The 72,089-nt window shown below is 35.4% G+C and overlaps 1 long non-coding RNA gene across 1 annotated transcript; it reads right to left on the bottom strand.

Annotated features, from left to right (window-relative positions):
• Window positions 1-14,427: 14,427 nt before the first annotated feature.
• Window positions 14,428-59,531, bottom strand: LOC147579008 (uncharacterized). The gene is made up of 3 exons (XR_015253115.1): window positions 59,294-59,531; window positions 31,762-31,796; window positions 14,428-15,031 (listed from the first exon to the last, which is right to left on the bottom strand). It is a non-coding gene; the product is annotated as an uncharacterized LOC147579008 (long non-coding RNA).
• Window positions 59,532-72,089: the final 12,558 nt, after the last annotated feature.

Raw genomic sequence — 72,089 nt, 5'->3', positions numbered from 1 at the left:
TCTACATCTCTACTTGCCAACCTATTTGTAAGACAGAAAAATATCTGATAATCTTGATGTGTATGCACTTAATGCGTGTCAGATGGACTATTTAATATAGTGTTATATAATATTGTCAAGCTCATGATAGTTATCAACAGAAAATAATAAAATGGAGTTTCTAATAATGCTGAAGGTACAGTGATACTCAAGACTATGGGATAGCCTGCAGTAAGATTCATTTTCTCCACAATAAGACCTCTTTAAACCTTTCCCCAATAGTATATCTAATCAAAACAAAGTTCTTAAAAATAAGTTTTTCCTTAATAAGGCTTATCCCCAATTTAGAATAATAAAGCCTATAATGATGAATAACAAGAACATTAAAATTATCACCATATCTGTTCATTTTACAAATTAAAAAAAAAAAAAAAAAAAAAAAAAAACCAAAAAACAAAAACAGCGGTTCCTGGGAGACTGAGTGTGTTAAGTGGCCAACTTTGGCTCAGGTCATGATCTCGCAGTTCATGGCCTTGAGCCCCACATAGGGCTCTGCACTGACAACTTAGAGCTTGGAGCCTGCATCCCCCTTCTAAAAGATGAATAAACATTAAAAAAAAAAAAAAAAAAAAAAAAAGGGCCCAGACTGATTTAATGACCTTAATGACCCATCAGACACCACGTAGAAAGCCAGATCTAAGAATCCTATCACTTCTCAAGCCCAGTGCTATTTCCATTGAAATTTGCTGGTTCAAATTTTGTTTTGTGTTTTATTGTTTAAAGATATTTGGTTATATTTATGAAAAAATTACCCTACAGACAAAGATAGTGTTTCCATTTCTTTATCTGAAAAAAAAAAAACCCTTATTTCTTAATTGGTAAATTTATTTTCATAAGCATTTTATTCTTTCATTTTATTATTTCTTTCCTTTTCATCTCAGGATTAACTATTATTAAAAGACCACTAAAATATTTCACTTTTCAGAATGTTTTGACCTTTCAATAGCTAATTTCCCTACCAATGCTATACATTTTCAATATATGTCCATGATTTCAGTAATAAATCACTTTTATTAAGATCAGTGATTTTAACAAGTGAATTAAATATCTTAAGATTATCTTGTTGTCTTCAATATGCAGAAATAGAATACAAACTAAAAGTGACATGTCAGTTTCTAACTCTCTTTAAAGCAGTCATTCTATATTACCAGTTCAAGCCCCTTCTTTTTCTGATATGCATGACAGACGATAATGTGATAGACATATCCCCACAATTACATGCACAGTTATACAAAATTCACAAGAGTGTTTATTTACCCTTCTCTCATCAACTTAAGGAAACATATAAGAATGCAAGCCAGTGACAATGATATTGTTAAACAATCAGCCTTAAATCCTTTTAAATTTACTAAAAGAAAAGCATTCATGCCCATACTTTAAGTATTTTTAGTTACAAAAAAACTTTCAACGCACCAAACAATGATTGTGATACCCTAGGATATTCTGGCATTCATATATAGATAATTATTATCTAGAATGATAGTAATTTGAGGGGAGAAAATAGGCAGCACGACAATAAAATCAGATTATTGTTGAATACGTAAATATAGTGTCAGGACACAAAATTAATCTTAGCCAGTAGAACATTTCTGCAACGTCTTATAACACAGAATGTGGGGGGACGAGTACTGGTTAAGAGCCGCATCCAGGCTCAGAGTGTCTGGATGAGAATCCTGGCCCCATCATTCAACAACTGGGCAACTTTGGGGCAAATTACTTAAGTTTCATATGCCTCTGTTTCTTTTCTATAAAACAGGGATAATAATAACATCTGTTACATACAATTGTCATAAGGATTCAAAGAAATAACACCTGTAAGCATTTACCACAGATTCAGGCGCACAGAAAGCACTTATTACAAATGTTAAGTATAACAAGTTGACTGCCCTCTGACTGGGCAGCTCTTTTTTTTTTTTTTTAATTTTTTTTTTAATGTTTATTTATTTTTGGGACAGAGAGAGACAGAGCATGAACGGGGGAGTAGCAGAGAGAGAGGGAGACACACAATCGGAAGCAGGCTCCAGGCTCTGAGCCATCAGCCCAGAGCCCGATGCGGGGCTCGAACTCACGGACCGCGAGATCGTGACCTGAGCTGAAGTCGGATGTTTAACCGACTGAGCCACCCAGGCGCCCCTGGGCAGCTCTTTATTTGGAGTTGAGATGGGTGATAAGCACTGTGCCAGTAAGTTCTGAGCTTTCAACCTTGACTTCACTTCTCAAAGTAAGAAACGTTAAGCCACTAAACAAAACAAAAAACTTCAGAAAGAATTAGAAGTTCCTTTTTATTTACTTTCATAACTTTGAAGAAAGTTCATCCACTAAATATAATGATTTGGAAGAAGAGATTTTTCTAAAATTCAATTTAGGTTCATTTTAACAAAAAATAATAACAGTAGCCAACAATAGCTATAATTCAGGATGCACTTGACATAAATTATCTCATTTAATCTTCACAACAACTAAAGGAGATAAGTACTCCTGATAATTACACTTTACAGCTGAGGACAATTTTGGCTGAGAGAGATTACAAAACAGTCTCTAGGCCACAAAGTTGGCAAGTAGCTGGCTTGGGTATAAATTAAATCCATTTGACTTTGTGTAACCTTAAGTTAACTACCTAACTGTTCTGTGCCTCAAATCTTCCCAACATCAAAATATGAGTAATTATAATACCTTCCTCATAGAATTTTCATAAAGAGTGAGTTCGTATATGCAAACTTCCAGGACCAGGTCTGACACTGTATCACAATTATAATTCTGGCTGAATTGAGAGCAACAGTGACCAAGATCTTTACTTCTATTGAAGAAATACCAAAACAGATGTGATCATGTGGGAAGATTTCCATTTCACTTAACTTTATCAGTGGTAACACATCAAGTTGGCAAGATAAAGTCTATACTCGTCATAAGCCAAACACGACAGAGAACTGATTAGTCAGTACATGTAGGACACCACTTTGGGACTCCTCAGGAACTTTGTAGTGACTGAAGGGAGGGGGGAATATGTCCTTTTTCAGTAGACTGGACATCGAACTAAAGACATTTAGGTTTAAGTGTGATGTGGCCTGAGGACATTTGGGTCATAGATATTTTATGACAATTTAATCAGTCCTACTAATGAAGAATCCAACTGTCTACTGCATGTAAGCTTATTGCTAGAATGTGACAGCTATCCAAGATGAAGAATTAAGAAACACAGTCCCAAATAACAGCAGAACATACCGTTGCCAAGACTATATAGCCCCAAAAGCCAGCAGCATTGCTTAATAGGATTATGTTTAATCTGAAAGAACACCACTAGAGATAACATAAAACATCCAATGTCCTGAAGTGGCAGTGAGATTATTCAACTCCTGGACTGGAGGAGCTTTTAATCAGGGCCCCTGGAATGCTCCAGCAATTTAGTACGTTTAAATTGGTTTCACTTGGATAGATCCAGATTTGTGTTGCAGATGTTATCCCACCCAAATCTCCTGTACAAGTTCATCAAAAAGGGTATCATGCTTAAGCAATCTGGAAATTTAAAAAGAAATAAACTCCAAAGCTTAAATCTGCAAAGAGAAATGTGACAGATAGAAAAGCTTACCAAAGAATAAGCCTGTGCTGGTTTTAGACAAAATAAAAATACCAGAAATGCTAAAGATTATTGGATTTTTGTTTCATTTTACTAAATGATAACATTTTAACATAAAGATGCTAAGTATATACATTGAGACAAAAGTATAAAATCAATACATTCAAAATTCATAAAGATCCAATAGAGATACACACATAATAAGAAAGGCAAAGAGTATAAAGCAGAAGAGAGAACAGGTGATTTTTAGAGGTCAGAGGTTCTACACAAGCAATCCCTGCCCTTAAACTGTACAACAAAAACAATTCACATCTCTACTCCTAAACTGAAATAGGATTTTAAATGCCTATCACCATGTATAAAGTAACTCATCTCACTTCCAAATGGAGAACACTGAACGGGGCAACAATTAGTTGATTAATTATTCATTAGCATTGCCAATGCTCTTACAAGGTTTGAAATACACTGAGCAATCGCCCATATTTTCTCACTTTCACAAGGGCATTTGCTAAGTGCCTATTAAATGAATGTAACTAATCATAGTCTATGTGTGGAAACTGTGCATAAATGTATCAAAATTCAAATCACCACCCCCCATTCAACCCATAAAATCCAGCAGGTGGTCTGAAGAACATTTAAGTACAACTAATCTACTAAGCAACCTCTATCACCAGCTAAATAACTTGCAGCAAGAACCTTAATTATGTGCAGGTGCAGATGATTGTACCCATAATACAGTTAAATGGCCATATCCAAGGTATTAAGCATATGTAATTTTGAAGTGGAGGATAGAAAGAATGGAAACTAACCTTTACTGAACCAAGGCTCTGATATAAAATAACTTACTACATATCACAAAGGACTATGGCAGCTGGAGTTTTAACCTAGGTCAGTGTGACACCAAAGTCTACACTTTCTCTACTTCTCCCCTGTCTTTCCATTGTACACAGCCTTTTAAAATCTACTTTGAGAAATGCCTCTTCTTAAATCTTGACTCAATTCTCCCTTCTGGCTTCCCTGTTCAAATTTTCTCACCATCCTAGTTGCCCTCAATACCTGTAACTATACTTTTGAACGTTCAGCCATGGGTCTTCCAGATTCTTGATGGTATAATATAAAAATATCTACCCCTTCTCCTCTCAAATGTCACCAAAAATCAAAGACCTAGGTCAGAAATTGAAACTCCATCATTGAAAAAAAAAATCTTAGGTGATATTTGTAACCCCAAATCACAAAGTATGATGATGGAAAAAAATATGAGAAAGAGGTAAAATTACTTGGCATCAAGGAGGAAGAGCAATTTCAAGTTCCTGGAGAGTGTGGGTGTTTTGCTGGGCTTGATTCCCGTTTCAGTGTCTCCTCACCTATAACTTGGGAAAATAATGGTACACTACAAACAGCATTATAATAAGAATTAAAGGAGGGGCGCCTGGGTGGCTCAGTCGGTTGGGCGGCCGACTTCAGCTCAGGTCATGATCTCGTGGTCTGTGAGTTTGAGCCCCGCATTGGGCTCTGTGCTGAGTGCTCAGACCCTGGAACCTGCTTCAGATTCTGTCTCCCTCTCTCTCTGCCTCTCCCTCATTCATGCTCTGTCTCTCTCTGCCTTTCAAAAATGAATAAATGTTTTAAAAATTTTTATATTAAGAATTAAAGGAGAAAAGAAATTTGGTATGGGGTGTAGGGATACCTCCAGAAAATCTCACTGGAGTTCACTAGGTAGATCGAGGCAGATGGGAATGCAGGCCTGAGCCTCATGAGGAATGCCAGGGCTACAATGGTGCAGATTTGGGAGCTAGTGACACATGACTAAGAGCTGAAGCTTTGTGAATGAACTCGGGGGAAGAGCTACGACAGATGGGACAAAAAGCACTCGAGATTAAAATTAATTACAATAACATTTATAGTAACAATAATTTAAAAAAATTTTTTTAACGTTTATTTATTTTTGAGACAGAGACAGAGCATGAACGGGGGAGGGTCAGAGAGAGAGAGGGAGACACAGAATCTGAAACAGGCTCCAGGCTCTGAGCAGTCAGCACAGAGCCTGATGCGGGGCTCGAACCCACAATCTGTGAGATCATGACCTGAGCCGAAGTCGGACGCTTAACCGACTGAGCCACCCAGGCGTCCCAACAATAATAATTTTTAAATGAGACCTTAGTGTCACACTGGGCTAGCCACCTCACATTCATTTCTCCTTATTTTTGTCAAAAGCCACATTTGATAGATGCTACTGGTCTGATTTTACTGACGAGAAAATTGATAATGTCACAGTAACTTTTTATAGTTGTTGATATTATTGTCTTTCTGAGCTATCACTAGAATGCATGATTATGTGCTACTTAGGCTGCATGGGCTGTGTTGTATATTGTGCTGCTAGAGATAAAAGGCATTTGAGAGTCAATTGGCCAAGTAAATGCAAGGGATGGATACAGTCCAGCACAGGTGGGCAGTAGCTCAGTAATACCTAGAAAACAAGGGAAGAGAGTATCTTCAGATGAGAAAGATTTGAGCATGTCCAGACTCTTCCTGGTATATAGTGGTGTCCTGCCCTTCACGAATAAGACTTCATGAAATAACTTCATGCACACATATAAGAGATGGACAAAGACTACTAAGACCCGACTATGTGGATCAAAGTGGGCTATATAGAGTCTGGGTTGGGGAAATACACCAGAAATGAAACTAGAAAAAGCAATTTTTGGTTTAGAAGAAGTTGGTTCCTCTGTCAAATCAAAACCAAATGAATTTGTTTTAGTGGAATTAGTTCTAAAAATAAATCTACTTATATGGTACAGAATTTGAATCATTCTACCTATTTCTAGGGTAGTCAGAGATAAAGAAGAATGTTGTTCAGGATTTTAGGCTACCTGAAGAGATTGTAAATTAGTATGCCTATATCAAAGCCACAGACTTATTCTGTCTCCAGACATGAGCTATATGAAATGCACTGATTACAAGGACAAATTTGGAGGGGTACAGTTTTATCACAAATGAGAGGAAATAATTCAGTCTCAGACACACTGAGAGGGCAGTCAATAAGCCTTTAAATGTTTTTCCTTCTCTCCTTTGCTCTTTCTGGTTCCTCTTCCTAATTAAATATATACATCCATTTATTTTCTCCACTATTCATCAAGCCTGCTTTCCAAAAAAGGATTAATTATTCACAAATTGCTCTCAAAAGAGCCAGCTGTTTGACCAAATACAAAAGATTCCCGGGGAAAAAAAAAAAAAAAAGTCATTTTTCTGTGTAGACATAGCCAAATCGCAATAACCATGAATCACCATGTCACTTGAAATGTAGAAGAACCATTGATTCAAACATCTGGTGTAAGTGAGAGCTGTGTGAAAGATGCCTACCTGTCCATCAAAAATTGGGGCTTCCCATTTCACGGGGTGGCAGAACCTAAGCGTAGACTATATTTTCCACTTTTCCTTTCATAAAAGTGTAGCCACATGATTAGATTTCACCAAAAAAAAAAATATGAGTAGCAATGATTTATGCAATTTCGGGGCAAAGGCTCTCAAGAAAATTGGTAGTGGACTCTCCGAGGCCATTCACCAACCAGAAGCATTTGCATTTGGCATATGTAAAAAATAATATTTGTGTTAAGCCACAGAAATTCTTGATTTTTTTGTTATTTCAGTAGTATCATGAATATATTTTCTAAACTTACACTGCTATTTGTTTTTGTTTTCTTTTTAAGAAAAAGATTTTGACTGTTAGGAGCAGAATCTCTAAAAAGTATATCAGGACAGGAAACTTCTAGATGTTGTAAACATTTTTTTAGAGTTTATTTATTTATTTGGAAAAAGAGAGAAAGAAAGAGCATGTGCACAGGTGAGCAGGGGAGGTGTAGAGAAATAGGGAGAGAGAGAATCCCACACAGGTTCTGCACTGTCAGTACAGAGCCCAATGTGGGGCTCGATCTCACAAACTGTGAGATCGTGACCTGAGCTGAAATCAACAGTCAGATGCTTAACCAACTGAGCAACTCAGGCACCTCTGGACATTGTAAACATTTTAATATTCTTGTAGATAAATAAATTACCATTCATTGATTATTTGCCATTGCTAAGCACTATTCTAACCATTTTCTATTTGTTAACTCAATATAGCCTCACAGTAATCCAATACAATAACCACTATTATCTCCATTCAAAAATGGGCAAAATGTGACAAATGACACTAAACAATTTGCTTATGATCATCAAAACACTTCCATACCATCAAGCTTTAACACCTCTATATACAAAGCGTGTTTTTCTAAGACTGTCTACTAAATACTCTTTTTTAGTATTAGGCAGCAACAAATCTTTATCCAGTGAGGCAAGCATTTACAATATAAGGATCAGTTCACCATTAACTTTAGTCAAGTATAGTAAAACCTTGGTTTGCAAGCATAATCCCTTCCGGAAACATGCTTATAATCAAAAGCACTTACATATCAAAGTAAACTTCCCCATAAGAAATAATGGAAACTCAGATGATTTGTTGCACAACCCGAAAATATTCATATAAAAATTATTATGATACTGTAATATAACACAAAATATTAAAGAAAATACAAAATATAAAGAAAAATAAATTAGTCTACACTTACTTTTGAAAACCTTCTTGGCTGGTGCAAGGGAGATGAAAAAGGAGTGTTATTGTGGGGGACGACTTTCACTATCACTAATAGAATCACTGCTATCTATTGGCTCAATGGAATCTTTTTAATTTCCTGCAACTTTAACAAGAAATCTATCCAATGACACTTACTTTTGCCTTCTTTTGAGGATTCTGCGGAAATGTGACATTGCATTGTCATTAAACAGGTTCATTGCCCACATTGCTACAGCCTTATTCATGTGGTGCTTTTCTAAAAAGTTTTGTACTGTTTCCCACATTTTACACACCTCCCTAATCTCATCTGAAGTGAGGGATTCCTCCACCTTTTTCTCTTCCTCCTCTGTAGATGAGATGTAGACATAGATTTCTTATAAAATCTTGTAATTTCGGCCACTCACATACCTCATTCATACTTCTCAACGATTTCCTTCTTCCACCGTAATCATCTACTTCTTATTGTCTTTCTTTTCAGCGTTTTTCTGCATGGGGCCATTGTATATGCTCACACAGATGTTGACTACAATATTAAATAAACTCTTGTCATATACTGTATTTAATGTAACTGGAAATAAGGCAGCAGAGGAAAGGGTCTGTATCTGCAGGCAGTCTGACCTAGAATGAAGCAAAGCATTCCTAAGCGTACTCTTGTATGGAAAAGCAAAGGACTGTCCATAGGCACTTGGAAGTGATGAAAAATAAACACACTAGTGTCAGTTGTGGGCACCTGAAAAATCACTGATTTCTGCCAAACACCGCAGCCTGAAACTGAGCATCCGAGCATGGGAGACGATTACCCACAATCCCACAGTGAGAGACAAAGAGAAGAACCATTGGTTCAGTTGTGATCATATGACATTCGGTGTCACGTACTACTTGTTTTTATAAGACATAGCTTATTTATCAAGTTAAAATTTATTAGAAATTTTGCTTGTCTTGAGGAACACTTGCAGAACAAGTTACTCACAATCCAAGGTTTTACAGTATATTAATTTCTCAAGTGAAAGGTATTTTTTAATAAATTTTAACTTTTTTTAATGTTTTATTTATTTTTCAGAGGCGTGGCGGAGAGAGAGGAAGACAGAGAATCTGAAGCAGGCTCTGCACTGACAGCACAGAGCCTGATGTGGAGCCTGAACTCACAAACAATGAGATCATGACCTGAGACAAAGTTGGACACTTAACCTACTGAACTACCTAGGTACCCCTCAAGTGAAAGGTATTCTACAATGGGAAATATAAATGTTATTCCCTCTCCCTCTTGGGACTTTTATAAACTCTGACATCTGAGAAATATATAGCTTCTGACAGTATTGATGTGATGTCCTTTCTTTTAGAAGTTACAGATTGGGGCGCCTGGGTGGTGCAGTCGGTTAAGCGTCCGACTTCAGCCAGGTCACGATCTCGCGGTCCGTGAGTTCGAGCCCCGCGTCAGGCTCTGGGCTGATGGCTCTGGGCTGATGGCTCGGAGCCTGGAGCCTGTTTCTGATTCTGTGTCTCCCTCTCTCTCTGCCCCTCCCCTGTTCATGCTCTGTCTCTCTCTGTCCCAAAAATAAATAAAAAAAAAAGTTGAAAAAAAAATTAAAAAAAAAAAAGAAGTTACAGATTAAAGAAAGTTTTACATTTGTCATTACATAACAATGCATCAACAAAGATCTTTCAAGATAGTAGATCAGCAGCCAAAAAGCATCTCTGTAACTCAATTTAGGTGTCCACCTTGGTGAGCCTCATCTTTCTAAGAGGGAGGTTTCAGAATATACTACAGGAAAATACAAATTTTTATTTGAGTACAAATCAACATATAAATATGCATTATGCCTACTTGTTTGTTTTCTTACTCCTATTTTATTTCCTGGTTTATTATTTTCTTATGTCATGCTATTATTTCAATAAAGTTGTTTATTTTGATAGAAATCTCCTCCGAGTTCCTGAAGAGTCTTAAATCTTTGGCCTGTGCTTTGTATGCCTACAATCTTATTGCATTTTCTGAGTATAAATTATCTCTAAGGCACTAGTTCTTGAACTTTAACATGCATAAAAATTATCTAAGAAGCTTATTAAAATGCTCTGGTTCTGTTAATGGACTGTATCCAATATATTCTGATTTTTATGCCTGTGGTCAGGAATCTTCATTTCAACAAATTAAGTTAATTTTAATGCAGGTGGATTGGATCAAAGTTTGAATAAAGGAATTTTGTATGCTATTCTATGCTAATTTAGTTGCACTAAAGACCACAACATAAAAGATATTGTAAATTCTAATACCTAAAAGCATTCCATAATACTTGTAGGTAATTTTTTTCCTTCAAATTTGTCAATTTTCATTTTTATGTAAAATAAATAAATAAATTAAATCCCTTAATAATCACTTTCTGCACTCCTGGTCAGGTTGATACAGGAAATGTAATCACTGAAATTGCTGGCTGCCTATATGATAAAATATTGACTTAAGCTTACTACCTATTTATGGATATACCCATCTATTGTTACATTTCCATTATAGGTCATGTGAATAATCAACAGAAATGTATGGGCTTAATTCTACATGGAACAAGACAAATTATAAATATTTCTTCCATTAAACAAGAGAGGTTTAGAGCTGAAATGTATATTAGGGATACTTCAATATAATCAGTTCTGGTAGCACATGAGTTTATACAGAAATACTTTGATAAGGCTCAGAGTAAATTGGAAAGCCATAAATTTAAAATCATTAAGTTGGCATTGGGAGACCTGGATAGACATACAACCTGAATTCAATTAGATCAGTTTAGATAGAGATAGATACATAGATACATAGATAGATAGATGTATCCTATGTGTATACTTTAATAAAAAATTTACTTTTCATATAACCAGATTATTTTTTCATGTTTATAGTCCTCCCCAAAGTTAACTTGCTTCTGAAGAGTTTCATCTAGTGATTCATTTTATCTCTGATTCAATAATTTAGTACCTATTGCTCAGTCTGAGGAATGGCAGAGCAAGCATGACTGAAGGTCAAAGAGATAGGAAGTTTTACGTGATCTGGACTGGAATGCAGCATTTGAGCTCCCAAGGAAAGCTGCAGGCAGATTATTTTTTAAATCTTTTTTCAATCTATGTTCAGAAACAAAAGGCTGATTGCCATATTGAGAAAAGGAAGAATTAAGAGAATAACTACTTTTGTTGTTTCAAGAAATTAGTGAAGCTCAAGTCCCCAACTTGCATCTCCCACTAAGAAAAATGAAAGGCTATAGCTCCCTGGAACAATGCTCCTTTTCAGAATGGCCACCATTTATTTATTCAAGCAAAAACAAATTCAAAGGGCTTACCAAATATTTCTTCAGCCAAGTATAATATTCTCCCTGAGAGAATTTCTATTATCTACAACTTTTTCTCCATCTCCTTATATTTCCAATAGTACTTCGGCATTCCAATGATACATTAAAGATCTTTATAAATTGATATCTCAGGCAACTTATCCCCAGCCCACCCATTAATATAGCATTAAATGTGTTAGAGCATTATCTAAATATATGGGTTCCAGTTTGTTAGCAAGGCAAGTGAAAAGGTAATGGACCAGGAAAATAGAGAAATATAAACTGCTAGTTGGTGCATTAAGTAAAAAAGGCAAGGTAAGTAAGCTAAGCAAGAGTGAGTGCATGATGCTATACTTTCTCTAATGGCTGCACTTAATCTCTTGAGCTCTTGGTTTTTGCCTCAACTATGTTGTAAGTTCTGCCTGGTCGTGTTATTTGTGTCCTTATCTCTTCTTTCAGATTATAAGGTATTGAAAAAACAAGGATAGCTTCTTGTGTCTCTTTGCACCCTCCTCGGTTTTTAAAAATGTACATGGTGTAGAGAGCAGTGTTGACTGAAATTAATTGAACATGTAAGATTGAAGGTAGAGAGGAATTTCTGCAGATCTTGAACTGCATGTGTAGATAGCCCACAAACTGTTCAAAACAAAAGGAGAGTGATGAACATGAGTGGCTGATTTTTTGAAACTGAATGTGGTTGTAGAGTTTGAGGAATTCTAAGAACAAGGGATAATGGACTTAATATTAAAGCTTCTTACTGAAACAGTGTCCAACATTGGAATAATATGGAAATATGAAATATCTTATGGAAATAAGATGTGTTTAATTAATTGAAATAAGGTAAAAGTAAAACACAGATGCTGACAGACAATAGTCATAATAAAAGGAAAGTGACATGATTAGATGGCATGGGTCATAAAGAAAGAGGGATGGATCAGCTCTGGTGTGATATCAATGGTCTGGAAGCAACAGAAGAGAGCATGGAATTTACTGACTTTTGTTATAAAGGTTATAAAACTTTTGTTTTATAAGATATAAAGATTCTTCCATGACAGAACACAACACACTGATACTTGAATAGATGAAATGCAGAACTATTACGTACAGCTCCAAAGTAGAAAAGCCTGCCAGTCAGGGCTACCAGGACTTCAAAATTAGGTTGAGATAGCTTAACACAAAACACAACTGTATTATGATCTTGACTAGTGAGTTCAGGGAAATGGAGAAGAAGCTTCCTTCCTTTCCAGTATTAAAATTTCATAGTCAGTTACTCTATGAACATAGTTATCTGATCTTCCCTTTATAATTGTAGAGCTGCATTGAGGGATAATCTGAGGAGTATATAATCAAAATCTGTATCATTAAACTCATCCCTTTAAGTTTCAAAGAAATATTTTTAGAAGATAATCAAGTAATGCCATAAAAACCATGATCAAGTATGTGGAATCCCTAAGTCTGGGTCCTCAATGATCAATTATAGGATCAACAGGGCCCCATATTAATTTCAAGCATATTGACTGTGAGTGTGTATATCCTAAGATAGTTACATGGAACTCTGAAAAGATGCTCCTCTAATTCTGGTTTACCCTCCCTGAATGACATCTATGACCCTGCCACACAAAAGCATACTCCCCTCCCAACCCTGATACCAGACCTCTGGTAACACTTTTACTGGAGTGATTTATAATAATTTTTATTTCTTTCTAAGAGAAAATAAAATATTAATAATTATATAGATGGTTGCAGTATATCCTAAACATTTGAAGTTGATATTCATAAAAATAATACAAACATCTCTAATACTCCTATTAGGGAAATAACACTGGCCCAAATAACCACCAGTGTAACCTAGTATAGCACATTTTTTGTTCCAATATCCATTTGTTTCATAAATATGAAACTAGTTTCAAAGAAAATTGCACAAGACAAATTAAAAAGCAAGGAAGACTTAATTCAAATTTACAGTTATAGGGTAGAGGGAGTGAATTCAATTCCATGAAACAAAAAGAGAAGAGACAATTTTTCATCACTGGGGTAAGCTAATGGAAAAGTACTGGACTGAAGGAATTTGGCTGGTGGAGGGAGAGGTGGCCAGTGGGATCAGTCCATCAGTGTTTACTGACTGGCACTTAAATAAATTAGGCTCCTAGCCTCACACAGAGAATGAGTAATAGGGGTACTACCTTTCTTGATGATTATATTTCAAAGGGATGGCTCCCAGGTCCAAGAGAAAGAAAGATACTCTTGGGCTGTAAAATCAGCTGAAGGCAGAGAGAAGACTTATATCTAAGAGACGGACAAAGAATTGACAATAGCAAGTTATTTTTTTGTTTTTGTCTTTTTATTTTAGAGAGTGTGTGTGAGCGGGGGAGAGGGGCAGAAAGAGGGAGAGAATCTTAAGCAGGCTCCATGCTGACCGTGGAACCCCACACAGGGCTTGATGCCAGAACCCTGGGATCATGACCTGAGCCAAAATCAAGAGCTAGACACTCAACTGACTGAGCCACACAGGTGCCCCTACACTAGCAAGTTTTTTAAAGAGAATGCTCTAAGAAAAAAATCAGGTGCCTACAATTAGAAAGAAACCTGTCTAAAGTTCAGTCAAGCAAAGAAGGAATATTAAGGCCATTTTGGCCACTTGGAAGATATTTTTTTTTATTCTTTCAACTACATTATAAATTTTCATAATTTGTTTTCATAGCTGTGTAAACTCATGTCTTTTCATACAATATTCACCAATTTATTCACACATTTATCAGATATCTACTACAAGACACACATTGGACTTACCCAGGGAAATTATAAACTTTAAAAAGAAATTTAAAATATTAACAAAAAAAAGAGGGAGAAGTAAATAAATTACTCCAGGAGGGTAAGAAACATACAAGTGCCAATTAATATATTCTTATAAGTTATATATATACTTAATTTTAATCATATTTCAAATGACTTCATATAATTCACCAAAAAGAAAAGTGAAATTAATCCTTTTACAAAGAATATATTTTTTTCCTAAGTTATCTACCTTTTAAATCTACATTTTAAAATCAGATAATGTTTCTCAGGTTGCATTCATACTATTTTAAAAAAATCTTATGAAATTTATCAGTGTATAGAAAGTCATTTTTCAGGTATTGATTTTATAAAAGAAAATGCACATTGCTTGACATTTATTTCCTATTTTATTTTATTCTTAATTTGGACTCTTGTTGCTATTGAAAACCAACCCTAAATATGGGCCTCTTTGCTATTTGACTATAAATCTTTTGTTTTATTCCTGAAAAAGGAATCACTTTTGCAATGCATACTTTATCTACTTATCTTATTTTTTCCCTTCCTAGCTCAACTAAGCTAAACCACAGATAAATTTAGTTTTGATTTCTGGTCTATTTGGTCATTCCAGAAATGGAAAGGTCACTTTCATTCTAATTTTAAAAGCTTCCTGCTATTGGCATATAAATACATATGTAAATAATCCATTGTTCATCAGTGAAAGCCAGGTTCCTGAAAGACCAAGCAGAGGAGAGAGGACAGTTACCTATCTTTGGAGCTGAGATTTTTAGAAGAGATTTTTATGGAAAGTTTTTAAAAACCCATTTATTTCCATTAAGTATAACCATAGTTATAAGCAACAAATACATAGAGATGTCAAAATGGGAACGCAAAAAGGCCATTTTTCTGGCTTATTTCACAGCAAATGCATTTCCCTTCACACCTCCCTTATGTTTTTGAAACACTTTAAAATTTTTACATTACATTGTAGAGTTTAAAAAGTGTATAATTCACTTTACAACAACCAAACTGAACCAACTAAACATAAACTAATATTTCATACCACCCATGTATTTATTGAATTTTGCTTCTTGTTATATGGTGTATAAAAAGGCCTTATAAATTATTGAATGCCCAACAAAATAACTGAACTTGACAATTTTCTAAAACTACATATAAAAAATTCAAGTGTTCTGAGAGCTATGCTTTTCATTTGAGTGGTAAAGAGAAAACAATTTTAAGACAGAAAGTAAGTGGAATTTTTCATATATAAAGTCGATATTATTGATTTTTTTAAATGATAGTTCTATGATTAGAGTGCCATCTAGTGGGGACATGCATTACACAAGGTGTGTTTGAGCAGTTCGAGTAAGACTGTTCCCTAACTTTCCATCATTTTAGTAACCAAGTGAGCTGCAAGAGTAAAAACTAAGGTACAAGAAGACAGTTGTAGTTCCAATGAGGGAGCTTCAGAACAACATGGAGGGAAAACATCTTTACCCTGAAAGCCAACAGTAAGTATAATTTTACAGTTTGCCTTCTGAGAATTGTAGACTGGCTGCACAGATTCTCAGCACAGATGACTGCATCTACTTCCCGCACACACACTAAGGCATTTGACCAAACTCCAGCATAGCTTCTATTAGCTCAAGGTCATGTCCCTAGGATGACTACCCCAAGCCCCTTAAAATATCTGCCTGAGAAAGTTCAGTGTTGCCAAAAGAATTTACTGTTTCTTCCAGCCAAAACATGACTTCAGTCCCCTGACCTCCTTTTTCTCAGAGCATTTACTTTAGAAAGTATACAGTTGTAAATCCTACCTCTATCTCTTTAAAATATATCTTTTATAACCCAGAAAGGTCTCTCTCAAGGACCTAGGAGTCATCCCTTTGAAATGTAATCAAGAAGACTAAGGCCCCTGTGGGAGGTAGGAGTCTAACTTCAATACATGCCACTTAGCAGACACAAGGCCTGAGCACACTGACCAACCGCCCCTACCCTAACATCCTCCACGCAGCTCCCGCCCAGGACATTTCCTTTAGCATCCCCCAGCATTTAAACAAGCTTCCTACCTTTTGTTTCAGTGGATTTGAGCTGTTTATACTGAAGTGCCTCTCCCCCACTGCAATAATCTGAATAAAATCTGTCTTGCCATCTTGAACAAAATCCACCTTTGTTTCTCTTTGACACTTCAAAGCTGGCAATCTAGGAAGTGATTCAGAAGGCTGAAGAAGCCCATGGAAATCATCTGTCCCTACTGCTTTCCGCCAGTGATTTGAGCAGCCTAGAAAGCCAAACATTATCACTTATCTGCTGAAACAGTGGCATCTTGACTTCTCTTAAAAGCATTTCCTGATATTGAGTCTCTCTCATCACCAGCTATTGTGTCTTTATTTCTAACTTCCTACGTTTTATTATCTAAATCCTGTTTCTCTTGTTCTTTCCTCAGTGGAACTAGAGAAAGAATTCATGGATCATAGAGTCAGACCTGAAACAACTCATACATAAAAGTAGACCACTGTACAGAGGACAAAACTGAAATTCAATTCTTTAAAGCCCATTGCCTAAATTGAAAATGCAAATTAATGCCAGAACAAAATTAGCCTCTAGGTCCTGACTTGAAGCCTAGCGGTCTCTCTACCCTAAAACAGGTATGTTCCTGCTTTGAGTATGGTCTTCCAGATAATTGAAACCAAACATCTTAAGATACATGGTTTGTCCTCCATCTTGTCCTCTTCAAACTTTCAACACTATTAGTCTCCCCCCTGACACTTTTTTAAATTGCCACCTAATTCTTCCTTACCAGCGTGTATAGTACCTAGTATGGCATGAACACATTACACTCACTCAACATCTGTTGAGTGGCTTCACCCATCTTAGCTACATTCCTAAACTTTCTCTTTCTTGAGCTGGTTTGAGATATGCTCACCCAGAAGAAAAACAGCCTGTGTATGTTCATGGCTTGCAATGATTATTGCTTCAATAGAAATATATTGAGAGTAAATCATTCTCATTTTTATAGTCCATCAAGCTGGACTTCAGGAAAGTACAGCAGTAAATGTGGCAAGTAATGATTTACTCTACGAAAAAAGTATGAGCTGCATAATCTCTGATGGTTTACACAGATATGAAGATAAAACCCTCAGTGACAGAAATTGTAAAAATCTGTTTTGTGGTTTCTCCTATGGAATCTAAGTCATGACTACACCTGTATCCTATTCCTCATTGACTTGCCTTTGTCAGGTAGCTAAAGGACTAGGCATCCCATCCTTACCAGTGCTATGTTCAATCTATCAAGCACCAAGTAGAAATCATTATTGAATCATAGTTTTTGATTTTCATTATTGTTGTTTCTAGGATCAAATTCCTACTTGTATATAAAAGTATTAATTCATTCAATTGAGAGGTTTCTAAAAATATTGGTTATGCTCATATATAAAGGTCTTCCAAAAAGGCAAACTACTGTTATTTTTTTCTGATTTTAATGCAACTTACAAACATTGACCTGTAGGATATTTATGTTTGCATCCAGTCGTCCATCTAATGCTAACTCAAACACACATGAGATGGTAGGTAAACACCCTGGCATCAACCAGGAACAACAACAAACAATAAATCACTATGCTTCCAAGAGATGTGTGAGAGAAAGCCTGTGAAGTTCTGAGTTTTCACTGGATATGATGACATAGGATAAAAGATAGGGGTCCAGCCAATGAAATCCTTATTTATAACTAACAGCATCTTCTATTATGATCGCCTTTGTTTCTTTCTGACCTAAAAAATGTGTTTACTGTCCAATTCATAAAATATCCCTTGATATCTGTAAATCATTTTTAAAGTCTAAACATATGTATAATATAAACAAAAAATGTACATGTTCTTGCTCAAATACAAAAACAAAAAATCTAGAAATCAGAAGTACTTTTCTTTAACAATCAATTCCTTATTGGTTTGAATAATAATTACAGCTGTAAGGGAAATCTCAATATTGGTGAGTACACACTGTACATGTAGAAAGCTGTATTTTAATTATCTACCAATCTGTCTCTCCCACTATTGTGCCCCTTGAGGGACTACATCTTACTTATCTTCATAACCCCATCATTGAATACACTACCTATCACATTAGAGCTCAATAAATGTTTGTCCAAATAAACTGCACCCAAGTGCTTACTGAATTAGTGATTATCATCAGAAAAACTTTGCAATTTTTGTTCCTCTTGGTAATTCAGTAATTGACAGAGACTGGTATTCAGGTTTTGTAGCTGATATCAACCTTTACATATGCTTTAGGATATAGTCCAAAATATAGCTAAGATTTGTTTAATTTTACACATATTGAATTTAATCTGAAATTAATAAGATAGGATAAAAAGCCCTTTTTTATTCCTCTAACATATCCCCAAGTCCCTACCTTTGAACTTTTCATGATATTCTTTCATGGCCTGTGTACATCTTTTCCCATCTTACTGCCTACTCTTGCCTACAACTATTATCCAACACTCAAGGCCCAACTCAAATCATACCTCACCCATGAAGCATAACATCATGTCCACAGCATTGCAATAAGATAGAACTGCTTATGATTTTCTATTATACTTCCTGCATCTGTAAACTGTTCAACATCATTGTGACGAAAATATTTTAAACACCTAACTCTGTACCTGATAATACATACTCCTGGCACTTTTTGTCTTGGGGTGCATCACATCATAACTAATACATACCTATGTCAGCAAACTAGCATGAATCTCTAGGCATTTCCTCCAGATTCCACTCAATTAACTTTCAATTATTCTGCTCTCCCCCTTATCTACCTAATTTTTATTTTTTAAAAAATTATTTTATATATATATATGTGTGTGTGTATATATATATATATATATACATATAAATGTGTATAAATAAATAAATATATATATATATATATATATATATATATATTTAATTTCTGGGAGAGAGAGAAAGAGTGTGAGCAGGGAAGGGGCAAGGAGAGAGGGTGACACAGAATCTGAAGCAGGCTCCAGGCTCTGAGCTGTCAACACAGAGCCCGACACAGGGCTCCAAGTCATGGACCACAAGATCATGGACTGAGCCGAAGTCAGACACTTAACCAACTGAGCCACTCAGGTGTCCCCTTAATTTTTATGTTTATATCTTTGACTCTGGTCTTGATACATGCTTTGCTGTTGTTATCTCTTAGTTTTGGGGGGTTTTCTTGAACCCTACTATATTCACCTCAGGCTTGTTAACTTGTAGCCTTTCTCAGGTTGAAGTAAAAATCTTCTCCATTTCCAATACATTGTATTACTCCCTCAGCTCCCATCCCAACTGAAAAAGAAGTTAGACAGTAAGCACTGAACTCTGAGCAATTGCTAAAAATGAATCTGAGAACTCTTCCCAGTGAATGACCAGGCTCCTCTGATATACAGGGAAGTTTGATTTCAGGATGGAAGGAGTATCCTAGCCAATGGAATTTCCAGAGAGCTGAGACTTGTGGTAAAAGCATGGGTCCCAGCACTGTAGGAACAGTATGTAAAGACAGGGTAAAGAGGGGTGCTACTTTAGATAATCATGAAAGGTTCCACAGAGGAGATGGTATTTAGGCAAGAAGGAAGACAAGAAGGAAGTCAGGATGCAAACTATGTGATTATCTGGGACATAAACATTCCATAAAAATGGAAGAAAATCTGTGATTTCCTCAAGTTGAATCTTTCTTACCATGTTGAAGGAGCAACAAGTAAACTAGGTGGCTGGAGAAGAATGAGTCAGGATGAAAGTGGTCAGAAATAAGGTCAGAGAAGCCAGCTGATGTAAGACCTTGCAAGTGATAGTAAAGACTTCAAATCTCATACTGATGATGAGAAACTATTAAAATGCTGAAAATGGGAAAGGGACATGATCTGATTAACATTTTAAAAAATAACTCTGGGGGCGCCTGGGTGGCTCAGTCGGTTGAGCGTCCGACTTCAGCTCAGGTCACAATCTCACAGTCCGTGAGTTCGAGCCCCGCGTCAGGCTCTGGGCTGATGGCTCGGAGCCTGGAGCCTGTTTCCGATTCTGTGTCTCCCTCTCTCTCTGCCCCTCCCCCATTCATGCTCTGTCTCTGTCTCAAAAATAAATAAATGTTAAAAAAAAATTTTTTTTTAAATAAAATAAAATAAAAAATAACTCTGACTTAAATACATGTGTAAGGTTCAAATATTACATATGAAGAAAGTATGCAAGTAGACACACATGGAAGCCTATAAAAAATCAATAATAGAATGCTAAATGTTATACCAAACATACACAAAAACAGGTTCTATTCTTCTATAATTTCTCTAATATTTGCCATTCCAACTTATGACTTAGGAAAATATAAACTATGTGTTGATTGTTATTTTACTTTTCAGCTTACCATGGATGTTTAATAAGTAAAATTAATGTTTGTAAATTAAAGAAAAATATTTTTATAAATCTTATTTTGTGGAAAATTTTCATTTTTTTTTTAAGTAGGCTCCACACTGAGTGTGGAGCCCAATGTGGGGCTTGAACTCACAACCCTGAGATCAAGACCTGAGCTGAGATCAAGAGTCAGACACTTAACCAAATGAACCACACAGGCACCCCACATTTCCATATTTCTTAACCAAGTCTTTTAATTAAATATGTTGAGTATTTTGAAAAAGTAATCTTGAGGTATGGGACTCTGAATGTTCTTTCATACTTAAAGTACAGTATTAGATGATTAAAATAGATTACTCAGTGCTACACAGGTAAATGAAGAACAACAGAAAATGAGGCAAGTTAAATATCATTTTTTACGAACATTATATAAATACCTACCTAGAGATAACATAGAATAAGCAAGATTGATAGCAAGATTGTAGTACTTCAGTTCAAATCTTTAATTTTCTATAAGCAGTGTCATCTTCATTATTAGATCACAGCAGAGATACTCCACAGGAGTATTAGGACTTGCTGATTTTATCTCTTTCTACTGGCAAAATGGAGAAGAACTCAGCGATTAACATCTCTGACTGCAGGGTCAAATAAACTGGGCTCCAGCTCCACCAAGTGCTAACCATATCACATTGAATAAGTCATATAAGTGCTGTAATTCTTAATGTTCTTATCCATAAGATGACCATAATATTAGTTCCGCATCCAAAGGGTTGTCCTAAAAGAAATAATTCCTATAAAGCATTTACACCAGCCTTTAAATATAGTTAAGTATCTCTTAAATATTACCTACAATTATTTCTGGGCAACTATTCCTATCAAAACACAATGATAATCTCAATGAGTCTAAATAAAATGCAATTAGAAAGACGGTATTGGGGGGCGCCTGGGTGGCTTAGTCGGTTGAGCATCCGACTTTGGCTCAGGTCATGATCTCTCCAACTGTGAGTTCAAGCCCTGCGTAGGGCTCTGTGCAGACAGCTCAGAGTCTGGAGCCTGCTTTGGATTCTGTGTCTCCCTCTCTCTCTGCCCCTCCCCCACTCATGCTCGCTCTCTCTCTCTCTCTCTCTCTCTCTCTGTCAAAAATAAAAAATAAACATTAAAAAAATTTTAAATAAAAAAAATTTTTTTAAATAAAGAAAGTATTGGTTAAAGCGTGTATTTTTGTGTCAGTCAAAAATTAAATTTTGTCAGGAAATAATATACAAAAGAGACAGTATATACCTGATGATACAATTTTGCCTATAAAATATAAAGCAAATAAAAGAAAAGCACACAAGCTAAGGATCAGTTTTCCTGGTGATGTTATAAGGTAAAGTAGATCTATCAATATCAACCTAAATGTTAAAGCATATGGATTAGGGTCCTTCTATTACTACTTCTCTCAGTCTGAATCCTGTTTATCTTTCAATAGCCAACTCATATGTCACACACTAAGGTCTTACCAGCCCATCAGCACTCTGCCATGATAACTCTGTTAACTCTTATGTTTATTACAGCTCACTAAAAACTGAGAGCAAGGCAGAAGAGTTCACAGAAATCCCTCACAAAGCACTCAGCCTTCATTGAGTACACTTCAGCAGCCATCTGAAGGCTAAAACCTGAGCAGAAGATCTGAGAGAAATGCCTGCCAGGCACTCTGAACTTTTAGATGTCCTCCAAAGTTTGGAACTTGTCAACAAGACAGAGAGGGAACTTCCATGCTGCAGAAAGTTTCCTAGGTGGCAATAATCACTTGATTCAGTGACCAGACTCCAAGCTCTGCTGAAGGGAAAATCCTAAATCTGCTCCCAAAATATTTGAACCAAATGGTTAACTAAGTGCAACAAAACCTAAATACAGCTTACCTACATAGTGTATTGATTCATCCACTCCCCAAACTAGAAACCAAAGGAGAGGCATTCCTTTTTCCATCAGTAAATTTTATTCACTTCAGTATCTATTATACTTTTACCCCACAGTGTCAAGCATACAATAAAAATTACAAGATGTAAGAAAATGTTAACCCATTATCAAGAAAAGAAATGTCCAATTAAGGCAGATATAAATCACTTGTTGGGGTTATTGGACAGGGACTTTAAAGAAACTGGTAAGTATATTAAAGGTATATTTAAAAAAAGACATCCTATTAAATAATTTGTTTACATACTTATCTTGATTGGCTATATGTCCAAGAGAAGGGTAGGGAAATGTTTTTCTTTTTTTTTTTTATGTTTATTTATTTTTGAGAGAGAGAGAGAGTACAAACAAAGGAGGGGCAAAGACAGAAGGGCAGAGAGAGAATCCCAAGCAGGATCCACGCTTTCACCTCAGAGCCCAATGTGGGGCTCCATCTCACGAACTACGAGATCATGACCTGAGCCAAAATCAAGAGATTGATGCCTAACCGAATGAGCCACCCAGATATCCCGGGAAATTTTTTTATTTATCTATGCAGCCACATTTCATTGCTTTGTTTTTAGTAATATTCAACAGATATTTTATTGAATAAATGAAATAAATAACTATGACAATGTTTTTCATGCCTTTGGAAAAAATATGCATGCATACTAAATATCCAGGATGATACATACAGTACATCTACCCCAACATGTTACATGAATGAAATGGCAGTCTGAACTTAGTCTCATCACTGTGATAAGGTATTAATCTGCTTCAATCATGGAAAGTCTCCATTTAAGAAATCTTGGAGAAAAATACATCAATAGCACTGGTTTAATTTTTTAGGCTGAAAGTGATACAATAGTTGCAGGCAGTTGGAGGTTACATTACAATACTGACAAACTCATGGATGAAAAGGACACATTAACTGAGAAGAGCTATAGGTCATAATGCTTGCCAGAAGATTAAAGTAATATTTATAGATAAACTCCATTATGGTGATGTGTTTACTTATAACCAATTCCTAGGTCATTAAATGTTCTGAAGTCATATAAAGTGGGTTATATAAATTTAGTCTCAGTTATAACTTTTCCCTTTCAAAGGAGATTGATTTGTGGCCTTATGGACATCCATCCCAATATTCTTGGAATAATTTGTAATACATATCAAATCCCAATAATGATACTCCTTCCTCCCTGAGTCCATGAAAGGAAGTAAGGGATATGACATTAAGGGAGTTGGGTTAGAAAAGGGAGAGGAAATACAGAATTGGTCCCTTTCTTCCTCTCCCTCAATAGGACTATAGGAGGATAAGAGAGATGAAAGTAAGATAAAAGGGTAAATTTCAGGGTTCTAATTTTTTCTACTGCTCATGACTAAGCTGCACAAGGGTGGTATTCCTACCCAATTATTTTTGGGAATGGTCAAAAAACAGTGGGACCACTGTTAGCATATCTGGAGAAACTAAAGGCCTTTAGAAGAAGACTAGCAACCAACTCAATTTTAGGTCCATCATGGTATATGACTAGTAGAACTCTGGCATAAAAAGTTATCTGAAAAAGGAGTCTATTCAGTACCCTGGCTCCTTGTAGTCTATAAGGCATGTAAATGATTGAGAGGTTCCCATGTACCCCAGTAAAGGAACAAGAAGATTCTAAGAGGGATCACAGCTTATAGTAAGTGAGGGAAACATAGACAGAAACACAAGTTTTGGCCATAACTGCCACCCACCACTCAAAAAAGGCCAGAGAATACCAGCTACTCACAACAGACATGGGGGATTCAGGAAACAACACCCTTTTTTTCCCACCACCCCAAATGGTACAGGCCCCCTCTGTACCCAGATGTCAACTTGCATAGAAGCAGATTATTGGGGGAGAAAATATGAACAGCCAGACATTTGCCTAAAGGAGATCGAGTCATCCACAGAACACTATTTTAACTAGAAAAAAAACAGTGGCACTGTTAATTGACATGTTTAAAGTTCTCCTTCCAATGTAACACCCCGTGGGGTTAAATGGAGAGAGGAAGATTACATCTGTTATAGAAGCAAAAAATTACATTTTCTTCACACATTTGGTCTGGAATATGAGTAAATATTACCTCCTCAGTACAGATAGAAAAATAATCAAAATGTAGGCGGATTGATAGATGATGATAGACAGATACAAATATATCAGATATATAGGTATACATGATGAATAAAGATACACAGTGAAACATGGAGTTGAATATAGATATAGATGCAGGAATAGATACAGAAATATTGATATAGACATAGGTATAAAATATCCCACCACAAAAACAATAAAGAATTAGTCTTGCAGAAAATTATTACTTCATAGATATTGTTCCTGAATACAAAACTGTCTATGTGGCCCCTCCACACATACTCACCTCAAAAATAAAATTTAAAGGAAAGAAAGGAACATTATTGAACATCTTACAACATTCTAGGTTCCTTCCATATACTATCTTGGGTCATATCAAGCAACTATGAGGTAGATATATTATTAGTACTATTTTATAGTTGAGAGTGAGTAAATAAATAAATAAATAAATAAATAAATAAATAAATAAATAAATCTGTTTAAATCCAGGGAGCTTCCAGCAACAGAACCAATGTACAAACCAGGTCTATCTGGGTTTGCTGTGTGAGGTTGACTCCTGAAAGACTTGAAGAAAATTAAGTAACTCTGTCTTCATATTTGATGTATAGATTTCCTTAGGTTATCCTGGTACAATCTCAGGTATTAGTCAACTTATTACATATTTATTTCCTAGACAATACTACTGCAAATGCTGGGGGATTTTTAATTCCTATGCTACTTTTCATAGATTTAGAGCAATGATACTATCATTTTTACCCAGTAAGGAAAACGTTAAACAATATGAACAAAGGAACAAAGCTTTAAGTTGCTTAGCACTGGAATTTGACTATAGTTAGCAGGTAGACAAAAATATTAACATTATGTCAAACACAAAATATTGGATCTTAGATGCTAGATCAATAGTCACAACAGAAAATCTTAGGATTTCAACAGAAGCTCAAACACCATGAAGGAACTAAAGCTAATCATCTACCCTAAAAAGGAGATTGATTTTAAATGATTCTGGAGTAATATAATTCTGAAACTGGCAGATTCTCTTCTGAAAAAAATATGCAAACACTCCAGATTAATGAGATAAAAGGAGAAACACCAGACATTCTCCATACTGATCGATGAAAAGGATAATGTGTTCACAAGTAGTGCTGCTTTATCTTGTGTTTTCTTCTCAGATTGCTGAAGAAGGGAGAATGTTTAAAATAGATTAAATAACACAAAGTGTTAGTTTTCTTATGAAATGATATAAAAATATTGCCATAACCTCTGCCTGACTCTACACTTAGAGCCAAGGATGAGATGCCTAATGCCACTAAACATTCACAGAGAAACTAGAAGGTATAAAAATGCAATTGAATTAAGAAATAAATAGCAATACTTCTGGAAAAAAATATAACTTTCTCTAAATAATTGGGGACAAGATAAAAAGATCCATACAGAGGCACCTGGGTGGCTCAGTGAGTTGAGCATCTGACTCTTGATTTCGGCTCAGGTCATGATCCCAAGATCCACACTGAGTGTGGAGCCTGTTTAAGATTCTCTCTCTTTCTCGCTCTTGCTCTTGCCCCCTCCTTCCCTCTGTCCCTCTCCCCCACTCACATACTCTATCTCTAAAATTAAAAAATAAATCAATTCATTTCTGCTTAGTTGAGCAAAAGTCTTCTTATATTCTAAGACCCATCTGTAAGAATTATGTTTTAGTTTCAGTTTTTCTTCTTGGTATTTTCTTTCTTCCTTTTCCTTTTTTTTTTTTAAACAAAATGTATTTATTAAATGTAAAGAAACTAATAGTTTTTTATTTAAAAAACTACCATTGTAATTTCCATTGAGTTGACAATTGAGTATATTTAAAAATCCTGCTTTCCTGGGGCACCCAGCTGGGTCAGTCAGCAGAACATGTGACTCTTGATCTTGGGGCTGTGAGTTCAAGCCCCATGTTGGTTGTAGAGATTGCTTTAAAAAAAAATTCTGCTCTCCTGAATGTCATAGTAGTTTAGAGCAATGCTATTCAAAGTGCCCTCACGGACCACTGCTGGTCTTAGAATTATTACTGATCTGCTATGGAAAAACATGGAAATTGGGAGTAATTGTTTAGAAATTTTTATAGTAACTTTGTGTAATTTTACATCTGTTGAATCTAAAAATAAAACATACAAGCTTGCATCTCATTTCTCTAGTAATTCATTTATACTGTACTTCACAAAATGTTTGAATGGTAATAGTTTGGGAGGAGAAAAACAGGTTCTTTCCTACAGCTAAGATTTAGTAGCACTGGCTTAAGGATTAGTTTTCACAATAAACACAAATTGTTTTGAGAACAGCTCTGCTAAATTCTAATTGTACAACACTGGGCAAGCTACTTCATCTATCTAAGTTTTAATTTACTCATCTGAAAAATGAGAAAATGAGTACCTACTATTTATACGGCTGTTGTGTGGTCCTTGACAAGCAATATCAGGATCACATAGGTACTTGTGAAAAAATACCCCCCCCCAAAAAAAAACAAAAAAAATCTAAGATTTGTCCCCGGTGTCCTAAATCATAATCTGCAATTTAACAAGATTTCCATGTGATGCATGTGCACAAATACAGTGCTTGACATAAAGAAAATGATCAGGAACTAGTAGTAGCTATTGTTTTTATTCATCATAGTAATATGTAAATATTATTGTTTGAAAAAAAAAGGTGATATTCAGGACTCATGTAAATACAGAGACCTATATATAAACCAAATAACTTACTTTCCAATATTTTTCAAGTAGCTAAAAAGTACAAAGTAGAATAAAAATTCTGTGGATATTAGTAACAAGGAATACATACTTCTCATCCTCAAGGATCCCATAAAATATAAGCCAAGGACATCTAATAGAAATAACAAAGTGTTCTGACTTGTTGGTATAGCCAAAAAGAAATTTTTTCCAGAAGAAAATGGATAAATTGAGGCAAGGCTACTTTAAGATAGTGTTCTTGCACAAAGAGTAAATTTTATCTGAACTGAAGGAAAAAAAAAAGGCAAAGGGGGAAAATCAGTCTATGCTCAGCCAATAACAGTTGTGTATACTTGGTCTTATATAAATAATAACCTGAATGTTCAAGGGTTGAAGTGTTAACTCCAGCCAAATTCCTAGTCCTTTAAAGTTACCCTGCTGTGACTAGGCAATACAGAGGTCATATACCATTTCAGCTGCAACAGCAAAACGCAGTGGGAAGTAAAGAATGAAATTGCTTGCTACTTATCTCTAGATCCTCTGTCTAGGTTTCCAAGAAACTAAGGTAGCAAATATAGCTTAGTAATGATTTTTTCAGAATCAACACATGAAGGTTAAGAAAGGAAAGAAAAGGAGCACATTGACATTTGCTATTTTTACATCCCAACAATTTATACGGAGAGTGTGCCTCAGCCTAATAGTGCCAGTGATGCTCCAGAGGCCACAGGAGATATCTAATAGGACTAGTTTCATATCTAATACACATCTGATTGTTCTCTTCTTTAAAGCCACGTACAAGGATTGCCCAGAGCAAAGAAACTTAAACATTGGTAAGTCACCACTTCACTGATAATACCTTTTTTTTTTCAATTCCTTAAACCTGACTTTTTGTAAAAGCTGAAGTCTTACAAAATGGAAACTTCAGTTAGACACAGAAAAGTATTTTTCTATGGTGCCAAATACCAAGATACTTTTGAGATATGGACAATTACCTAGTGTTCACTCTGTACCACTTATAATACTAGGTACTAAAAAAATGGATGTAAAAGCAATAAGAATTTTCTCTAATTATGATACATACGGGAGGTACACAAAGAACCACACACACAATTTTTTGTGTGTGTGGTGAATCCAGATACCTGTTTTCCACTCTCAACTTCCATCCACGTTTTATTTTGTCCTGCTTTAACATAGCATGAATATAAACAGTCTGAATATAAACAGTCTTCAAAGTCTGAGCTCCACCAAATGTATCTCTAAAGACTCATAGGACACTAACACAATTGATTTATAAGTAAGTCATTTTATATCTTAAATGTATAGGAACAAGGTATATTCTCTCATAATGTAAATCTATATATTGGGAAAGTGAGAAAATCATTTGAAAATATTCTAAGACTGTATGAACCTGACCCTAAATATATTGTCTTTATTATTAGAAACACAAAATAGCACATGGATGCACTTAATTCAATCATTAGTTTCATATGCCATTCTTTTTTTTTAATTTTTTTATGTTTATTTATTTTTGAGAGAGAGACAGAGACAGAGTGTGAGTGGGTGAGGGGTAGAGAGGAAGACACAGAATCTGAAGCAGGCTCCATCCAGGCTCACGGCTGTCAGCAGAGAGCCTGATGTGGGGCTTGAACTCATGAACTGCGAAATCATGACCAGAGCCGAAGTTGGATGCTTAACCGACTGAGCCATCCAGGCACCCCTCATATGCCATTCTTATACTTGATAATACAGAGTGTCATTTTAGAAATGATTCCTGAGTTCAAAAATTATATGATTAGTTTCTAAGACTGTATTATTACTTTGTTTTAGCCCCCAAAAAGAAGTTGCGGAAACTTTATTTTAAATGTCATGGTATTGCCTAATTTTCTTTGTAAGAATCTTCCTGAAGTACATCTGAATAATTGTGTTAAATTATTCATCATGAAAGTTAATTTGGCAGTTAATTATAATAAAGGAGAAGGTTCCTGAATGTAATCCAGGAATTTAATGCCTAAAGGATAAACTACACTGACAGAATTTGTCCTTGACTGTGGCCTCTGCTATAAGCTAACCCCAAAATTAACATTTCATACTTTTAAGAGCTAAAAAGAATGATTATGCTTTTTGACAACACAGAGTATGCTGCTTTTTCTCTTGCAGAGGAGCATGAAATAGTGAAAATTGAACATGTTTTGGACTGAATTCCTAATTTCACCTTTCATCAACTATGTGATTGGGGCAAATTGGGTAACTCTTTGAGCTTCATGATTTTTTTTTCCAGTTGTGAAATGTTTATTAAAATATGTAATGTTTAGGGGCGCCTGGGTGGCGCAGTTGGTTAAGCGTCCGACTTCAGCCAGGTCACGATCTCGCGGTCCGTGAGTTCGAGCCGCGTCGGGCTCTGGGCTGATGGCTCAGAGCCTGGAGCCTGTTTCCGATTCTGTGTCTCCCTCTCTCTCTGCCCCTCCCCCGTTCATGCTCTGTCTCTCTCTGTCCCAAAAATAAATAAACGTTGAAAAAAAAAATATGTAATGTTTAGCTTTGTTGTGAGGAATAAAAGAAATGAAAGGCAGTTATATCTGTTTCTGGAATCTAAAAGGCAGTAAGTAATTTTTAACTCCCTTTCTTTCTTCTTTCTTCACATTGGGAAGAGGGGAATATTTGTAATTCCTTCAGGGTCCTCAATAGAATTTTTTAGAATTATATTTTATAACATTTATTGTTTAATTTTTTTTCACATGCATTAGCTTTTTAAATACTTCCAACAACCTTGTGCTGAGAGCAAAGCAGACAATTATGCCTTACATACAGGTAAAGAGACAGGTTCAGGGAAGTTAAACACATTAACCAACTTCACACAACTAGAAAAATGGCATAACTTAGATATAAACTCATGTCCAACTTCAAGGCCATTCCCTAACCCTTACATCACTTGTTCTCAAACCCAGGCCTACTGGCCCACAGTACTCAGTGGTATAAAAACCTTCTCTAAACTGTAGAAAAATTAAGAAGATCGTATAATCATGGAGTTTTTCAAAGTGAACTATATTCATATTTTTCAAATTCAGTGGTTATTTAAACATTATATATATATATCATTTAATATATACTATATATATATAATTTTAAAGCAGTAGTTAGTGTAGATGATAGATATTTCTCATGTCTTTTCAGCTAAAATTATACATTATTAAGCCTGCATATCTCCACTTTTTTTAGTTTTATTGCACTATGAAATGCAAAAGTGTAGAAATCATACACTATGGCATGCTACTGTATTATTCCCACACTAATAACAAAATGAGACCGCACTGAAATGACATGAGGTTTCCAAATGAAGCTGGCTCCAGATAATATAATATAATGATGTTAGTAAATTCTATTCCTATCAAATATGGACTAAAAGCTCCAAAAAGGGCATTTTATGCTTTTTAATAGATGGCAATGGTGGTAGTTTCAGCAGAACTGTGAAATCTGGTGATGTCAAATTATTTACAGTAACAAGCTTATGTTGATGGGACAGAAGAGACTCCAGTGACTGTGGTTGACTATTACCAGGTAACATAGTCCCCAGCAGAAGCACACCTAGCAAGGGGCAGCAGTATTCATGATGATTTTCTGTAATGAAGAACCACGGGTCTTCAGAGTAATCAGATCATATTAGGATTAACAGGATGCACTGCTCTGGTTTTCCGAATTCTTTTCTATATATCAATTTATTCTCCGTAGTGTGAAATTTTCCCTCCTCATTTATTCCTGGCCGGGCAAGTATCTGGCTAGGAAAAGTGTTTAAATAGTCTGAGATATAGTCACCTGGTACTAATGCTTTCTTATGTACCCTGTCCTCCCTTTTTCCCCAGAAACACAGCTGGGTTGCTTTGATACAAATCTCCCCAACTACTCTGTGTATACCACTCTCCTTGCACTTCCATCCTACAAAACAATTCTCTCTTCATTGTCTATACCATCAGTGCCTATGTTTGTGGCATGTGATTGGCACTCAGAAAGTGAAATAATGAATTAATGGATTAATTAATGTACAGGTACATTACAGACATACAGGTACATCAGCGACAATGTCAGTGGATTTCTCTATAGAGATAAAACATAGTGATACAGTCCTTAAGAATCTCTGCAGAGGGCAACCCTAAGACATTTCAAGAGAACCTCAGTGCCACTGAAACACCAACAAGATTTGGGGATATTTATTCCAAATTTGGTTTATGTTTAAAAAATTCAAGAGATCTTATACTGATATATAATCTCACTGGCTGTCATTACACAATTTTGCAATAAAAAAAAGAAGCAAACATCTCATTTGACATACCTTTATCAATAGATCCTTCAGAAGGTTTCCTTGAGCTGTAAAAGACCATTATTATCAGGCTTTTAATAAAACAGCACTAAAGCTTTTAATAAAATGGCACTATCCTACATTCAAAATGTAGGATAAAATGCATTCTATTATTTTTGGTAACTTTAAAAGCAAACCTAGAGATATCAGAGTAGTTGAGAGCTCATATGGATATAGTATCTACTTTCAATGCATTTTTTTCAGAGCGAATTATAAATGGAAAATCTAGAAATAGTTTTGGGTTCTTTTGATATATAGTAGAAATTAAAATAATGCATAAAAATCTAGAATATGGTTTAAATCCAAGGGAATCAAATCATGAAACATATGCTCTCATGATTGAATTCAGCAGAAATCCTCCAAACAATAAAATAAGCTGCAATATACCAAAGGGCAAAATTCTATCCTTTGATAACACACAAAAACTTTGTAAGTGTGAAAAAAAAATTTTTTCAGTATCAATGCAGTTTCAGACACTGCACTTTTTTCATTGAAAAAACATACTAGAAACATTTTTTCAACTAAGCAATGAGTGTAATATGATTTGTAAAATATATGTTCATGTGAACCATATCTATACTAAGTAAAATATACAAATGCTTTAGTGCCACAGGCCCTTTTAAAATCACAACAACTTAAAGCATTAAAGGGATGCCTGGGTGGCTCAGTCACTAGGCATCTGACTCTTGATTTCGGCTCAAGTCATGATCTCATGGTTCATGAGTTCAAGCCCCGTATCGGGCTTCATGCTGACAGTGCAGAGCCTGCTTGGGATTCTCTCTTCATCTCTTTCTCTCTCCTTCTCTGTTCCTTTCTTGTTCATGCTCTCTCAAAATAAGTAAGCAAACTTTAAAAAAATAAATAAATAGAGGCGCCTGGGTGGCTCAGTTAGTTAAGCATCTGTCTCTTGATTGCGGCTTAGGTCGTGATCTTATGGTTTGTGAGTCTGAGCCCCTCAATGGGCTCTGCACTGACAGCACGGAGCCTGCTTGGATTCTCTCTCCCTCTCTCTTTACCCCTCCCCTGCTCATGCTTGCACTCTCTCTCTCTCTCCCTCAAAATAAATAAACATTTAAAAAAATAAAGAAGCAAATAAAGCATTAAGAGATTTCAAATATAAAGAGATATCTATAAATTATTATAAAATTCATTTAATGTCTGATGCACTCTCATACAATAAGAAAACTCAATATTCAGAAGACTTTCTAAGAAGAAAGAGAAAGAAGTACATAGCTCTGGCTGAAAGGGTACAATGTCATTGGTGTGATGCCAAGGGATGGGCATAGTTAGAGAGTTGCAGAAAACATAATGCTGTAACTGAACCTCAAAGAATTGTTGACAATTTTCCACATGGGCAATGAAAGAACATTCTAGGCATTGAGAAAAGCATATTATTTAACACTTTCTTGATCACAAGAGACAAGAAACATAACCCAAATTGGCTTAAGCAAAGAAAAAGAGAGTTCGCTCCTAGACCAGCCAAGGTCCAGACATAAAAACGGAGGCCATTTTAAATAGAAAGCATTTACTTCCAGGAAACTGGTTACTCTGATGGTAGAAGCACAAGGGGATGTTAATAAGCTAACCTAAATATCTTGTGTCCTCAGGCTTTGGGTTGTCTGGTTTGATCTTCTGTCCACACCACTAAAACTTTTTCTTTCCATACCTGCAATGAGCAATGAAAAAAAAAAAAAAAGCTGTGTTTTCTAATCATTTGTGTGTTCACTGGAATAGCACCTTTGATTTCCTTCAAGAATCTTTACTTTGTATTCACAACTTAGCTAATTCACTATTTGGTGCAAGAGGACTAGTTTTTGGCCTGCCTCAACTTTCAACATGCTTTCCTCACTAAGCTTAATCTTCTAGCTTTTGATTTAAAGTGAGAGATATGTGACACTTCTTTCACTTGAAGACGTAGAGGCCATGTAGGGTTATTAATTGCCTAATTTCAGTATTGTTGTGTTTTAGGGACTAGGGAGGCCCAAGGAGAAGGAGAGAGATGGAGGAATGGCCAAATGGTAGAGAAATCAGAACACATCACATTTATAGAATAAGTTTACTATCTTATATGGGTATGGTTTGTGGCACCCTACAACAATTAAAATAATAAAATAAAAAATCACTGATCACAGATCCCATAAAAAATGTAATAATAATGAAATGTTTTAAATACTTCAAGAATTAGGGGCGCCTGGGTGGTGCAGTCGGTTAAGCATCCGACTTCAGCCAGGTCACGATCTCGCGGTCCGTGAGTTCGAGCCCCGCGTCAGGCTCTGGGCTGATGGCTCGGAGCCTGGAGCCTGCTTCCGATTCTGTGTCTCCCTCTCTCTCTGCCCCTCCCCTGTTCATGCTCTGTCTCTCTCTGTCCCAAAAATAAATAAACGTTGAAAAAAAAATTAAAAAAAATAAAAAATAAATAAATACTTCAAGAATTACCAAAATGTGGGGCGCCTGGGTGGCTCAGTTGGTTAAGCGTCCAACTTCAGGTCATGATCTCACGGTTCATGAGATCGAGCCCTGCGTCAGACTCTGTGCTAACAGCTCAGAGCCTGGAGCCTGCTTCAGATTCTGTGTCTCCCTCTCTCTGCTTCTCTATCTCTCCCTCTCAAAATTAAATAAATATTAAAAAAATTTTTTTTAAAGAATTACCAAAATGTGACACAGAAACATGAAGTGAACAAATGCTGTTAGGAAAAAGGCACTAATACACTCACTTAATGCCACAAACATTCAATTTATTAAAAAAAAAAAAAACTGTATGTGTGAAGTACAAAACAAAGATACAAAAAAAACAAACAATAAAAATAAGATATGCCTATATTGCTTTTTTTAAAGCCTTTTGAAATGATACAATTGAAAATAGTTAAAATGGTACATTTTATGACATTTTGTGTTAAGCATATTTTACCATGATACAAAAAATCTATTATAAAAATAAATAAATTAGAGGCTAGAGCTATAATTGTCTTCAGTTTTTTGGAGCCACACTGTCAGGAGCTGTGACCAGAAGGGAAGTCCCTCTGTTTCTTTCCCTTTGACTCTAGCACCTCCCACTAGGAGAACCCAATGGGAAGTTGGCTATCAAGAGAGTCTGTGAAGTTAGCTGGCCAAGTCCCAGTCCCCTAAATTTAGAAATATGGATTTGGAGCTAAGAGATATTAAGTGAATCACCGCACAAATCAGGATTGACCCAAGAACTTAAAGGATGTCATCAGGAGCCATCTTCTGACTTTTCTCTCCTCTATGTTGGTTTCATTCTTAGGTAAAAAGTTCATTGTGTCGAAGTCCACATTCCAGGCTCAAGACCACGAGAAAAGAACGCCTCTTTTGCTTTCATTCATGCACGCAGTATTCAGCAATTGGCTTTAGTAAGACCAGACTTATTTGGACGATGTGACATGCCTTTCCAGTCATGTTGCTTTCAGAAAGTTATTATTTGATTGGCCATGCCTGGTCTCAGGTAGAGCCAATTCCATTCAATTCCACCCAAAGCTCATAAATTGACAGTGGTACCCAATAATACACAGGAATGTTTAAGGGCACTGTGAAGGATGTAGATGAGAAACTAGCTCCCAAACATGTTCATATACCATGCAAATAATAATAATAATAATAATTATTATTATTATTATTATTAATTGTAACTATAGGAGATAGGAAACAACTGAGAGATTATGAGTAGGTTTCAGATCTGCATTTTAATTTTTTTTAATGTCTATTTTTGAGAGAGAGGTACAGAGCATGAACTGAGGAGGGTTAGAGAGAGAGGCAGACAAACAGTCTGAAGCAGGCTCCGGGCTCTGTCAGAACTATCAGCACAGAGACTGATGCGAGGCCCAGATTCATGAACCATGAGATCATGACCTGAGCGGAAGTTGGACACTTAACCGACTGAGCCACCCAGGCGTCCCCAGATTTGCATTTTATAATATTCATTGTAATAGCATTGTAGAGGATGCTTTCAAAAAGAGTTAACTAGAATCAGGGCAATCATCTAGGAGACAATTACTCTAACATAATATTAAAATGATGACAGCCCCATCTAGGAGGCACTTGTAAGAATGAGGAAAAAAAAAAGAGACAATAAGGGAAATGGTTTTGCCTATTGATTGTGTGAAGCAGAACAAGAGAGGAAAGGGTCAATAACAGGGATTTTAAAACCTAAATGACTTTAATCATTTCTTGGGAAACTTGTTAAAATGCAAGTCCAAATGACCCATCCTCAGATATTTTGTTTCAATTGGTATAAGACAGGAGTTGTGTTTCAAATCTTCACTTTTAATTAGCAGCACAGAGGTTCTAAGGACCACATTTTGGGAATTCAGATCTAGAATGATTCTAAGTTTTCCTGTTTTAGGAACTGACTTTTTGGTAGTTATATAAACCAATATTAAAAAGAGAGAAAAGAAACAAGGTGGGAAAAAGGTGGGGTGACCAATCATTGCTTGTTCATTTGTTTGGTCTGGGACTATACCAGTATTCTCACACTGAAAGTCCTCCATTCTGGGAAATTCCTTAGTCCTGGGAAAAACCAGATGGCTGTTCACCCAAAATTTAGAAGAGAAAAAATGTCTTTAATTAAGCAAGAGAAGTTTTAGGAAAGGCTAACTATAGATGCCTAATAAACATTTAGGTATGAATTTAGAAACCAAGAAAAGAGATATGAGCTGGAAATACACATTTAAAAGTCACTATTACACAGGTAGAAGTTGAAGTGAAGAAATCAGATGACACCACTCAGAAGAGATTGCATATACATTAATTAATGTACAATAATATTAAAAATAAAATGGAAGACTATGGAAAGTTTAATGACATTTGTATTTAAGAAAATGTAGAAGAAAAGGAGTCTGCAAAGGAAAATATGAAAGCACTTTCAATGAGGAAGTCACTGAGAAGTGACAGGTACATCGGTAAGAAGCACCTGGAAAGAGTGATCCTGAATATCAAATGCTTCAGAGAGGCGATCATTGAGTTTGGTATTTAGGAGATCACAAATGAGTTTAGTAGGAGCAGTTTTATTTATGTTGAGTTTTATTTACAGTTTAATTTATGTAATGCTATATTAAAACAGTTTGAAGAATTAGTGAGAAGAGAGAAAGTGAGGACAATAAGAATATTCCAAAGACTGCAAACTAGCCCAAACTAGCAAGTGATGAGCTGAATTCAACCCAGGGGAAATTTTAACAGACCTGCAACGTGTTTTGTTTTGATTTGGGCTGGGTTTTATTAGTCAGTAACATGTAGCACTGAAGACATTTTAGATTAGGGACCCCTGGGTGGCTCAGTTGGTTAAGCGTCCGACTCTTGATTTTTGGCTCAGATCATTATCTCGAAGTTTGTGAGTTCAAGCCTCACATTGGGCTCTGGGCTGACAGAGAGGGGCCTGCTTGGATTCTCTCTCCATGTCCCTCCCCTACTCATGTGCTCTCCTCCTCAAAAAAAAAAAAAAAAAAAGACATTTTAGATCAGATTTCCAGGTCCTCTTGGAAAAATGAGAAACTAGATACCCTCTGGTATCTGGATCTGCATTTTTGCAGGGAAGGAATAAGCCCCAGCAGAAGCTGATGAACACACACCCTGCAACCTTCTTTGGTCTCCCCAAGGCTCCACTTTTCTCATTTCCATCAAAAGCCTAGTCTGTGCAGAGATTTGAGTGTGAGGCCTAGGTATAACATAGAACTCTGAAAGGAAGGAAAAAAGTGTCCGTAAAAGATGATAGGGTTCAGTGAAAGTTTTGACTTTATTTTGCTTTTTAAAGATGGGATTAGTTTGAGCCTATCTATATGCTAACTAGAAGCAAGAGGATAATTATTGAAGCAAAGTCAAAATGTGAGAGAAATGTGATATAGAACAATGATGAGGAAATCAACCTTGGGCGAGCAGAAGGAATCCCCCAGAGAACTTAGCCATATATGTGATGAAGCTATATATGTAATGATTTAAGAATATGACATTGAACATAAGTTAACTAAACTCGCCTGAGATGAAGAGTCACTAAAGCTTCATTGTAGCCCTATTCAGATCACAAGTTAGGAAGCAAATAAAAGCCCCAACATTTTCAGTTATACCAAGAAACTAGCATTTAGTTTTCTAGGAGGCCCCAAGCATAGCTCATGTTTTTGGGTTTCTGATGAATTACACCCAGAAGTCCTTTGCTGCTATAGTGTGTGCTCACTCTCGCTCTCGCTCTCTCTCTCTCTGTCACACACACACACACACACACACACACACACACACACACACACACACACGACAAAACTAGAGAAAACATGTTTGTATAATTTCAGAGAGTTTGTAAATCAAGACTGCTACAGCACAAAATAATCCATTTCCCAGTCTGCTAAGGAGTATTTTTTTACTCATACATATCCTTCTCATGAAGTTAAAATTCATTTTTGTTCTGGTTGATTCATTTTGTTCCGGTGAAACCACAAAGTGTATTACCTGAGTTGCAGTTTCATATAAATTAGTTAGAAAAAATTGTTGACCGTGGTGTGTGGGCTATAATGTGCAAATGCTATAAAGTAAATCTCTTATGGCTTTGCTGTGTCACCCAGGCTCCTCCAAATAAAAGCACACATACTAGATGGTTTGTTACTACTATATGCTTACGATGAAACTTCTCATTAGAACATCAAGATCATCCACAACATGGCCTGATTTATATAAATGCAATAAGTGAAAATTCATAACTATCCACTATGATCTCGTCTATTTGGCAAATCAAACTGTTTTCTCGCCCATCCTGCCCGGTTTGGAGCAGTTGTTCTTTTTCCATGATAATGATGGGCTAAATGTTTCATTTGCCTTAATGTCTTTGTTGGATCCACATTATGGCAATACTGCATCATTATAGATTCAGTCATTGCCAAAATTAGAGTTTCGTAGTCTAAGAGCTTTCCAAAAGAGAATAATGTCTAGATGTAAGCATGACTAAAATACTGTAATTTTTCCAACTTTAGAGAAACTAACCCTTGATATATATTTCCAAATGGAAAATGAAATACATTATGACCACTATGTCAGTATTAAAAATGATTGTATCCAAAATGTCAATTTTCTGCAGACCTATAGCCCCTTAGCAGAAAGATTTTACAGTACAGAAGGAAAATATATATGTTGAAGGATGTAACATGAAAGTGAAATGAGAGACTTGAATCAATCACCTACTCATTTTCAAGCAATTCTCTTCAGTTACGCTGAAACCATGCAGGTCAGCCTAATGTAATCTTATCTGACAGTCTGCAAAGGAATGATCTTAAAATTTCTCCATTTCTCTGTGCATAGACCTCTGAAATTTCCCTAAAAAGATTTACTGAAATTTTGGACCCAGCATGCATTTGTTCTTACTCTCTTTCAAACTGATTCACAAAAGAAAATGCTAAACAGTCTTCTTTGACCTGGTAGGCATAGCAGGTCAGAGAGGCTGAGAAGAAATGGTGAGATCAGACAAAGCCCCTTGCTCTTCTATGCACTTTTTAAACATTTCTCTCAGTTCATTTTAATTTAAACAGAATTTTGTTCCCATGTTCTTTTCTCAACACAATAACACCTCTTTACAAAGACTTTGATTCTTTTCCAAAGATGAGAGAGCAAATGAGAAAGTTATTGAAACCGAGGAAGAGTTATGATCCTCCCTAGCCTAGATATGTTTTATAATTCCCTAGTCAGATATCGTAACTTCTAACCTCAAACACATTATAACTTTCTAGCCTTCTCAAAATTGATGGTATCAGTATATCCATCCATTTCCATCTCATGAGGACTGACTCAAAAATAACCCACTATTATTTATCAGCTTACTTTCTTCCTGTTCAAATCTTTTGTCTCTGTATCAGTTTTCTATTGCTGCTGTAACAAATTACTACAAACTTAGTGGCTGAAACCAACATCAATTTATTACAATTCTAGAGGTTTTGAACACTAATGCAGGATCTCCCTAACTAAAATAAAGGTGTTGGGAGAATCCTTCTTAAAGCTCTGGAGAACAATCTCTTTCCTTGTCTTTTCTAGCATCTAAAGACCCATATTCCCTGACTCATGGCCCCTTTTGCACATCTTTAAAGCCAGCAAATCCTTCTCACCTAGACCCTGCTTTCATCATCTTATATCAGTCTCTGACTCTTATGTCTCCCTCTTCCATTTTTTTACCTTTTTTAAGTTTATTTATTTTGAGAGAGAGAGAGCACGCACACAGGAGAGGGGCAGAGAGAGTGGGAGAGACAGGGAGAATCCCAAGCAAGGTCCGCACTGTCAGCATGGAGCCCGACTTGGGGCTTGAACTCACGAACCTTGAGCTTAAATCAAGAGTCAGATGCTTCACCAACTGAGCCACCCAGATGTCTCTCCCTTTTCCATTTTTAAAAAAATTTTTTTAACGTTTATTTATTTTTGAGACAGAGAGAGACAGAGCATGAATGGGGGAGGGTCAGAGAGAGGGAGACACAGAATCTGAAACAGGCTCCAGGCTCTGAGCTGTCAGCACAGAGTCTGACGCGGGGCTTGAACTCACGGACTGCGAGATCATGACCTGAGCCGAAGTCGGCCGCATAACCGACTGCGCCATCCAGGCGCCCTCTCCCTTTTCCATTTTTAAGGATCCTTGTGATTTCATTGGATTTACTAGAAAAATCTATTTTAATAGCAGCTGATTAACAATCTTAATTCCATCTTCAACTTCAATTGCCCTTTGCCATGCAACCTAACATACTCACAGGTTCTGGGAATTCAAATGTATGTGATAATCTTTTGGGGACCATTTATAGTCTCTAAAATGTTTTGGTATTTCTTCCTGAAAACCCATGTAAAAGCAACCTTTGTACATCAGGAAAGATTTAATTTTTTAAGTTTTTCAAAACTTCCCCAGATAGTAGCTTCTTGGCAGCATTCTACTAAAAAAAAAAAATTGAGTAGGATTAAAAATGCTTAAATCCAAGTTCTGGCTATGCTATGAATTAGATCAAGATATGTAACATTTGTAAACCTCAATGTCTTCACTTGTAAACAAAGGTAATAAATAGTCCACAATTTGACTAGATCACAGAATATTGGGATAACCAAATGGGTTGGTGACTTAGTCCTTTAAAACTATTAAGTGGGACAAATGACAGGTCAAAGAACAGTAATGTAAACTTCAGAGATACATTGACCTGTGTTAAAATCTTGGCTCTTTCTCATGACCCTGGGCTAATATATATATATATATATATATATATATATATATATATATATATATATATATATATATATTTTTTTTTTTTTTTTTAACTCTCCAAATAAATGCTGCCATCTATAAAATAAAACTAACTGCTCAGGGGCATTAAGAGAATCAAATAAGATAAAACATGTAAAAGTGGTTAGGGCAGGGCTGAAAACACATTCTAAGCATTCATTGTTAGTTTTGATAGTTAATAAATGACCAAATTTGAGTTTTCCAAAACTTTAATCTTTTTCTTTTAAAATTTATTTATTCATTTTCAGAGAGAGTGAGTGTGGACAGGGGAAGGGAAGAGACAGGGGTAGAGAGAGAATCCCAACCAGGCTCTGTGCTGTTAGTGCAGAGCCCAACGTGGGGTTCAATCCCACAAACTGTGAGATTATGACCTGAGCTGCAATCAAGAGCCAGATCTTGGGTTTAACTGACTGAGCCACCCATGCACCCCTCCAAAATTTTAATCTTAAAAAAAGTGAGACATATCTTATTTTTCAACTCTGATTAATACAGAGTTAGCACAATTTATTTGTAAAAGATCTTAAAATATTTTGTTCCTTTTTGATTACCAAAAGTACATGGATTTTTTAAAAATCAATTTTTAATAATGCATTAATGCCATATTTGATATTAAAATTGTCCCAAGTTTAGCCATGTGAGGTCCATCTAGCCTGCTCCTACTTTAATGTAAACAGAATTTTGTTCCCATGTTATTTTCTCAGCAAAATAGTATTGATTTCTAGCTTTTTGGTACATCAAAATATTCTAGGTTCACATTACCATTTTCCTGGTAGGAAACCTAGATTCACCCATTTCTCCATAGAACCTTTGTTTATTTTAATGTGAAATATTGTTTAGAAACCAATACCTGGGTTTGGTTTTCTAGATGTTTTCATTGCCAATGACTTGTCTTTGATTCTGGTTCAGTTCCATGGACGGTGATAAGAAAGATACATATATTTATAATTTACAAGGTTTCTCCTTATCTGTAGATTTTACCTATATTTCTCACAATTTTACTCTGTTTCCCAACAACATCAATATATTTACCCATCTGTTTTACCCTTCATGACACACAAAATAATTTCAGAACTATTGAACCAATGTCACTAGGAGCAAACCTACCAAATGAAACACAGGTTTTTGTTTTTGCTTTTTTAATTCTTTCTTTACCCACATCTATAACTCATAAAGGATATTCAGAGAACCCCATTCGAAAGTTCCTTGAATAACTCCCTTTCCTATATGGCTATTTTATCGCTTGATACACACTTGGCTTTATTTGTATCTGCCCCTAATTAATTATATAATTTTTCTTTCCCCCTTATTTATTTTACTTCAATTTTTAAAAATGTAAATCATTACAGATTTTGAAGTTAAAATATACAAAATATATAAATACATATTACACATAAAATATGCAAATACATTAAATATATTATATATAAACATATACAAGATAAATTTCCTTTCTATTATGCCTTCTAATGAGTTTCCACATATTCACTATTGTTTCCCTTTTATTCTTTCCTTTCAGAGACTTAAAAAAAAATAAGTATATACATATACACAGACACGCATGCACATATCTCCCCTTGTTTTATAAAAAACAAAACATTCTATATTTGTTATTTTGCATGCTGTTTTCTTCTATAAACAATTCTATATATGTTTTCAAAGGCAAATGCTGTATTACTTGATACATATTCACTACTGTTGTATCTTCTTTGTGAATTTTGGCCTTCAACCCTATTAAGTTCCCTTCTCTGTCACTATTTTATGGCTTTTGACCTGATACCGACTTTTCCAATGTAAGGATTAAAACCTCTACTTTCTCATTGTTTGCATTTGTCAGATGAAATTTTATCAATTTTTTTCATTGCAATTTTTCTCAGTCACTTGTTGCAGGCATCTCTTATATTTAGTTGGATTTTCATAATGAGCTATTCTGAAAAATCTTTCTTTTAATAAGTGATTTAAGACCATTTACATAACTTATTAATACGTTATTATATTTACTGTGTATTATGTAATGTTCATATTTTTTTGTCTCTAGGCAGTAGTCTATTTTGCTTTTCTTTTGTATCTCCTATGATGTATAGAAAGGTTTGTATTTTTATCCTTAGTGACTGTCTTTATGTGAATGCTTTTTTAAATCGAGGTATCACTGGCATATAACATAGTAATTTCACTTATATAACATAATCCCATATTTTTGTATACAGTGAACTGATCACCATAAGACTAGTTACTATCCATCACCATCCATAATTACAAATTTTGTTCTTGTGATAAGAACCTTTAAGATTTATTCTCTTACCAAATTTCTAAAATAAATTGTTTAAATGTTTTTATTATAACTTTGTTTCCTTACTGAGGCTTCAACTATTTGATTTCTCAAATGTAATTATACCCCTAATACTTATGTGACAAGCAATAAGCTTATTCAATTTTTTTTCACCCTTTTCCCATTTTTGATTACCTTATCTCTACTTTGTAATTTCATGTTTCTTCCATCCTTGTCCCCATCTTTTAGTCATAAAGCTACAATTAAATGTATTTAGTGTTCAATTTTCATTTAATCCCTCATTAAACCTTATAAAATTTTCAGTCAATTTTTCCTTAGGCTTTTAATAAAGTATTCTGAGATTATTTCTTTTGTTTTTATTCTGAGATGATTTTACCTTTTTCTTCTATTTCTTTCTAATTGACTCTCATTTCATATCTTCCTGTTTTTTGTCCACTTCTATTTCAAAATTTTGTATTTCTAATGTGAAGTGCTTGTCCATACCTGCACACACTTCCTTAGGCTATCTAGTTAACATTGACTGCTATGTTACTGACTCCTTCTGCTTCATTGTTGGTTTCAGGGAAAGATCATGCAGCATCTAAAACAATTTCCACTTACTAGGGACTGAATAGCATCTCCCCAAAACTCATCTGTTGATGTCTAATCTCCAAAGTGGCTGTATTTAGAGATAGGGCTTTCAGGAGGTAATTAAGGTTAAATGAGTTCATAAAAGTAGGGTCCTAATCCAATAGGGCTGGTGGCCTTATAAGAGGAAAAAGAGATATTTCCCCCTTATTTTCCATAAACATGCACCAAGGGAAGGCCATGTGAGCACACACAAGAAGGTGGCCACCTACAAGCCAGGAAAAGAGCCCCACCCGTCCTTGACCATGTTGGCATACTGACCTCAAATTTCCAGTTTCCAGAACTGTGATAAACAAATTTCTGTTGTTTCGGTCACCAGCCTATGGTATTTATTTTATTATGGCAGCCAGAACCATTTTTATTTTCAATTTTCTTTTTATAGTAGCTTTGTGTGGATGTTGTATGCATTTTTCTGTTTTGTTCAGTTCTGTTCATCTCATATTTTCATATACAAAAGTAATAGGTTTATCTGGGCCAATGTTGAAAGTCTGGGTTGTTTACTAGAATTTTTAGTTGAAGATCATCACCCTCTGTTATTATACTGAAGTTTCTTTAATTAACAGTGCCATTTATTTTGGCAGGTACTGAGAGACAGAATGACTAGTATTTTTTCTTATTTTGTAGGTCTTTTTATTTCTGTAGGATCTTCAACTCCCACTGCTTGCTTCCTTCTCTTTTACCAACAAGACCCCAAGGAATGCTTCCCTACTCCAAGTCTCCCCACTCTACCCCAGAGCAGATGCGTTTCCAAAACTTCCTCCATTGGTTCTGTATACTTCTGTTTCTTTTCCTTTTTTATCCTCCACTAGCCAGAACTATGATCAACAAGGTCCCTGACACATTCTCTGTATTTCTCTACTCAGGGTGTTGACTCTCTTGCTGTGTGTGATTTTAACAGTGTTTTACCACTTTTAGGTCCCTATCTACTTTTCCTACTTTCTGCTCAATCTTTGACTGACTCCTACATGGTTGTGTGCTCTGAGAATAAATCCATTGAAGTTGTATGTTTATTTTACTACCTATAGATAATTTGAAATTTCTAATAGTCTTGGAGTTTTAATCATGTCTTAGATATCAACTGTGGGTAACTTTATTTGCTATTCTCTTTGGCATACATTGTTTTGGAGAAATTCGTGTTTTGGTTTTGGTTTTGGTTTTAGAAATTTTAATTTAGGCAATTACCATTACCTATAGGAATTGGAAGTCAATCATCATTCTCGTTCCTATAACTACTCGATATGACAGATGTAATAGCATTAAGGAAAATAATTGATTCAGAATATTACAGATCTAGTTCTTTCTCAAGAAAATATCTGTAAATATAACATGCCGTATGGTTCCCATCTGGCGTGCATTGGCTCAAAGTTATCTATTACTGATTCTTGGCCCCTTTCTTCAGCCCTTTAATTCCAAGTGTTTCTTTGGCAATTTCTCCTGAATGTATCTTTCCATTTTGATCTTAATTTGGTTGGACTAATTTTATTTGTTCTTAAAGTTCTGTCACTCAGTTTACCCATCTTACTACTTGGGAAAGTATACACACCTCTAAACACTTCTCATCCCTCTGTGTTGCTTGGAAGCTTTAAAAAATGACTTGACATTAAATGAGGGCTTTTAAAGTCAAAGTGCTTTTTAAAGGGAAAGGGATGATGGGGCATCTGGTTGGCTCAGTCAATTGAGCATCCAACTTCAGCTCAGGTCATGATCTCATGATCTGTGAGTTCAAGACCTGCATCAGGCTCTGTGCTGACAGCTCAGAGCCTGGAGCCTGCTTCAGATTCTGCTCTCCCTCTCTCTCTGACCCTCCCCCACTTGTGCTCTCTCTCTGCCTCTAAAACATGAATAAAAACATTAAAAAATAAAGGGAAGGGGATGATATTTTATCATTAACCTGCTTTATCTTAGAAGAAATATGTTCAGGTGTTAACTGGTTATTTCAAGGTAATACAGCAAGTTTATATGAATTTCTAGATCTTGGATAATAATCCCTTACCTTATAGGTGTTACACATGGATATATCCTTCATCTCAATTACTTTTAAACTTCAAATGAAATGGTGTTCCTCAAAACTCTAAAAACTACCAACTCACAAATACCTTTTAAACATTTTTAATGTCCAAAAAATTTGAGTATATTTTCAACCTTCCCTATTGGTACTCCTCAATGCTACATCTATTCCATTCTCATTTGTCATTTGTACTTACTTTATTCTTGTATCCACTTGTGTCTATTTTATTTTACTATCTGTTTTTTTCCCCACAATATGTAGACAAGGATTCTCTTCGCAGTTTATCCTAACTCACTGCTATTTTTGTTTGTTTTAACTATCAACTTCAATCAGATATTTGTCATATGCTGGAAAAGCTCCTCAAAGCACATTTATAACTGAGGAAATTTCCTCCTCATTGGCCTCCCTGTTCCTACACACTCCCTACACCCATCAGGTGCACTACATCCCTCTTTTTAACCTCACCATAAATTTCTCAAAGTTTCAATATTCAAATGCTCACTTTTTAACAAAGATAGCAAACAGAAAAAAGAAAATGAGTGAGGTTTAGTTGAAAGCCCCTCAACCAATACATTTCTATTTTCTAGTCTCTCTCTTATGCCCTGAGAATATATTCAGGAGCAAGAAAAGAAAATATGACTTCAACTCGTGGGGGTCTGGGATGAATCTTAACACCAGACTAATTTGCTACAAATTAGTCATTTAGACTACCAGTGAGAAAGATGAGCGTTCCAAGGTGAGCAAATTAGAGAAGACATTAGAGGCACAATTCTACCTGGCACTTCTGACATGAGGAGACTTGGAAACACTAGGAAATGATTACTTGGGGAAATGTAAAAACATGTTCAGTTGGTATGAGTAGGTTATTCCATTTAAGCATGTGGTGCCCTTAAATATTCTGGGAGGGGAATGACGGGAAGCATGAGGAGTTTTCCAGTAGGTATTGGTATGCGGGGACAACTTATTTCTACTTGATTCAGATTCAGAGTAATTGTGACCCTGCATAAAAAAGAAGGTAAATTAACATTCTTCCAGCCTCTAACGGGGAGCTAAAGCATTTAATAGAAGCCCATTTTTTCCTACCATAATGCACAATTGGCAGAGTTGCTAAACAATAAAAATAGTCATTGTAGACTGTCTGCTTCTGTGTTCACCAATAGCACTAAGAATTGGAGATACATTAGTCCAGTTCAGTTTCCATTATTCTGACTTCTCATTAGAGAAAGGATTGATAACTACAGTTTTGCTAATAGCATATAAAGCTTTTTGTGATCTAGATTTAATTTAGCCTAATTCCCAGCACAGCATGAGCTACTGTACAATCCACGGAATAAGACAACCTAATTTTCTCACTTCATGCAGTTAGTGACATAGAGGCTATGCCATGAGCCATTTGCCATTCTCTTGGTGTGTGGATCTTAATTCACTCTCACTTATCACTTATTAAAATCAAAATCTGCCTAGTTATAGAGTCAAGAGTGCAAATTAGAAGAAGGAAAGTCTGACAAATGGTTAGCTCAAATATTTTTAAACAATTTGTAAAGTAAGCATAACTCTAGTTTCATGTCTGTTTTTCACTTATAGCAAGTTCTTCTTTAAATACAATCATTTAAGTCATCTGAATATACTCCACTACTTCTCATCTGAAACAGTCTTTTCCAAAGGATATTCCAAAGAACACTTGTTCCATAATATGTTAGTGGATATTCTACAAAGTACAATGGAAGTGTAGATTAAAGTAAAATTATATATTCTTCTTTTCCATGGAAATTCTCATATCCTTTAATATGATAATGTGCATTATGAATCTCTCAAAGTACTGGGGAGTAGGCTGTGTTTCTCAATTTGGCATCAATATCCTCTTTTTGTCATTGGTCTTCTCAAGGACCACCAATCATGAATTGGGAAATGCTGATCCAGTTAAGACAACTTCATCTTAAAATATGTAAGAATGGGCCATGCCTCTCCCATTCCTGCAACAGACAATAAACTTATAGGTTCAACAAGTAATAAAATAATCCATGTAACATCTAAGCTGACCTCAGGTATTTATGCAAAGGGCATATGATAAAGCATGATCTTCTACATATGAATCATGACGAGGGGCGCCTGGGTGGTTCAGCCAGTTAAGGGTCTGACTTCAGCTCAGGTAGTGATATGGTACATGAGTCCAAGCCCCGCGTCAGCACAGAGGGTGGAGTCTGCTTCATGGATTCTGGGTCTCCCTCTTTCTCTGTCCCTCCCCCTCTCGTGTTCTCTCTCTCTCTCTCTCTCTCTCTCTCTCTCTCAAAAATAAATACACATTAAAAAAATTACAGATGAACCATGATGGGTCTTCTAATTCATGCAAAATGAGTATTTTAAAAAATTAGTGAATATGTGTGATTTATGTGTTAAAGGAACAGAAGGAGAGAGTTTGAGGCAATATTTGGGAATGGTAAAATATTAGCTAATGTTCCAGTTGGGATTCATTTTTTGCATGAACACATTATAATCCAGCATTCTCTAAGAGAAGGCAACATTCTGAGAGACATGGCACTTGGGCACTTGTTCCACTGGGGATGATACAGTAGCAAATGAATTGAAGAACAAGAGAAAGATGCAGAGCATGTGTCAAGACGCAGGACCCTGATGTCAAGACGCTGAACCTACCATAACAGGCTCTAAGAAGACAGGAACATCTTTCAAACCTTGGTTTCAGGGGGATAGCAAGGAGCAGCCACCACAGAAGAAAATCTGAAACAATCTTCTAACTTCACAGTTTTTCCTGTAAGTAAATAGTCTTACAAAACAGAAGCACATTGCGGGGTGGGAGGGAGGGGAGGGTGGGTGATGGGCACTGAGGAGTGCACCTGTTGGGATGAGCACTGGGTGTTGTATGGAAACCAATTTGACAATAAATTTCATATTAAAAAAAAACAGAAGCACAGAGTTTTTATTTCTAGGACTTTCTAAAATCTAGGGGCACCAACTGCTGTTCACTTTCTATCCCATCTCATCTCTGTGAATATACACATTGTTTATCATAGGCCTAGAAATCTAGAAAGAGGTTTATAAACTATGTTAATGATAGAACATAGCTAATGATCCTCAGATAGCTATACAGTGGCAGGAGATACAGGTTACTGAAAATACCCAGGAATTTTTAAAAAAGCAAAACTATAATAGTAATATTATAATAATCACCATGTTCAAGGTAGCACACATAAAATTCACTACATGGCATGAAATGTTGTTCTAAAAAATATATTAACTAATTTAACTCAAGACAATTATGTGAGGTAAAGATTATCATTATTCCCACTGAAGATAAAGAAAATGAGACCCAGACAAGCCAAGTATGCATAGTATTTAAACCCAACTGTTCAATTCCAGACTCTTTATTCTTAACAACTACAATTACCCTAAAGTCTTTTCTGAAATTTGAATTTTAATTGCCAGGGGTTGATAAATCTAATAAAAGTAATTAATTCTTAAACTCCTAAATGATTCATTAGTCAGGCATCTTTTGCATACAGTCAGTGCATTACTTCCCAGGTTTTGAAAACCTATTCCAAATCAAAGGCAATGCCCATATGCTGTGTGGCGATATTTGAGGATCTCTCTTTGAAAGTGGAGAAGCATTTTTCTTCTGTCAAGATGAAGCTGAAATGGTGGAAAGACAGGAAGAGGGGAGTTTGATTTGGTTTTTGTTTATCTCAGGAGCTCGCTGACAATCTGCTGAGCTGCTGTTTTATTCAGGGAGACTTTGCAGACCGTGTCAAGACAGCATGCAGACAACTCATTTTTTATTTAGGAAATGTGTGCTTAATGGCTTCAGTGTCTGAGGTTTCCTTTGAATCAAATTTTGTAGTGTGCTTGCTTTGGTTTCATTTCATTTGGAATTTGGCAGAAGAGGAGTTGTGAATGAAAACTCCTCTTGTTTATGAACTTCCGTACAGAAGACACAAATATGAGTTAATTATGACTCCATGTGAAACCAATATCTTGGTGACTGAAATCTTGATGTGCCTTAATGTATTTTATTATGATACTACATATTTTGAGTGTATTTTCCCTACTCTTCTCCACTTATAGAGCTAATAGTTACCATTAATATTACTGTAGTTTAATATTTTTTACAGGTGGTGATGTTAGTTTACCTTATGCCAATGATTTTTTTTTAACATTAACACTGAAGGTACATAGTTTACAAAACTAGCATATTTCAGATTCTAAGGTTTTTTTCTTCTATTCTTTTCCACTATAAATTTGTAGCATGCATTAAGTGAATAACAATTACAGAAAATCTGTATTTATCATCTATCTAGTATCTTCTAATTAAATACACATTGATGTCCACACTAATGCAAAATTCTATATGGATTATATTTAGGTATTAATGCCCTAGAGATATAAGTAAGTCTATCTCCTGTTTCTTCATCAAGACCCTCAAATCTGCTTTGAAGTCACTGTATTCAGAACTATAAATCATTTTTCAGAAATATAACAATGGATAAGAAACAGTCCCAGGGACATTTGATATTATTGATCACAGCTTGTCATGATCATTCAATTGTGTGGGTGAAATCCTACTTGTCAGAGGATATTTTCTTATTAAGTTTATATGATTCTCTCACTGCAGGTTCTCAAGTTTTAGATGCCTGATGTGAATCCTTTGATTTCTTTTCAAAGACAGGAAGAATTTTTTGCTCTATGCCAAGCAGCTATCAGCAGAAAATACAATGATTTTAGGAAATGGGTAATTAAGCTCTAGTATTACTTGATAATGTAGCTACAATAAACCAAAGCATTTATTCTATCACTAATTTAGGAATGTTTATTATCCCACTATCCTGAATACATAAAAGATACACAAAGATGATAAAGTATAAAAAGTGTTTCATGCTTTATTTGACTTTGATCTGGAATGATAATTAAGTCACATTCCACAATGTTCCATATCAAATTATTGACAACATCAATAAAAATTCTGTATATTTTTTAGAATATACTTTTGAAATAAAATATTATTAGCATTTTTACTTTTAGCAATAACAGATGAAAAGTCTCCCTAAGATTTAGAATTAGAATGTCCTACCAAACTTAGAAAAGCAAAAGGCAAGAAGGGAAATGAAACATATGACAATCTGAGAATTTATGCAGGGGTTACCTGGCCTAGTGAAAACTGATTCTGAAAGACGACAACTGATTTGAATTTAATATTTATATTTGCATTCAATTATTTTTATAATAGGCAAAAACAGCATAAGTAATTCATAGCATAAGTCATTAAGTAATTGTAGTACATCTATATAATGTAGCATTTCTATCATACTCTTCAGGAATATGAAGAAATTCTATTGATATAATGGCAAATTTAAAAATTAATCAACATTGTATGCATTGTACCTCTTTCTTAGTGGTACCAAGGGCTAGATGCAACATCTGTCCTTTATCTTTAATGGGATATTTTGACATGCCCTAAACCACTGGACCTCTAAAAACTTCAATAAGGCTGAAGGTCCCTGGATTCCTATGAGATTTATTTCCCACTTTACTGTCACATATTTGTCTTACCAAGGTATATAGAATAGTTGCTACTTCCTGCCTACCAGGTCCAAACAAAATATCATCAATTCAGTGGACCAAAGTAATATACGGTTGAATAGAGAAACAATCAAGGTCCCTGTGCACTAGATTATGACAGAGGGCTAAATAATTGAAATAGTCCTGAGGTAGGACAGTGAAAGTATTTAATGTCCTTGACAACTGAAAGTAAACTTCTACTGTTCTTTCCTAACAGGTGTAGAGAAAGTAGCATGAGCCAGATCAATAGTTACATACAAAGTGCCAAGGGATATCCAGGATGTCAGTGCTTCCTTCATCTATATATTTCTCAAAATCTTGGAGAATGGAGGTCCACCTGACCTTCCCAAGAGACACATTTAAGAAGTTGGTGAGCATACCTTCTATAAATCCACTGTAGCACTCTGATCTCTCTGGGCCTTCTGATACCTTCTTCTACATTATTCCAAGGAAATTCTGGTATTTTAGGTACACTGCAGTATAGTCCAATTTTGGGTCCAGACATCAGTCAATAAACAAAACAAACTTGTAAAGTCACTCCCAGATACTGGAGCTAACACACTGAATCCAGAATCTCTGCTTAGTGCACTCATATCAACTTATGCCAAATTAAATAGAACATTCCTTCCATTTTCACACATATTCCTCAAGTTTTGTTGATGTAAATTGGCAGAATCTAGCAAGTCTTTTGGTATTTATGGCACCTCCTCATTGTTCACATTTTGTGTCTGACCCCTAGGAGCCTGCCAGAACTTGAGCGCAATCATAGGTCTAGAAGCAATGAGAGGTGGTAGAGGTAGATATTTAAAAGGATCAACAATCTCCTACAAGGCAACTATAACAGGCCATTTTAGTTTTCCAAGGAAAGGAAAAATAAACACTTCAGACTAGGGAGGAATGGCTACTTTTACTAGAGAAGAAAGCTTAAGAGTCTTTTTGGGTTCAAGGCAATTAGTTTCATTGGAATCTGTTATAAATCCTTAACTCAATTTTCAGTGTCCCATTCTTTCCTAACTGATCCCCTTTCTATGGCCACTACCTCTGTGAGTTCATAATCAAGCATGCTGTAGTGAGTCTCACTGCTCTGCATTAGGAGGGTGGTGGAGAGTTAAAGAGATTCTAGACATGGAATAGGCATGAGCAAGGACAAAATGGATCCTGTCCACCCAAGTACATCAATCCCTCCTGATCTCTAACCCACAATGATCTTCAGAGCATAGTTGTTGCTTCACTTCTGCCTCTCAAATATCATGCAACTTCACTTTTAGACAATTCTAATCTGGTGGAACACAAGGAAGGATACTCTAGGAAATACGGTCTCTGATATAACCATGTTAACAGTAGGAAAAACCCACACAGTGGGTTAAGGAGTTTATTATGAGGCAGACACTGTGCTAAACCCTTTACATGTATTATTTAGTTAATCTTCATAACAATGTTATGAAAGTAGTGCAATATTTATCTTTGTTTTTTACTTGAAAAATATTGAGAATAGAAAAATGATAAAAAAAAAACTACACATAAACATAGAAAAGAAATACATAGAAAAGAAAAATATGTCCCCTCCCTTCCTCCAATCTCATCTTCCATCTGTGCACCCCCACACTACATGTAACTATTGTTAACCTTTTGTTGTATTTTCCTTCTGACTCTTTGCTTGTGGAATAATAAGACTATCTGGAGTAATTCTGATGGCTTGGTAAAGACACTTGCAATACTTTCTGGGAACCACATAAATTTCCCAAGTTGCTTATAATCTTCAGTGAGGAGATAAGGAAAACTTAAACTATGATTGTGATATAAATCCCAAAGTAGCATAGGGACTGAGTCTAATACAGTTCAATATAAGGAAATAAAGAAATGTGATATTTCTTCCACACCTGAGTTTATAAACTAACATTTAGTCTGGGTACTTTAGCTAGGGTTCTGGAATGAATTCCTTATTAGCTCTCTTTCCCTACTAAACCACATTATAGTAAGAATTACTGTAGTCCTTAATTCTATAATAAGCAGGTGCCTCATCAGATTCTTTGCTAAACTCTAAGCTTAGCCTTCTTGGTCTTTACCTCTGCTGTTTAAAAATAGATCAGGAAAGTAAAGCATTTGTTCCATCATAATGCTTGAGGTCAACTATATTACTGTCTCACAATTCTTTCTTCATTCCCTGCTCTTGCCATCATTTTCCTGTGGAGAGAGAATAATTATCCACCCCATTTGGGCTTGCCATATAACCTGCTTTGACCAGCTGAATTTGAGTAAAAGTGATAGTGTACAGTTATAAGCAGGGCAGATCTTGACCTAAAGCCTGAAGCAAAGCTGCATGGCTGACTTTCTAATTCCTGAATGGGGAAAAAAATTTCTGTGCTGAAAAATCATACCAGTTTGCAGTTGATCGATATACAGTGTTATCACAGCAATAATTAGTCTTTCTAACTATAGGTATGGAAGGATACAGTGTCCTCTAGTAGTTGGACAGAGAACTCAATACTAGATGTATGTTAATGATAATATTCAAGAGAAAAATCTAATATTAGAGTCCAAATAAAGATTTCTTAAATAAATTCATACTTGACCGGTTATCTTTAATTCGTGGCTAATTCTTGGTAACCGATAAGCTAACTATCAAAGTGTTCAGTTTGTGGCCAAAATCATACTAAAAGTAAATGAAAATGAAAGCAAATATCAAAAGCTCAACTCAAAAAGTTGGAAAGAGGATCATAAAAAGTGTAAGGAATACAAAAGGAAATAAGAAAGATAAATGCAAATATTACTAAATTAAACATGAGTAACAGAGGGGCACCTGGGTGTCTCAGTCGGTTAAGCATCTGACTCTCGATTTTGGCTCAGGTCACAATCTCACAGTTTGTGAGATGGAGCCCTGCATTGGGCTCTGTGCCGCCAGTGCAGAGCCTGCTTAGGATTCTCTTTCCCTCTCTCTCTGTCCCTCCCCCACTTGTGTACATTCTCTCTCTCTCTCTCTCTCTCTCAAAATAAATAAATAAACTTAAAAAAAAAAGCAGAATAGTGAATCTAACAACCAGATTTTTTTTCTGTTAAAAGAGCATTAATAGTCAGATTTCTAATAAGTCTAATCAAGATAAAGGGTAAATATAAAGATATAAAATTAAGAATGATAAAATAAATATAAAATTGATGAGAAAGTAAGAAATTATAAATAAGATACATTTTGACATGAGACAAAGTTGAAATATTTAAATTTCAAAACAATAAACAAACATCTTAGCAAGCAAAAGTTCAAAAGTTTAAAATTATTTTGTTAACATGAAATCAACCTACAGCCTCATAATTAACAGCAGAACACTAGAGAAACGTCCATTAAAACAGGTAGCAAAAGTTTACCCAGTATCATCATTGTAATATAATTCTATTCTGGGACCCTTCCCCAATGAATAATATCAAGAAGAAATTAAAAGTCAATTATTCCTTGAAAATGGCTATCCTTCCAGTAAATGCAAGAAATAAAAAATAATCTTCTAGAAACAAAAGGAAAATTGATAAAAGAATCAATAGAGAGCTATACACTAAAGAAGCTTACAAAAATCATTGGATGTGGGGCACCTGGGTGGCTCAGTCAGTTAAGCATTTGACTCTTGATTTTGGCTCAGCTCATGATCTCAGGGTTCAGGGTTCATGAGTTCATGAGTTCAAGAGTTCAAGAGTTCAAGAGTTCATGAGTTCAAGCCCTGCATCAGGCTCTACACTCGCAGCAGAGAGCCTGCTTGGGATTCTTTCTCTCTCCCCCTCTCTCTCTGCCCTTCCCCTGCTAGTGCTCCCCCCAACTCTGTCTCAATAAATGAATAAACATTTAAAAAAAAGTCATTGGTGCTGTATAACCCAAGAAAAACCAACAAAGTAGAAATTGTAATTATAAATATATCTATATCTATACCTATATCTATCTTATCTATAATTTGCAATGCTAATAAAAAGTATAAAATACATAAAAAGTAAATTTAAGAAGAAATATGCTGGACATATATGAAAAAAAAAAAGCTATAAAATTTCACTAAGCATCTAAAACCAAGACTGGAGTAACTGGAAAACCACACCTTGCATCCAGCTGAGAAGACTTTTAAGAGTTTTCTCAAATTATTAAGTAGGTTTAATGCTATTTAATCATATCCCAAAGTGGTTGTTTTTAGAACTGACAAAATGGTTCCAAAGTTCATCAAGAAGTGTGAATGGATTAAAAGGTTAAAGAAAACTTATAAAAAGAAAAGGAGGGAAATTTGCTATGAAAAATAATTAAAACTGCAAAAGCTATAAATAGATTATGTAAGAATTGAAAGAAAAATAGGTAAATGGAATGAAATTAAATTTCCAGGAACAGACCTTCATGATGATGTTAGACAACAATGAAAGTAGCATCATAAATCTGTTGGGGGAAAATGACAGAGAGTGTGTGAAGTTTATTCAATATATAATGCTGAGATTATTGGTAAACTTCTCTGAGGGGGAAAATATATACTCACGTAACAATACACAAAAAGATTAATTCAAATTAATGAAAGAATTAACTGAAAATAAAATCATAAGAGGAGAAAATGTTTGGTAAAGATCTGATAGATCTCAAAGGAGAGAACTACATTTTTTTTACTTTGAAAATTTATAAACACAAAAAGCAGTGAGAATAGCATGACGAATTCCTGTTTCCATGTCCAGCTTCAGCAATTAACTACATTCTGCAACCTTCTGTGACACTGATAAACCAAGAAAAATTTTACATATTTGACTGTGTAAATTTATGTTAAAAGAAAAAAGAAATTAAAATCCAAACAATATATTTTTCATATATCTTTAAAAAATTTATGGAGAATATTTCCTGTGACAATTAAGTAGATAAAAGTAATTATACTCTATACAAAACTCAACAAAAATAAAAAATACAGCATCTTCAATTAAATAAGATAAACCACTCCAAACTCAAAACACAAACTAAGAAAAATGTCTGCTAAACATGAAGCTCTGTGAAGCAATTGAGGGAGGATATAACCTTCCATACTTCAGGGAAGAATATTCAAGAAGAAAATGGTGCAGCTCTGTAAGATCCCACCATGATTACTTGGGACTGATAAGAGTCATAGCCATGTGCCAGAGACAGGAGGAGTAAACAAGGTCCCTGTGGCGACCTAGTTCCGTATTGCAGAACAGCAGAGTACCATTCTGGAAGTCAGTTAAAATGAGAAACAAGAATAAACATAGTGAGGGGTGCCTGGGTGGCTCAGTTAAGCGTCCCACTTAGGTTCAGGTCATGACCTCATGGTTCGTGAGTTCGAGCCCCGCGTCGGGCTCTGTGCTGACAGCTCAGAGCCTGGAGCGTGCTTCGGATTCTGTGCCTCCCACTCTCTCTGTTCCTCCCCTGCTCATGTTCTGTCTCTGTCTCTGTCTCTCTCTCGCTCTCAAAAATAAATAGACATTAAAAAAAAATTTTTAAAAAAAGAAACATAGTGAGAAGGAAAAAGCAAAACAATTATTCTTTGTAGTAGATATGACTAAATATTTGGAAAACACAACACAACACACTGAAACATATATTACAAACAATGGGACAAAATATAAATCAGGAGATGGATAACAAAATCAAAATATAAAAGCAAAAGGTTTCAATATATAAACCAAAGTGAATTAGACTATTTAATGGATAAATAGATCTTGTTTCCAATAGGGATAACAAAAGAAGATAAAACATTTAGGAAGAAACTTAACAAGAATTGTGTAGGGTTTATACAAAGAAAACTTTAAAACCCTAATGACTCATACTTAAAAGCCTTAAATAAATAGAAGCTCATAACTTGTTTGTGGAAACTGAAATTCTACATTGTAAAGATGTTAATTGTCTCCAAATTAATGTATTAAAGCAGTTATGACTACAAAATAATTTGAAAGTAAAATTTTAACTTTGATCTGTTAAAACAAATACACAGAACTAGCCAAGAACATCAAGAAAAGAAAATTGAGGGAGGAACCCTGCAGAATATTAAAATATAAAAAGATTACATAAATTAGCTTGGTATAAATAAAGAATAATGCAGAAGAATCACCTAGAATTCATGTTAAGTCTGAAATTTTCCTGTGGGTCAAACATTAAAAATTCTGATTTTCTAGGTCAGGACTACAGCATGGAAATATGCCATTTTATTATAACAAGAGTCCCAGATGATTGTAACATAAGTACAAATATCCTTTCTTAAATAATCTACCCATTTAAGGAATTCTTTCACCACCAAACATACCATCTGATGCTGTCTGAATACTAAAGGCACAGCCAATGACTTGTATTTAAAACTAAATACAAAATACAAAACTAAATACAAAACTATTGATGCTAAATAATTACCTAGTTTAATTACATATTATGTAAACCCATGAAATGTGTGTTCAAAAAGAAAATTATTGCCATTAAAACTAAATGTTTTAGAAAAACATAATAAATGTAAATTGCTAGAAAAAAATATTTTCAACTCTGTGGATGAGAAAAGGTTATGCCCTATTTCAAAGAAAGATATAAGCATCATTAATGCAAAACCAATGACACAAAATTAATAAAACCATAGTCAAAGAAAAAGCCTAAGATCTCATTCAACAGACTGCAAATAAATGTGCATTCATATCTTTTAAATTAAAATAATTAGGATTTTTTAATGATAATCATTTTTTATGATTGATGTAACCAGTTTTTTGGTTGTTGTTTTTTGGTTTTTTGTTTTGTTTTTAGAGAGAGTGTGAATAGGGGAATGGGGCAGTATGGAGAGAGAAGGAGAATATTAAGCAGCTCCATGCTCAGCACAGAGGCTGTCATCCAGCTAGATCCTGTGACCCTGGGATCATGACCTAAGCTGAAATCAAGAGTGTGACCGATGCTCAACCGAGTCACCCAGGCACTTCTTAAATTATTATCGAGAAAATACTATTTCTAATCATGTTGGCTAAGGCGACATCTTCTCTAATAAAAAAAAAAAAAAAACACAATTTGAGAAACACTATAATATACAAATAGATGAATCCAACAGAATATTCAGAGATGAACCAGTTAAATAGGATCTCTGAAAAATATGTATTCCAAACAGATAGCGAAAAGACAGATACATCAATAAAGGATGCAGAGAAAATTCTACTAGTCTTACAGAAAAATATAGGTGGATCTTTTTCATATTCTCACAAAACAATAAACTTTAAAAGAAAAAAATATACTAATTACGGTGAGAAACGTACAAAAAAGGCACTAACATTCTAACACGTTGTAATAAGAACTCTCTTTTAAGCATGACATTGTATATAAGCCATATAGGTGTTAAAAACCAGACAACAGGCTCCAAACGGGGCAGCTTATGCTAAGTCCCACTCCATCAAACTGAGACCTAACTTAATTACAGTTCTGGCTTTCCCAGAAAAGCAAACTTAAAACCAATCAGGATTCACCTAAATAGTGTTATTTAAATAATCTGCCTCCTAGATGCCTGCCATTCCCCAAAGGAAAGTAACTGCAATAACCAATCTGGGGTTTTTTTGCTGTTTTTGTTTGTTTGTGCCTAACGTAACCTCCTTGTTCCTGCTCCCTTCTGCCTATAAAAGTCTTTCATTTTGCAAAGTTCCTCCTTCCTACCTGCTATACTGGAAGCTGCCCAATTTTTGCACAAATAAACTTAAAAATTTTAATATGCCTCAGTTTATCATTCAACAGTTCTGTGAGTAACCTTGAGAAGGAACCTAACAAGGCCCCGTCAGCTCCCGGGAACATCCAACAACCAACCGTACGTACCTGTTGGGCCCCTGGAGCTCGCCGCTTTCTCGCTGCTTCAAGACCGGGTAGCTAAGTCCTTATGGATCCTTCACAGTTTTGCCTTAGGAGCTTGAGAACTTTTTTTTTTTACCATTTCTTTTTCCAGACTGGGCCCAAAAACTGGCACAAGAAAAATTGAGTCCCCTTTAAAAATCGGACCCGGTGTAAGAGCCAGCCCGGGTCTGACTTAAAAACCGGACCGAGTCCAGGGCCGGACCGGTTCCGGCCCGGAAATCAGAAACCAGAAACCAGGCTAGTTCCGGGGGAAGGACCTAGTCGGACTTAAGCTGGACTGGCGCCAGTGCGATGCCTCAGGTGAATAAAATTTCGTTTAAAGCCTGAACGAGCAGGTTAATCTTACCAAAGATAATCTTGAATTACAGTGCCCACAGTGGAGAACGTTTAACCTAGATAGGTTTATCCATTTACGAGGTGTCCTAGACAAAAAGGGAGCTCAGCCAAGCACACACCATAAAGGGGACAGGGAAAATTATTTTTCTTACTTTACAGTTTCTCATAACCAGGATAATACCTGCTGGGACATTGCACTCACTCCAGAGCCTGCAGACAGGATCCTGGGAAAACTAGCAGACCCAGGCAAAAGTTAATCAAAGTCAACCCTCCTAGATTTCGAATAGAGGTGCCTGGTTGAGAGAGAAAGGTAAAATTTCACATTGTCACTTTCTTTCCAAATTTAGATTGTCAGGTTAAAAACATCTGTAAGAATTAGATCTTTGAACTGTGACTCGTGAATTAGCTTTAGGGTGCTTATTAGTTGTGGGTCCTTTATCTCTCAGGGACAGCTATTGCCTTGTTTGTCTTTTTGTTTGCTGAGAAGTTGGCTTGGCAACCATCAGATTGGGGGCCCCGAAAATATGAGCAGACAGAAATGTGTGTTGCATTCCATTTGGGGGTATAGACTGTTGCCATCTCAGGGATCCTGGCATGGTGCATACAAGTAGAGGATTTTCTAATGCCAATTCATTCATTAGCCTAGAATCAAAGCAAGACCACTTCTTCCTTTTTTTGACCTTCCTGTATCCAGTTGTTTCCTAGAGTTAAGGATTCTCCATTGATGCTCTATTTATTAGAGTTAGACGACAATATGTGCTTATATATTCATTAATGCTTACAAAACAACACTAACCTTGACAGGATTGACTTCAAAAAGCTGAGTTTCAGGTTCACCTACAAGATAATTCAAGGATGATAACAGGGGGCAAAAATCAATTTCCCATTGAAAAGGATGACTTGATGAGAAATCAGAAGGATGTCCAATGATTCAGGGGTAGCCACTACATAACTGAACAGCTTAAGTGAAAGTTGTTCATCCTTATTAAGTATGAAATCAGTAATCAAGACTCACTTGAGTAAAAGTTAAAGTGTGTTTTGAGACAAATTTTAGTATTATTACATTTTTTTTAAATCTTTTCTGCCTTTAATTTTTACAATCATAAAAGATTAACTAGGACACTCTTTTTGGTGATATTTAACTTAGAAATATTAATACTTGACATCTTATAAATATATAGAAGAAATCTAATACATATTTATTAATGAAAGCTATATATTTTGTGAATGTGAATTATATCTTTTATGTAATTTATCATGGCTAACGTTAAAATATGTATCTATGCTTACATGATAGCTTTTAGGAAATTTCAAAATGTGGTAGATAATAAATTGACCAGTGTCTGCTGTTTAGGGAAACTTGCTTGATTTTTTTTTTTTTTTTTTTTTTTTTTTTTTTTTGCTTTTAAACAATTGGTGGCTGGGTTTGGCATAATATGGGAAATCCCTGGTTGGTGTTGCTCTGAGGATGAAACAAGCATATATCACTTGTACTCCCCAAAAAGGATGGTAGTTCTAGAAATTTCCAACACTCATTGGGCAAGGACTAGACATAGTTATTTGGTAGAAGTTGACAGAACTATTTAATGAGTTGGAGCCCAGCTGTATATCCCAAAGTCATTAAAAGAATTTCCAAGATCTCTGTGAAGTGTAATTTATTCAATAGAAAAGAAGTCAAGTAAATTAAGGAGAAGTAGAAATTTCAGTAAAACATAGTTCTCCTAAGAGTAGTTTTTCTATCTTCCAAGAAATAAATTGGCCAAATTCTAAGGTTTCGATAAATGTCCCCTTTCCTAAACTCTCAAAGAAGATGAATAGGACAACATCACTGAAAACATCTTTAGGGATTTTCCTAATGGTAATTCACTCTGAGCAGGAGCTGTACATTCTTATTATATAACATTTCTTATCATGGCATAGCTTTGCACCTGCACTGTACTATAGCTCTATCTTCAGATAAACAATAGGAACCCCGTTTCTCTCCATAATATGAGTGCCTTGGTGTCTTAATATATATGGAAATTACCTGGAGAAAGATTTAGTGCTACATCTAGCAAGAGTCAATGCTTCTTTTTACTAAAACAAGATATATATTTCTCTCTACATTTTTAACCAATATAACCAACATTTATTCAGGAAAAAAATAACCACCAATCATCAATAATAAAATAATGCACACACACATACAAATATGTATACACAAATGCTAACCAACCCCAACACACACACATACACACAAATAAAACACATTTTCAAAGTGTATTATATGCCAAACATGATATTAGACCCTGGAGGTACAGAACTGACAAAGGTATACTTCTGCACCAGAAAGTCATAAAGTTGGGAAAGTCACAAAGTTTTTAGGGTGTGAGAGGAGAGGCCATTCTCACTACACAGAATTGTCAATTAGATGTAACTCCTGCCCTACTCTCTCATTTCATGGAGGGAAGAAGTTGCAACCATAATTAAAACCTTTTTTCTATTAAAAAAATCTGCATAACATTAAAATCCAGACCTCAGAAGTTTAATAATACACCAAGGAAAACATAATTTTAGGGATTTAGATAAAGGTCTTTTCTTCCCTACTACCTAGAGTATAGAAGGATGCTTCTCAAAAGTTTCAAAGAAATCAGTTTTGATAGGGTCCCATGGAGGAGGGAGCAGGATTTGTTGTGTGATTACAGCACAGTATGCAACAACATTACCTAAGAGAAGTGATAGTCACAGACAGCATGAAAGGGCTGCTAGAGTCAGGAAAGGAAACAAGCTGTGGATACCATGTAGTAGACTATGGGATTATGTCTGAGTAAACATGAGACTCTCCTTACAGTGCCACTGATGTGAAAAAACAACAATGTTATGTGGCTTGGAATACATACAGAGTGATGCTGTGCTGCAAAGTAAAACTGTGTATCTATAATGCATGATAAATAGAGCAGTGCATATCCAAGCCATGTGTAGGCAAATATGGCAAATGTTAAGAATGGTTAACACTGGGTGAGTGGATGTGTACAATTTTAATATTCTTTCTATAATTTCCTGTTTTTCAATTATTCTATGATTGAGAAGAATGCTTTATAATATGTAGTGCTTTATAATGTGAAAAGTTAACAGTGTTAAGATGATTTTCATCTTTACTCTTATTTGGTAGATAAAAGTCATAAAAAGAAATTGGTGCATTATGAAAATCCTCTGGATAGACATCCAAGCACAATAGCTTTAGAAATTCCAAAGTTACTGAATTTTTCTATTTGAATTATCATTCTAGTGTATAAAATGCATTGTTATGTCCAGCATTGGCTTAAAGTTATAGAATAACAGTCCATAAAATATTTTTTCTTGTTGTCGGAGCACATATTTACCTATGTGCTGAACTTATTATTTTTGAAAAAGCAAAAGCTGCTTATTCTTTCAAGAGTAAAATTGTAAAAGTTTCATTTAAAATCATATCATTGTGTAAGATTATATAAATAACTTTTTCTCTAGCTGAATTTTATCTTTTATTTGCCATCCAGATGCAATGGAGAAAAAAATAAAAAAATTCTAGGCTATATAAAAATATTGCTAACATAACATTTATTCTCCACTTAAATAGCAATGCAGGCACACTGCAGAGGAAATATTTCCATATGGCATGCATAAACACTCTGGTTATTGATCCCTTAAGAGTTTCTGTGTGGTAATATGTTTGAAGACTGAGGGAATATTCCTACTGCATTTTCCACATTATATTTTGTATATTATATTTTTTGTATATTATATATTTTTTTATTTTTACTTTAAACCAAAGAAGGTCTTCATTATATTTTCTGTCATATACTACTCTTAACTGCTGTCAAAATTGTTGATACTATTTACCTTTGAACTCAGAAAACTGATTTTTAAGGAGAACCAAAGATGCAAGATATATATATATATGTATACACACACATATATATACATTGTATATACACACTACATATATGTATGAATGTATGTACTTACACATGTACATGTATATACACACATGAATACATATAGTACATAATGGGATTTTATGCTTGAAAATATGAAAAATAAATTATGGCAGACTGGAAAGTAGGTGGGAAAAGGTGTGACTGAAACCAAAAGGGGTTTGCCCAGGGAGAATTAATGTCAAATTCAGGGAAAACAAGTAAAGTTGGTTTCTTATTCCCCATCTCTGCTCCATTTTTTGATACATCTCTGTTAATATAGTATTTTTCATTGTGTTTCTCAGAATATTAATCCCTGGAAATTCTAGTAAGAAAAAAATGTGTAGTCAAGAAATATAGGAAAAGCTGCCATAGTATATTTCTTTCTGCAAGAATCACAGTGTGTATTCACATATCAACGGCTCTGAGAAGTCCTCTGATAAATAAATCTATCCAATTTTTCCTAAACTTTATATTGCAATGAAATGTATTTTTAAGGTAATACTCAAGAGTGCCCATGAAATACATTTTCCAGTCATATCTTTCATTTTCACATTTACCTTTTAAACCTTTAATTCATAAGTGTTTTAATTTCCAATTTTGCATTATTCTGAGTTTTCCTCCCATTCTTTTAAAAAAAATTTTGCCTTTTTTCATAGTTCTTATTCTTTCACTTGGTCTAACACCCTTAACTATTTCATTTGTTTATTTATCAATGTTTATTTAAAGCTCTATTCAGTTTCTTTAACATAATTCTCTTTCCCCTTCATCCCACTCTTCCAACTACCTTTTTCAAAACCCTAAGCATTTTTATGGACTCTATTTTTATTACAAATGTTTTCCTCCCAACTTATTCACTTTGCAAATTCCTACTTATCCCCTCCCCACATACATAGACATAAACACATAGGGTGTTATATATTCACTATGTACTGCCTTAGTTCTGGATGTTTTCATTATCACAGCACTTTTATGTGATTGGCTTTGCACTTATCTCTCACACTACAAGCTCTGAGTTGTAGGAACTATGTCCTTTTTGTTGTTACATCCTAATCTGTCATAGCGCACAGAATATTTACACAGTTTTTAATTGTGTATGGGTAGTGCTGCTAATGTGACTACATTCTTCAAAGACTCTTGGACCTGTTCACACAAAGAATATATCATAAGTGTTTTACTATTTGAATGCAGTTGCTGCATTGTAAAGGTTTTCATTGTTGAATAGGTCCATGTTTCCATCACTGAACAGCAGTTTTTTAATGGAGACATTGATTCCATAGACACAGGTAACAGCACTTTGTACTTAGTGCTTAACAAATTTCTTACAAATATTAATCTGAACCAATCAGTTTTTGAGAAGTGACTTGTACTGATTGACATTGTTAGAACAGTGAAAACATCCAAACCTGTTTTTGTGTAAAGAAAAAGAAGGAAGGAAGGAAGGAAGGAAGGAAGGAAGGAAGGAAGGAAGGAAGGAAGGAAGGAAGGAAGGAAGAGAGAAAGAAGGATATTTTTCTTGCTTATAAATATCAGACACCAAAAAATTCCTAACAGATAAATTTAAAACCATTCAGATTTAAATGAGAAATGTGTGGTTATTAACTATGTTATATTTTTGGTTTATTTAAAATAACAAATATGCTATAAGAACCAAAAATATCTGTTTTCAAAAAGCAGATTACATCTAATTGCAAAACAACACGTGAGAAATTTTAAAACCAGAATAACAATATAATGAAAAAATTTCATGAAATGCATTACTTCATTCCAAGAAAATATTAAATATTTATTATGGCCTGATAGGTTGATTCACTTGGGTAATCAATAATTAATCACTCTGAAAGCTTCAGATCCTTTATAAATATCAAAGACTTTTAATAATTGCTTTACAAATCCTAAGTAGCATAGAATATACAGACTTCATATATCAAGGGAAATGAATACAAGTTTAAAAGATGACTGCTTTAAAATGAATAAACTAAATCCCAAAAGTTCATATTTTGAAATGTTTGCTGTTATAAAAGAGATCAGTATGCTGACAGGAAGGTAAAAATAATACCATCTCTGGGCATAGATAGAGCATATGTCTAAGCAAAAATGCCAACAGAACAAACTCACTGCCAATTCTTCTTTTGAAAATATTAAATATGCATCCAACTCACAATTGATCTGGATAGAAGAGTAAAAAAAAGTAATTTATACAAGTGAAATTCACAGATTATCACTTCAGCCATTTGTATTAACTCTATTCTCCAACTATATAAGAAATATTAGAATTAGCCATGTTGAGTTTCAACTCCTTTACTGCTCATCCTCCAACTGTAATAACCATAATTTTGAGGACTATAATACTAATGATTGATACCAGTTTCACAGTCATTGAGTGTTTAATGCTCAACACCAAGAACTTCACATATATAATCTCAGTTAATTCTCTTGATACCTTATCGGTAGACTTTATTATGGCAGAACCCCACCATAATGTCATAATTGATGTATAAAATTTTCAATCGAATAACATATGAAGTAATATTAGTAGAAGTGTAATTAAATGATTAGGTTGAGCCTGCCCAAGATTTCCGATGAGGCGATCAGGGAGAGGGGGGAAAGGATTGAGATGGACCAGCCATGCTGGTCCCAATTATAGCTTGGTGTCATCCAGTAACAGCTATCAACTCTGGCTTAAATATTACCATGTGTCTGACAATGATAGTTTGGACTTCTAGGTCATAGGCATCAGTTCCAGGAATCTTTCAGGGCCCATTTGGTAAAACAGATATGGGGCAATTGGGCTAAGAAAGTGCTAGGGACTTGGAGACTCACTCTCCTTCTTGGATGAAGAATCCAAATGGGCTAGCTTGTCATTAACTCACCTGGCATTTCATTCCAATCCAAATACCATCATGGCTACCTTCCACACGTAGTATGACTAATGGAATCTAGACAGAGAAGAACCCAATTAATTGCATTATCTGAATTTGTATTCTCATCAGATAGTGTACTTTTATCAAACCTGGTTTAAGGAATATAAAACTAAAACTTATAGAAGTTAAATAACTTGCCCAAAATAATTCAGCAAGTAAGTAGAAATCAAAAATTAATCCTAGGGCTCTTTCTCTTTTGAAAGTAACAGAAATAAGTCAGCACCAGTTAATAAAAAAGGTGAAAAATAGTTTAAGGATTCAGATATTGACTCGTGACACTCAAATTCAGAAGACAATCAGGAATAAGCTGGAATGAGCTGATAGAATAAAAGAGAACAGAAATACACCTCATTGTTTGCTTCTATGTCGGTTTCACTGTGCTGTTGTTCCAAACTGGCTTTCTTTGCTACCATTTCTGTGACAGAAATAGATCTCACCAGCTTCCAAATATTATTTTTTTTTATTTAAGAGATAATAACATTAAAATCTTCAAGGAAACATTTATTGCGTATGTCTTGGGTTCCAGATATTTTTCTGGGTGCTGGCCACACAAAAATAAACAAGATATGATTCTTGCTCTTGAGGAAGCTACAGTTTAGAGGAAAATGAATATGAGTAAGCAAACAACATCTACTTAATATGGAAAATGCTAAAAATAAAGTGCTTCCTAAGTGTTTCTTTTCTTTGTTTTAAATTTTTTTTAAGTTTACTTATTTTGAGAGAGAGCAAGCATGTGTGTGCATGAGCAGAGGAGGGGCAGAGAAAGAGGGAGAGAAAGAATCACAAGCAGGCTCTGCACTGTCAGCACAGAGCTCCCAAAACATGAGATCATGACCTGGGTTGAAGAGTCAGACCTTGAACCGACTGAGCCACCCAGGCACCCCTGAGTGTTTCTTTCTTTCACACTTCGCCCTGAGTTACAGCAGCCTTGTAGCTTACAGATCTGATCATGGAATTTCCCTGTTTAAACCTTCCATGAACTTCTCAGACACTAAGAATAAAATTTAAACCCATAACCATAGTCTAAACTTTCTACAAGAAATAGCCCTGGGGCACCTGGGTGGCTTGGTCCATCGAGCATTGGACTCTTTATTTCGGCTCAGGTCGTGATCCCATGGTTGTGAGATCGAGCCCCACACCAGGCTCTGCTCTGAGTCTGGAGCCTGCTTAAGATTCTCTCTCTCCTTCTGCCCCTCTCCCCTGCTCACACTCTCTCTGTCACTCTACAAAAAAATAAAAGAAATTGCCCTGCTTATGTTTCCAATTTCATCGCCTACCGTTCTATCCCTTGCTCCTGCCACAAGCCAAACTCATTCCTACAAGAGAAGACCTTTGCCCTCCCAAATCCCTGTGCAAGGGAGATGCCAATCCTATATCTTGGCTGATTTCTTCCTGTAATTCATCTTGTGTCAAATGTCACCTCTTCAGAGAGACCTTTCATAACTAAGATATAAAAATCACTCCCTCTTTAGTTACTTTTCATTATCATGCCGTTTTACTTTCTCATGGCACTTATCACTAACGTGTTCCTGTTTAATGTCTGTGACTCCCACAGAGTCAGTTCCATAAGTGTCTGTTTCCCTCACACTAAGTGCCCTAAAGTGTAGAACAGCTCCTGGTATGTGCAGACATTCCATATAATTCTTGATGGAATGAATGAATGAATGTGCAGTATGTGGGACAGGCTTAGCAGACGAATCTTTGGACAAACACGGAGATTCATGTAAAACTTCCTAGAAGAGAAATTCCCTTTAGTCTTAATCTTCACATTCAAATTTTCAGACACTTCCAATACTTCTCATGATATCGTTTCCATAACAGCTTCACAGTCCAGATAGCTATTTGACAAATTGCAGGTTTCAGTCTCTCTCTTAAAATATGACTAAAAACTGAATACAGTATTTCCAAAGGAGTCTTTCTAGCACAGAGAATAGTCAGATATGTATCTCTTATGATATGTTTCTTGCATTTCTATTAGTTCAAACTAAGAACAGGGTAACTCTTTTTTTTTTTAATTTTTTTTTCAACGTTTATTTATTTTTGAGACAGAGAGAGACAGAGCATGAACAGGGGAGGGGCAGAGAGAGAGGGAGACACAGAATCAGAAACAGTCTCCAGGCTCTGAGCCATCAGTCCAGAGCCTGACACGGGGCTTGAACTCACGGACCGCGAGATCGTGACCTGGCTGAAGTCGGACGCTTAACCGACTGCGCCACCCAGGCACCCCAGAACAAGGTTAACTCTTAAATAGCATAAACCAACAAAACAATGCTGTCTCGAATGTTGGTAATGGTGAATTAAACTTGCATCACTGTACTGGTGCTAAGCCTTATCCCATAGAGTGACAATTCGTATCTATACCAAAATACTGATGTTTCCCTCCATCCCATTAAATTGCATCTTACTTGTTTCAGCCTTGTATTCCAAACAATTGAGGCCATTTTTTCCTTTTTTTTTTTTTTAATCAAGATTTAATCATCATACAATTGTATCAATTTTAGATGTACAACATATTGATTTGGTGTGTGTATTTATTACAAAAGAATTACCACAGCAAGATTAGCTAACATCCATCCATCACCACACATAGTTACAGATTTTTTTCTTGGAATGAGAACTTAAGATCCAGCTCCTTAGTAACTTTCAAAAATACAATACAGGATTAACTACTGTCAACATGCTGTAGCTTATACCCCAGGACTGATTTATCTCATAACCAGATGTTTGTAACTTTTGACCTCCTTCACTCATTTTGATTGAGGTCATTTTGAATGTTCATTTTATGACCCATCATAATTATTTATCTCACCTAGCTTTTTGAGAGCAGCAAATTTTAAGTAAAGTTTCTGTCACCCTCCGAGTTACTGATTAAAACATGGATGGTGAATCAATATTTCTCTACTGCTAAACCTGCTCCAAATTGATCTTTGATTTGACTGCTTATCTCTATTTTTCTACAATTACAATGGAAGAGATTTTGTCATCTTCCTCTCATATCACCAGTGTCGATATATTAATGAGGTTTTCTCAAGGTGGAGGTTTTATAAGAGATAGAAAAGATGAAAACCAAGCAAGTTGAAGCATATTCTTAATGACATATATGACAATAGATTTTTAACACTTGAAAGTGTATTCCCTGTAATACGTAACTATAAAAAATAAAATTTACCTCCATCCTGACCCGAATAAGTACTGATTTTTATTTTTCAATGTTAAAATTTCAAATTTAGATGCTAATTTTAAGTCATTCACCTATTTTTCTATACAAATAAAGATTTTTTAAAGCTTGAGACAAAAATACAGAAGAAATTATTTATTTATTTTTTTATTTTTTTTCAATGTTTATTTATTTTTGGGACAGAGAGAGACAGAGCATGAACGGGGGAGGGGCAGAGAGAGAGGGAGACACAGAATCGGAAACAGGCTCCAGGCTCTGAGCCATCAGCCCAGAGCCCGACGCGGGGCTCGAACTCACGGACCGCGAGATCGTGACCTGGCTGAAGTCGGACGCTTAACCGACTGCGCCACCCAGGCGCCCCCAGAGGAAATTATTTAAATCGAAAGTGGCTATGTTTTATTAGCAAAGATGAAAATCTGAAATAAATCAATGATTTTCTGGGAAAATTAGCACCACTGACAATGAAAGATAAAAAGCGTAGAAAGAAAATCCTCCTTTACAAAAAAGTAATTTTAAAACTATCAAAGAGATATTCCACCCTCCAAAAAAGGTATCAGTTTCAGATGACTTCACAAGGAAAATTATCATGTAATTCAAGGTGGCAAGAAAAGGAAGAGAACTTTCTAATATTTTTTCCCCTGAGCTATATTAGAAATCAGTTTACTTCATGTATACAAAGAGCAACCATCAGGAATAAATAATGGGAGAAATGCCTGCAATTAAAATACCAGCAAGCATTAAAAAAAAATACAAGCAAACATGATTAAATACTAAAGAATAATTTTAACCAGAAGGTTATGCTACATTAGTAAATGTCCCAAATGTTGGCTTACAGGAACAAATGTTTACTCCTCATTCATATTCCATGTCTGGACAGTTGACTGCTTATATATCCCATGTTTTCTTCATTTGGGAACTCAGATTAAAGGATCATCAGCTATGAAAGATATGCTGGCCTCACAAGCAAAAGGAAAAGGCTGATGGTTCCTAAGCTTTCTGTTGATGAGTAGCATAGGTCACAACTGCCCAGATGGTCAAAGCAAGTAACAAGGCCAAACTGATGCCAATGGGGCGAGGAATTATAATCCTTCACTGGGATGGGTAGTGAATAACTGGTACAACAACAACAAAATCTACTACCTGAATTTAATTGCAACCCTCAAAACAAACCTGATCTAAAAGAAATGACAGGAGCAGCTGGATGGCTCAGTTGGTTGTGTCAGACTCTTGATTTTGGCTCAACTCACCGTCTTACAGTTCCTGAGTTGAAGCACCGCCTCAGGCTCTGCACAGATAGTACAAAGCCTGATTCTCTCCCTCTCTCTCTGCCCCTCCCTTGCTTACACTCTCTCTCTCTTTCAAAATAAATAAATAAACATTAAAGAAAAATGTGGGTAAATAAATAAATAAAAAGAAATAGACAGTTGTATCTCACTTATGAATATTGTTGCAAAACAATTGGAAGACTAATGAAAGTTTATTATTTCGTAAACAAATGGGATTTGTTTCCTGTATTCAAAGATAATTTAACAGTAGAAAATTATTAATAAAAAATTCTTATTAATATACCTAGAAAACTGTGTGATCAATTCAATAGATACTGAAAGACCATTTGACAAAAACTTAGCACTCGTTTTCACTTTAAAAAAATTTTTTTTTAATATTTATTTATTTTTGAGAGAGACAGAGACAGAGTGTGAGCAGGGGAGGGGGAGAGAGAGAGGAAGGGAGACACAGAATCTGAGGCTCCAGGCTCTGTGCTGACAGCTCAGAGCCTGACACAGGGCTTGAACTCAGGAGCTCTGAGAATGACCTGAGCCAAAGTTGGATGCTTTCCAACTGAGCCACCTAGGCACTCCAACTCATAAAAAGCTTCATTTGGGGGCACCTGGGTGGCGCAGTCGATTAAGCTTCCAACTCTTGATAACGGCTCAGGTCATGATATCATGATTCACAAGAATAAGCCCTGCATTGGGCTCTGTGCTGACAGCATGGAGCCCACTTGGGATTCTCTCTCTCCCTCTCTGCTCCTCCCCTGCTCACACGCATACACACTCTCACTCTCTCTCTCAAAATAAATAAAATTTAAAAAATTAAAAATCTTCATTAAAATAAGAACTGATAGATACTTCCTTACAATAGTATGCCAGCATTAAAGTGAACAAGGACATACTGGAAATATTTAAACTAAAGAAATTGATACAGTGAATAGGTTCTCTGGTAGCATTTTAATGTAACATTCTACTAAAGGTGTTAGCCAGTGTTGATAACAAAAGGGAAAAAAAAGAAAAAAAAAGGAAATTAAAGATTTAAAAAATAAAAAGTAGAAAAGATTAAATTAAAACTACTTGCAGCTGAAATTATCATGTACCTGGAAACTGAAAAGAATC

The sequence above is a fragment of the Puma concolor genome, chromosome B4 (assembly GCF_028749965.1).
Source record: "Puma concolor isolate L17-30 chromosome B4, mPumCon1.1.hap2, whole genome shotgun sequence".
Lineage (NCBI taxonomy): Eukaryota > Metazoa > Chordata > Mammalia > Carnivora > Felidae > Puma > Puma concolor.
Note: the sequence above shows the minus strand (reverse complement) of the source record. Positions and strands in the feature narration are given on the sequence as shown.